Here is a 72,089-nt window from a genome sequence, read left to right on the forward strand (position 1 = left end):
ACATTTTTCTTTGTAGCAATAGTTAGTAGTTTGGCTTTCTTTTAATTGGTCTTCTCACTGCTCTTCCATCTTCAGGAAGCCTGCATGACACTGTGGAGGGATCAATAACAACCCTTCCAGTTGTTAAATCCCTCTGAAGGTTTTTTCCTTATTTACTGAGGCTCTTTTGAGGCAATGGTTTGTAAGTTCTTGGCATTGTCTTTCACTGTTTTATCATATTTTTCTTTATTCTTCAGCAGAACTGAAGCTGTTTCATTGTGGGCCTGAAAGATCATTAAAATGCTTGACTTCTCCACACTATCAGTTACTCTTACATAGCTAATGGTCATTGAAATGTGTAATTAGCTGCAACTTTTGCATGTGTTCTTAGAGTAATATCCATTCTTAAAAACCATAGAATTAAAAACATCACAAAAGAGAGCAATAAAACATCTATGGTGTGAAAGCCAGCACTCAATGAACAAAGACAGTTGACTAAAGGTGGGGAAATCAGCTCAATCTAGTTTCATCTGGTCACTGCCAGATGGTCCGAATTGGCCACCCACACCCATACCTTGCCCACACACGTGATTATTGCGGTCATAAAATGAAACAATATCAAAATTATCATTTGTTCCAAGTAATTCACACAACACAATTCATTTTCTACTTATCCAACCAATTTTCACTGTAAATAAATATGTGGTTACAAAAGTATAGACATATTTTATTGGAATGCCCTTTATCTATAATGGGGTAGATTTTATATTGTGATCTGAAAGATTCTTTGGTGGCTGTTCCATCTGTCAGTCTCCCTCTTGCACACCACATTCCCCAGGGAAAAAATGGTTTATTTCAGTAAAGAAAATGAAAGAATCTGCTGAAGGCTTTTAAAGACTGTTAGCTCAAAAATCATAGGATAATAGTAATACCTAGCATTTATAAAGTGCTTTAAAGTTTGGCAACTACTTTATAAATATTATCTTCTTTTATCCTTCCAGAACCCTGAGAAATAGTTCCTATTATTATTATCCCCATTTTTCAGATAAGGAAATTGAGGTGGAGGAGTTAAGTGACTTGACCAAAGCCCATACAATTAATAAGTGTATAGTCAAATCTGAATTCAGGTCTTTCTGACTCAGGTACAGCACATTATCCACTGGATCATCTAACTGCTTACTTCACCCCCTGGCTGTAGGATCATAGTTTTATAGCCACAAGGGATCTTGGAAATTATCTAGTCTAATCCCCTTAGTTTATAGGTGAATAAGCCAAATCCTAGAGTCCTTAAGAAACTTGGACAAGGTTATCCTTTCTATAAGTAATATAATTAGATTTTCAACCCAGGTTCTCAGACTCCAAAATTTAAGCTCTTTCCACTGGTCCATGGTGTCTTTACTGGTAAAGAATTTACCAGATAATATTAATGCCAAGGCTGTTTGCATGAAAGAACTTTTGATTAGCAAGAGACTAGAAAGATGGTATTTTCTCTCAAAAATGTAGTGTTAAGTATGGAAAATTTTATTTAAAAATGATCGAAGCTCATGGTTTTACAATTTTCTTGTATTATTATTAATTTGAATATTGTTTTATTTCTTCATAGGGAGAGATTTTTCTTTTCATGCCCATGAGGGACTTAAATGGAATGCGTTAGTTGGAGATATCCCCTGTCTGTGGATTGAATCCTGGAGAAGAGTTACAGGGAACAACAATATTTGTATATTTCTGGCTCCCAGGGCATCTGTAGTCTGACACTTGAAACGTGTTATGACCATTCAGCTTTCTTTAAGGGGAAGTACGTCAGTTTCTGAGATTAAACATCTTCAACAAGTATAAGGTACCAAAAGTCTTAGTATAGTTTTAAGCTATTAAAGCTGATTATAATGTTCTTTAATTGGTTTTTTGTTGCTTAGTCATTTTTTCAGTTGTGTCCAATTCTTTATGACCCTTATTTGGGGTTTTCTTGGCAGAGATACTGGAATGGTTTGCCATTTCCTTCTCCTGTTCATTTTACAGATGAGAAAACTGAGGCAAACAGGGTTTAGTGACTTTCCCAGGATCACACAGCTAGTAAGTATCTGAGGTTGGATTTGAACTCAAGAAGATGAATCTTCCTGACTCCAGTCCCTGCGCTCTTCCACTGCTCTACCTTGCTGCCTAACTGTAACTTCAAGTTATTATAGCTTGAAACTGCACCAAGACTTTTGGGATACCCTATTTTTCCTCTGGCTCACCGACTCTAGAATGTAAGCTCTTTGGGGACAGAAATGGTTTCACTTTGTCTTTGAATCCTCAGCTCTTAGACAGTACCTGACACATAATGGATATTTAATAAATACTTGCTGATAGATCATACCTCTTTGATGATAAGCTTAAATATTATGGAGAGAACCATGTTCTTGACTTCAAGGAACATTTGAACTGATCAGTAAGGATCAGTATGTTTTGTACAATATACAGAAACACATACATACACAGCCAGTGGAGGCAGTTTCTATTGTAGATAGAGTGCTGGACTTAGAGGCAGGAAGACTTCTCACTTCTACTACTTGTAGGACTCTGGGTAAGTCACTTAACTCTACGCTACAGTTCCCTTATCTATAGAATAAGGGGATTGAACTACAGTGACCTCTAATGCCTCTTCCAGTTCTAAATCTCTAGCCCTATAATTCTATGACCATGAAGAAGTTCCTTAACCACTCTGAGTCTCAGTTTCTTAATCTGTAAAACAGAAGTAATAATTCCTATAGTAGCCATCTCACAACATTTCCTTGAGGCTTACATGAGATTAATGTATGTAAAACTTTATATCTTTCATGTATTATTATTATAGTAATATTATATATAGTAAGTTATATATAGTAAATTAATGTAATTGGATAAATAGGTTTAATGGACAGAGCGAAGAATTGGGAATCAGAGGATCTAGGTTAGAATCATGTTTTTGCTACTTACCATCTGTGTGGCCCTGGGTAAATCCTTTAACTTCTCTGATCCTCAGTCTGACAGAAAGGCATTGAACTGGATAATGTTTAAAATTACTTCCATCTTTAAACCAGTGATCCTATATTTAGCAGATAGTAGCAGGAGGGGTAAAGTCATTGATTTTATGGGTCTGATTTTTTTTCTCAAGTTGAGAAGACTCCATGGAGCTAAGACTTTAACTATAATATTAATAATAGGAATAAGCTGAAGCCAAATGGATGAATGAGGGATAGAGAACCACCAAAGAGTTCACTTCTAGGATCTCCAGACTTGAGTTTCTTCATCTGAGGAATGAGAGTGGGTGTTAGACCAGATGATCCTTAAGATCTCTCCAAGCTGTAGAATTCTGAAAATCTGTAAATACCAGAACTGAGATCAGTTTAGTGAGTCAGAGAAGACACTGTAAACTTTATTTTTCATGATAAGGGGAACTTCCCTTAAATTTCTTTCATTGAATAGATTTTACCATCCTGTATCTCATTACATTCATGAGGTGCAGCTCACTCTGTCATCTGTAGCAGCCAAAGTATATCTAGAACTGTGACCTAATGATAATTCAATGGTAGTTTAATTTCTGTCCTATTCAGATGCTTTGATCTTATTTGCTGGGGGTTGATTACACTTCCAACTGGCTAAATGAGTTTGAACATGCATTTTTCCTCTCTGCAGGCTGATGAAAAATGGTTTTTAGGATCTGTCATGAAATTAATGATAATGTTTCATTAGCAACATCAGATACTTTTGACTTTGAAATTTTACTTCTGAGTGTGGGAAGGCAAACAGAGAGAAGAGTTTACCACAGTTAAAGACAGAGACCTGTATTAAAAAAAAAATAAACCACTTTGTAACTTCAGGACAATAAGTTCCATGCAGGGTAAAAGTGTTTTCCAGGGTGATTCAACAACTGCTTTAAAAACATTTAAATGTCTGCTGTAGGGGCAGCTAGGTGGCACAGCGGAAAGAGTGCCAGGCCTGGAGTCAGGAATACTCATCTTGCTGAGTACAAATCTGGCCTCAGACGCTTACCAGATGTGCAAGTCTGGGCAAATCACTTTACACTGCTTGCCTCAGTTTCTTCAACTGTAAGATGAACTGGAGAAGGAAATAGCAAAATACTCCAGTACTGACCATGTTTCTTTGTTATGACCCCATTTGGGGTTTTCTTGGCAAAGATAATGGAGGTTTCTTTGTTGTTGTTATTGTTCAGTCATTTCAGTTGTGTCCAACTCTTTGTGACCCCAAGGACACCAGGTCCCTCTATCCTCTACTATCCCTCGAAGTCTGTCCAATCTCATGTTTTTGCTTCTATGACAATTGTGCTCGGCTGTTCCCTTTTCCTTTTGCCTTCAATCTTTCCCAAAACCAGGCTCTTTTCCAATGAATCTCATCTGCCAAATCTGAATATCAGCGAAAATGCCTCCCCCCCTTTCCTAAACTCCAATAATAAATAAACAAAGGTACCTGTTCAAGCCCATCAATAAGAATTGTTAAGATCCACATTTTTGGCTGAAGATCGATGGAGGAAGGGAGATTTGTTATGTCCCACATTCCAAAACATTAGAAAATAACTGGTGTCAGTTGATAAATGTTACTGTTTTGAGACTAACAAGGAAAGAAGACTCCTAAAATCATCTTCCTCCTCCTGTTTCTCCTCTTCCTCGCAGGCATTTTTATAGTGCTTTGGTGTTTGCAACACGCTTTACATATGTTATCACATTTGAGCCTCACAGCAACATTGTGAGGTAGGTGCTATTATTATCCCCATTTTACAGATGAGAAAACTGAGGCTAAAAGACATAAGTGACTTGAGTCAGGATTATGAACTCCAGGTTTACCTGACTTCAAGTCCAACATTTTATCGACTATGCCCCCTAGCTACTTTAAAATTGAGCTACTGATAATCTATTTTCACCCTCTTTCCAGGAATACTTATTTATTTCATGTCTTTAGGGTTATGGTTAAAGATTCTATTCTCAAATACATAAGTTGTTTTGGTATTGTACACTTACAGTGAACAATGAATTTTCTTGAAAATCCAAGGGCTTGTTAGTTCTCCTTGTATGTTCTTTCTGGAGCAAAACTGACTGTCCTTTTATTGGAGTTCAGGCTACTAAATGACTAGATGTCTTTACACTGCTGTAAAGATTCTGGTTAGATTGGATGTGAACTCAAGTCTGTAAGAATTCTCAGTGGAGAATAGAAAGTAGTCTTTTCCAAAAAGTTTTATTGATATGTTCTGTTTTTTGTACCACAAATCTCCCTACTTCACGAGTGGTCTCTTATAGGTAACTAAAACAATGAAGCAAAACCGACAATACAGTGGTCTCACCTGAAAGACTTGGATGGTCTGTCTTCCCACCCTCCATTTAAAAAAAAATTAAGAACAATGTGTTTTCTCCCTTTCCTACTCTCAGCTTCTTTTTCTTCTTCTTTTTTAGTAGTTAGAAGCTTTATTTAACACAAATAAAAATGTGCAAAGTATTTTACTCATTTTCTTTGCTCCTCAGTCTAGCATTTGGATTGGTAGTCTTGATGGCTAGCTGAGCCGCTCTCTCCACAATGACTCTCTGATTCTTGGAGGACACATTGTGAGCAATCTCGGCACAGTAAGATTTGTTGCACATCAGAAGCACTTCTAGCTCTTTGACATTGTGTACCAAAAACTTCCTGAATCCACTTGGGAACATGTGTTTTGCCTTCTTATTGCTTCCATAACCAATATTGGGTATCAAGATCTGGCCCTTGAATCGTCTTCACACCCTGTTGTCAATGCCTCTTGGTTTATGCAGGTTTCTCTTGATCTTAACGTATTTGTCAGACTGGTGCTGGATGAACTTCTTGGTCTGCTTCTTGATGTTTTAGGCTTTATAAGAGGCCTAAGGGCAGGCATGATGCCAGTGAAGAGATAGCGGCCCCTCCTGGGAAGCACTGACAGAAAAGCTCCCAGCTTCAATAAGGGGAGGGGAAGATAAATAAATTCCTTGCAACAAATATTCAATAAAGCAAAACCCTCACTCATTGTATGCAAAAATACAAATGCTTTATTCTGCACCCTAAACTCATCACCTTTCTGTCATGGCATGTTATGTCATTGATCCTTCAGAATCAGGGCTGGTCACTGTAGTGATCATAGCTCTTACAACTTTCAAATCAATCCAATACAATAAATATTTATTAAGCCCCTGCTATGGCACTGTGATAAGTACCAGGATTACAAAGAGAGGGAAAAGACTGTCTCTGACATCAAGGAGCTTACAATCTAAAAAGCTTTCAAGTTGTCTTTATAGTATTCTTATTGCATAAATTGTTCTGATTCTACTCATTTCATTCTTCATCAGTTTTTAAAAGTTCTCCACATTACTCCAACTTTATGATATTGATGTTATAATATAAATTGCTCTTCTCATTCTCCTCACTTCCCTCCATATCAGTTCCCAAAAATCTTTCCTTGTCTTTTTGAAATCCTCTATTTATTTCTTACAGCACAATAGAGCTCCATCACATTCATAGACCACAGCGTATCCAGACGTTCCTCAAATGAGGGGCATTCCTTTAGATTCCAGTCTTTTGCCACCAAAAACCCCCCAAAACCAAAAACCTACTATAAATATTTTATATGTAAATAGGACGTTTTCTTCTTTCTTTGATCTCTCTTGAGGATAGGCCTAGCAGTGGTATAGCTGGATCAAAGGGCATATACTGTTAATAACTTTTTTTTTTCACATAGTTTGAAACGACCATTCTTTTGCTTTCCAGAATGGTGGTACCAACTCATATGTCCACCAATGGTGCATCGAAGTGCCTGATCTTTTTGCCACAAAAAAACGTGCCATGGGGAAGTTAGCTTTAGGAGCAGAAGTTCCCAATCTCTCTTTGTTATTACAACAGCCAGGATAAGGAGATCTTTTATGTATATTGTACAATAATGGAGGGAAATGTTAAGTCATTAATATTCTTAGTGTATTTGGTCCATAGGGCAAGAAAGCATAAGTCAGGGACATTCTGGGAAGATGGCAGAAATTTCTAGGCTCTCCAGATTTCCTCCACAGACAGTAAATAGCCAAGAAATGAATGTAAAATAGCAAAAATGAAGGGGTAATGGTCCTCCTAGGATATTCTGAGAGGACCTCAGAGAAGACTCTAGGGGCTGAGGTTTGAGTGGAGTGGCCTGAGGGAAGCAGAGTAGGCCTCAAGGAATTTCACCTCAGGAACTTTTGCCTCATGGACTTTTACCTCACCAACTCTCATCTAAAGATCAGCAGACACTGAGTGAGGGAAGATTGAAGGACCCCCTGCTTTTTCTATAAGTCGGGCCTAGCAGTGCTGACCAGAAGTGATCCCGGGCTGTGGCTGTGGGTGAGGAGGAGTAAACACAAGCCCTTGGTATCACAGGTAGCAAGAACATTTTTGGGATGGTGTGTCTGGGGCTTAGGGAAGGAAGAGAGGAGTCCTTGAGGTTGAGCCTCAAGACAGAATTCAGAAAGAAACAGTCAGAAGAACATGAGAGCTAGGGCAACATTACCCACAACTAGGAATTAAAACTTGATGATAATAATACTAAGCTGCTAAAAATAAAATAAGACAAATTAAAAATGACTAAGCAAAGGAAAAAGAATCCAACCATTGATAGCTACTTTGGTATGAAAGAAGATCTGGTTTCATATTTAGAGGAAGATAGGTTAAAAAAAGAAGCATTCCTATCCTAAAGAGTAATGTCAAATGGTCACAAGCCCAAAAAGAAACCTTTGAAGAACTTAAAAAGGAATTCAAAAATAAAATAAGAGAGAATGAGGAAAAATTAGAAAAAAGCAGTTGAAGAAAATTATGAAAAGAAAGTTAACCAATTGGAAAGAGAGATGCAAAATTGTAAAGAAGAAAATAAAAAGGAATTCAAAAATCAGATAAGAGAGAATGAGGAAAAATTAGAAAAAACAAAAGTAATCTAAGAAAATTTTAGAAAAAAAGATGCAAAATCTTAACAAAAAATAACTCCTTTAAAACTAGATTTTTAAAAGTTAGATGTCTTTAGTGATATTGCTTAAGTTACTTATTGTGCATGATTCATCCTTGTTAATATGCTTATCCTATTTATGGCTACCATATATCTCTCAATTAATTTTTTGGAAGTTCATGATTTCAATACTTTTTTTTCTTTCTAAAGTTTTATTTTCAGTTCTGAATTCTCTCCCTCCCTCCAGTCCCTCCCATGCCCATTGAGAAGGCAATAAATATAATACTCATTTTACATATGAAGCCATGCAAAATATTTTCACATTAGCCATGTTGTGAAAAAAAAAAGTGACAGAAAATATGTTTTGTTGCAGTTTCATGGTGTGTTGTGGAGTCGTCTTGAAAGAATTCACAGACTCTGACCATCTCCAACCCAAGTAAAGGCGTTTATTGAGAACCACGCCTCTCAGAAGCAGCTGAGTTCCAAAAAGGAACTGCAGCTTAGTGAACGCAAGGGGATTTTTGTAATATTGTATCCCCAGCACTTAGCACAGTGCTTTACGCATGGTAAGTACTAAATGAATGCTCTTCCATTGCATTCTATCTCATTTTAAGCATATAAAGCATTGACAACAGTAAGGTACTATGTAAAGTGTGAACTGCTTGGATTATCATCAGCACTGAAGAGATAGATGCTCAAAGAAAACAGCACTTTGAGCCTAAGTGCACTCAGTGAAATAAAAATGTCATGCAAATGTTTGGAAAACTGGGAAGCACTACATGAAACATAAGGACAGTTCTATTGGGAGCAAAAGTAATAACCTGAACTGAGGTAGTCAGACCAAGTCTTCAAAGCCAAAGAGAAAAAGGAACTAAAATAGAATAACTTACCTCAGGCTAATGGCAGTGGCTTATTCATCTGAATAGAAGACTCAAATGCTCCTGATACCACAAAGTTTCTGACTTCCAGATAAACAGAACACAGGGATTCCAGATAACAATGCTGAGGTCCTCCAGGGCACAGACAACATTATCCAATGTGATAATGCTTTTCTTTTCTTCTGTAGTGTAAGACAAATGGGATTTCCTTCCTTCCTTCCTTCCTTCCTTCCTTCCTTCCTTCCTTCCTTCCTTCCTTCCTTCCTTCCTTCCTTCCTTCCTTCCTTCTCTCTCTCTCTTTCTTCATCCCTCCCTCCTGTTCTTTTCTTTCTTTCTTTGTTCTTTCTTTCTATTTACAACGTATTATGCTCTGTGCTAAGTAATGAGTAATCAAAGGCAAAAACAGGTCTGCTTTCAAGGAGCTCACATTCTAATGGAAGAAGTCAGACATCAAGTACCATTACGGACTTAGCCTTTGCCATGGAGAACAAAGAGGGCAGAAGGAGCAAGAACTCTCCAACTAAAGGAACGTAAAAAGAAAATTATAGGATGGACCAACTGATCACAAAAACATAAAATACTCATATATGCTGACCAAGTGTGGTGAATTGGGATAATTCTTTATCTAATTCAACACCCATTTAATTACCTGGTACTAGGTGTCAGTCCTTCATTTTTGAAGAGAATAAATGACATTGTGGGGTGATATTTTGAGTCCTTTGTGAGTTGGATATAAGCAAGGCAGAGTTGCACAGAGCTGTCTGATTTACTCTCTTCCAGAGTTATTGAAGTCCAGTGGCAAGACCCAAGTCAGGACAACTGGCAATAGCCTGGGATATAGTGAATGACCAAGCTCTAAGTGCCCCAAGGCACCTGCTTCAGTCTCTTCCTTTGCCTTTGAAATACATTGTTTTCTTCTATCCATTCCACTGGGCAAGTCTTCGTATAGTTGGAACAGATACCCCTCTAACTCAACTATGAACCTGTTGTTTATCCTCAACTGGTTTAGCCCATCTGCCAAGATGGTTTTACTAGAGTGTGGTAAGTGCACATGCTACACCTTCTTGGAGCTTCAGGTACTGAACTACTGAAGCCCAAACCTCAGAGACAATCTTTTGCCACCACTGTCTCTCTTCCCTTGAATTTTGTTTTGATTTTTGGATTTGAGCCAACTTCTTCAGACTCCCCTCCACTACATCTTATCCTTTTAATTCCATTATTGTCTAACTCTTGAACTTAGCTTGTTCATACTGAAAATCTGACTGTGAAATGAGGAATGATTTCTCAGCCACAGTCCCATTCCTACCCCACTCCTCAAACTGGGGAGCTTCAATCAGAAACTTAGGCACCTCCATCATGAAAGACCTTGATGATCCTGACCATGGATCCACTATAAAATCCTTGGTAAATGCTGTCAAATGGAAGATGTTCCTTATACCCATGACATCTAAAACCAAAATTAAATTAGTGGTGAAATTGTACGACAGTCAAATTGACAAAGACAGGATCATGTCAGAAATTAGTAATATTTAGAGGATGGTGAATAGCAATTGTTATTCAACACATTTGATAATGACATAGACATTGAGGCTTCAAATCCTATCCCTTCCATTTACTACCTTGTGTAAATTATTTTGCTTTTCTAGACCTCAGTTTCATCAAGCAGAAAATGAGGAGATTAGACTAAATAACTTCAAAAATTACTTTCAATTCTAAACGCCACAAAGATTGGCAGCTCATTTTACAGATGATGCAAGCAAGGCAAACAGGGTTAAGTGATTTGCCCAGGGTCACACAGCTAGTAAGTGTCTGAGGCTGGATTTGAACTCAGGCTATCCTGAATCCAGGCTTGGGGCTCTATCTACTGAGGCACTACAGCTGCCTGTTAGGGTTAGGTTGAAGCTACTGGTTTTTTTTTTCATTGAAGTATTACACAGGTAACCCCAGTGAGGGTCTTGGGGGTTCCCTCTCAAAATGCAGATTCTGGTCCCAACTCTGTTGTCAGCTGAGCTTGTGAACTTGGATAATTCTCAGCCTATTCTCTCAACTCTAAAATGGGAATAATAAAGTCATTTTACTGTAAGGGGAACTCTATATTTTGGAGACACATTAAAAAGAAAAAAAAAAGATTATGCTGGGGTGAGAGAAGTTTTAATGCTCTCAGTATTCCTGCTTGGAGTTGTCCAATATCTCATTGTAGCATGAAGGCAGCCTTGGGTTCTCCAAGACTATACAAATGGAACACTAGGTCTGAGTGGGCTTTGGTGAGGGTCTCTTCAGCTATCATCCAAGAAGGAGCCCAATTAAAATCTGAGAGGCCTGTGGATCAGGCTGGCCAACAGGTGTTAAATTTAAAGCTAGTAAAAGTATCTGAGGCCAGACTTGAACTTATGAAGATGAGTCTTCCTGATTCCAGGTTCAGCACCCTATCCATCACACCACCTGTCTGGCCTTCCTGATATATAATGACTGCCAATTTCGAAGGTGTAAATACTCATCCTGAAAATTTAACAAGCTCCCAAGAACAGGTACTAGCTGATTCTAGAGTGCCTTTGATTGTATCTCACATTAGGGAAACTGGATACTTTAAGTATTCTTATTAATAATGTTATGGTTATCAAGGAGATGTGGTATACTTAAGGATACTTAATGAAGAGCTAATTAAAGGACTGTTTGTTTCATGTGAAAGAAGTTAATTTGAATCACAAATTTTAGGTTATGCAGAGTTATTATTGAAGATATTGTGGTAGCTATGGATGAGGGATGATGATAGGATCATAGATTTAGAGCTAAGATATAAATTAGACCTTAGATATCATCTAGTCCAACCCTTCATTTTTCAGATAGAAAAACTGAGAACTATCCACAATGAGAAAATAAACTCATTGTGAGAATTGTGGCAAATAGTTGCTTGAGCTAAGAGCTGTGACCACTTTATTTATTTAATTATATATCTATGTATTTATTTATGCATCTATTTATTTTTTTATTTCTATTTCATATTTTCAAAGGGAAGTCAAACCCAATGCACCTTTGGAAATGAGATGCCAGTAGAAGTAGGTGGGTGAGACAGGGAGGAGTATACTTTGTACCCCAGGATTTAAAGATCCATCAACAAGGAAAGTGTGTTAAAGGAGCATCTATGTGGCAGAGTGAATAGACCACCAAGCTTGGCATCATGAAGATCTGAGGTCAAATTTGGCTGCAGACATGATGGAGACAAGAAGAATGGGGGAAGTAACATGGGAGGTTCAGGGTGGGAGGTAATATTAGAGAAGATTCTAGCAGTTGAGGGATGGATGGGAAAGAAGGAAGTGGTGATTAAGTTGGGAAGGCAAGGTGATGGTGGCACTTTGGTGACATACTTCCCTACCTCCACTCCTCACTCCCCAAAGATAACTACTTCGCTCTGTTTGTCTTAACCCTGCTTCCATCCTGCCTGGGAGCAGCTGTTGGTCTATGGCTGTTGTAGCTAGCTGCTAATGGCACCCTTGTCAAGTGTCTGCAATGTCTTTCATTTCATCCAACTGCCAATGCCATCTATGTCACCTATATGCTGATGTCACCTGTGACAGCAATCTCCACATGCCACCTATGTAATATAACTGCAAATGCCACCTATGTCACTTATGTGCAAATGCCACCTATGGCCCCTAAATTCAATGGTCTCTTTTGTCACCTATCTGCAAAAGTCATCATTGAGCTAATGTCAGCCATGTCACTTATGACCCGGTGTCACCTACGTGCTAATGTCATCTATTGGCAAATGCCACCTATGTCCCCTCTGCCAATGCCACCTCTGTCACCCATCTCCCAGTGGCACTTGTGACACCAATCTCCAAATACCACCCATATCAGATACTGGCAGATGCCACCCATGTCACCTCTCTATAAAGGCCACCTATATCCCTTACTGGCCAATGTCACCTATAGCATCTAGCTGCTAATTGCACCCTTGTCAAATGTCTGCAATGCCTTTTATTTCAATCAAGTGGCAATGTCATCTGTGACACCAATCTCCAAATGCCAGCTATGTCATTTATGGGCAAATGCTGCCTATGTCTCCAATATGCAAATGTCACTTTTGTCACATATCTGAAAATGTCACCTATGTCATCAAGGTGCTGCTGTCACCTATTGCTAAATGCCACCTATGTCACCCATTTACCCATGCCACCTGTGACAGTAATCTTCACATGCCACCCATGGAATATAACTGCAAATGCCACTTATGTCACTTATGTATAAATGCTACCTGGGTCCCCTAAATATAAATGTCACTTTTGTCACCTATCTGTACATGGCACTTATCTACAAATGTCACTAATGTGCTAATGTCACCCATGTCGCTTATGAGCCAGTGTCACCTATTGGCAAATGCCACCTATGTTACCTATCTGCCAATGCCATCCATGTTGCCTAAATGCCAGCATAATTTTTTTCACCTATCTGCGTCACCTACTGACAAATGTCACCAAGTTCACCAATGTGTCAATGTCATCCATACCCCCTATGAGCAAATGTTACTGATGTGCCAATGTCACTGATGTCTCCTTTAGCCAAATGCCACCTCTGTCTTCTCAACCATTGCCACCTATGTCATCCATCTTCCAATGCCACCTGTGACACCAATCTCCAAATGCCACCTATATCATATGCCAGCAAAATGCCACCCATGTCACTTCTCTGTAAGGCCGCCTGTTTCTCTGACTGGCCAATGTCACCTATAACATCTAGCTGCTAATGGCACCCTTGTCAGATGTCTTCCATGTCTTTAATTTCACCTAGCTTCCAATGCCACCTATGACATCAATCTCCAAATGCCAGCTGTGTCATTTATGGGCAAATGCTGCCTATGTCACTTATGCGCAAATGCTACCTATGTCTCCAAATTGTAAACATCACTTTTGTCACTTATCTGAAAATGTTACCTTCATAAAAAATGTCACCAATGTCACCAAAGTGCCATCCTCACCTCTGTCACCAAGGTGCCTCTGTCATCTATGTCACTGAAGGAAAGAAGAAGCCAGAGACTGCCAAACTTAAGGCAGTTAAAGTTAAGATATTTATCATGCATGCCAGCTATTAAAAATTACTTTTTACTTAGAAGAAATAATATCAGTGTGATTTTAGGCATTAATAATAGCCAGCACTTACGTAACGCTTTGACGTCTGTAAAGAACTTCATGTAATTTATCTCCCTTGATCCTCACAACGACCCTGTGAGGTAGGTGCTATAATTATCCCCATTTTACAGAGGGGGAAACTGAGTCTGAGAGAGATCAAGTGACTTGCCCAGAGTCAAACAGCTAATAAGTGTCTGAGACTGGATTCGAGGTCAGATCTTCTGTACTCTAAGTTGAGTACTTTATCCACTAGGGCATCGAGCATTAGCCAGTAGGCAGGAGAGTATTCTGGGAAAAACTGGACTAGGAATATGCAAGCTAGGCAATCAATAAAAACATGGCACACTTTTTTTCCCCCCTCTTTCTTTGAGGCAATCAGGGTTAAGTGACTTGGCCAGGGTCACAAAGCTGTGTCCAAGGCAAGTGTCCAAGGCTAGATTTGAACTCAGGTCCTTCTGACTCCAGGGCCAGTGCTCTTTATACTGAACCACCTAGCTGCCCCTTATGAGATACTTTTAAAGTTGATAAATATACCAGAGAGACATTATGTTCATAGATATTTTGTATCTGTGAGTATCTATAATAAATATTTTTTTTGATCTATGGATGGATAAAGAATTATCCACAAAACCTAAAGACCTGGATTCAAGTCCTGCCTCTGATGCATATTGGCTTTGTGTGACCTTGGCCTATGAGTCCTCTGGCTACTCCCTAAAATTATTAAGTTGCAGAGGAGGTAGCATTTTGCATTGGCAGAGGGAATTTCCTCACCTGGGAGTTCCCCATACCAATGAAATCACTGGTCCAGTCCCTGTCACTAAATGCATATTTAAAGCTCCTCTTCTTGGTCTGTTTTTGGCCTATTTCATTTTGCTATGTTAAGTCACAGGAAGCTCAACACCTGTGTTAATTAACCAAGTGGCACAATTTTCAAACTTCTGAGGCTCATAAATGCCTTTTCTTTGTTCCGTAAGAAATCTCCTGGTCATCCCTGAAATAGCACTACCTGGAGACCATGAAGGCCAATGTGTAAGGCCACCTTTGAGTACAGCACTGTACAGAGGAATCAGCCTGCTAAGATTAAACCAGGACTTCTCAAAACTGATGGAAGAGGAACTGTCTTTCTTTTATATGCTTAAAATAATTGAGTTGCATTCCATTCCACCCATTTTTGTATGTCTAAGCACGGAATCTAGGGAAATAAAAGTGTTATTACCAAATTAAAAAAAAAACCCTGAAGAAAGGGGACCTTTAAGGCATGCACAGCAATACTTCCAAAAAGCCTGTGAGGACTAGAGCTGCTGGGCTCCTGATACACTGCCAGAAGCTGAACAAATTTTGCCTACTTCAGAATTTTGCTGCAGGATGTATGGCTTTGGCTAAGTCCTCTCTGGTCCTCAGTTTCCCTTTCTATAAAAAGAAGGATTTAGGCTAGAAAACCTCTAAGGTCTCTTATGGCTCAAAATCTTCTGATGCCATGTTCTATTTGCTTTCCAAGAAAATGGATCAGAGGCCTCATGAGGTGTTTGTGGAACTGAATGAGCTCATGCTGGACAAGGCCCAGGAGCCTCAATGGCGTGAAACTGCTCAGTGGATCAAGTTTGAGGAGGACGTGGAAGAGGAGACCAAGTGTTGGGGGAAGCCCCACGTGGCTTCCTTGTCTTTCTATAGCCTTCTGGAGCTGAGGAAAACCATTGCCCGAGGGGCCACCCTCCCGGACCTAGAGCAGACCACCTTGCCTGGCATCGCACACCTTGTGGTGGAAACAATGATCATGTCAGACCAAATCCGTCCTGAGGACAGAGCAAGTGTACTGCGCACTCTGTTACTAAAACACAGCCACCCTAATGATGACAAAGAGGGAGGCTTTTTCCCCCGAAACCCCTCAAGCTCCAGTGTGAACTCCATGCTGGGGAACCATCACCCAACTCCAGGCCATGTTTCTGACAATGCTGTCCCCACTATGGTGGATGACCTTAGTGAATCAGCTCCACTCTGGCCCCATAATCCTGACGGCAGAGAGAAGCCCCTGCACATCCCTGGAGGAGATGGCCACAGAGGGAAAAGCTTGAAGCTGCTGGATAAGATTCCTGAGAATGCTGAAGCCACAGTTGTGCTTGTGGGCTCTGTCCCTTTTATGGAACAGCCTGCTGCAGCTTTTGTCCAGATGAATGAGGCTGTGCTCCTGGAATCTGTCCTTGAGATTTCCGTGCCTGTCTGTTTCATCTTTGTGACGCTGGGACCGAGAGAGGCTGGCATTGACTACCACGAGTTGGGACGCTCCTTTGCTACTCTCATGTCCGACAAGCTATTCCATGAGGCTGCATACCAGGCGCATGACTGGCAGGATCTGCTGGGCGCCATCAGTGAGTTCCTGGATTGCAGTATTGTGATCCCACCATCTGAGGTGGAAAGCCTAGATCTGCTGCAGTCAGTGTCTGCCTTCCAGCGGGAGCTCCTCAGCAAGCGGAGGGAGCTGGAGAGCAAGACACTGGTAGTTCCCCGGGGAGTGTACTCTGCTCCAAAAAAAGAAATGTCAATGGATTTAGGAGCCAGTGATGGGGGCCCGGATGATGACCCCCTTAAACGGACGGGCTACCTGTTCCATTCCATTCCAATGCAATGGCTCAAAATCCTCTGATGCCATGTTCTATTTGCTTTCTAATCCAAAACTAAGTTACACATGTATTCATCTTAAGGGGAAGCTAGTTGGCTCAGTGGATAGAGTGCCAGGCCTGGAGTCAGGAAGACTCCTCTTCCTGAGTACAAATCTGGCCTCAGACACTTATCAGATGTGTGACCCTGGGCAAGTCACTTAACCCTGTTTACCTCAGTTTCCTCATATCTAAAATGATCTGGAGAAGGAAATGGCAAACCACTCCAATATCTTTGCCAAGAAAACTCCAAATGGTGTCACGAAGAGTTGGACACAACTGAAATAACTGTACAACAACTGTATGGAGTTACTATGCATTGGGGGAGATTCAAAGTTTATATAAGATTCAGTCCCTGTTCACATGGAACTTCTGATTTCATATACAGATAAAACATAATCAGTGATCATTAGAATGTACAATATTACCTGAGCAATGCAAAACACACTACTATCGAGGGAAAATTATTTCCTAATAAGAAAGCCCAAAGAAGGCTTCATAGAGAAGGTAGCATTTGAGAACTATTACAAACAAAATTGCGTTTTCATACCTGTGCTAATTGGAGTCAGGCTAACTGAATCACCTTGGGCAAATCCAACTTTGCTGTGTCTCAGGCAACTCCACAGGACTTATCTACGATATCTGTATTGGTGGAGGGTGTACCCTACTAGAAGAAATCATAGATCTTTCCTGAATTCAAATATCCTAAGAGCTACATAAAAACCAGCCATGCTTTGCCTAGAGAAGCCATGCAGAAGGAGCAGTGTTTTTGGATGCACGTATAGTACTGTATAGACACACAACAATGATACATGCTCTCCTTAACGTGGGTGCTCCCTCCAATGAAGATGGAGACATGTAGCAGTGTTTTCCCATGCTGTGTGACTGCTCTATGAGCTCCTCCAGATCCTTCATAGTGGGTCCACTCAACATACTTGGGGGCTTCCTTTAGATCTGTTGAAATTGTGTGGATACCAATGGAACATGAAGGCTATCCCTTGCCTTGCCGATTGTCTCCCTCCTTTCCTCCACCTTCCAGCCATAAACGCATCTTATACTATCCTTTAAGTTGCTACCCAGGTCAGCTAGGTGGTGCAATGGATAGAGTCCACTGGACCTAGAGTCAGGAAGATCTAAGTTCAAATGTGACCTTAGACACCTATAAGCTATGTAACCCTGGGCAAGTCACTTAATCTCTTTCTGTCCCAATTTCCTTAACTGTAAAATGGGGATAGTAATAGCACCTTTCTTCCAAGATTGTGGTGAGGATCAAATGAGATATTTATAAAGCACTTTTTTTTAACTTAAAGCACTATATAAATTATCGTTATTGTTCATTATTATTCTCTTGTGTAGTTCTTCATCGATAATGTATTACAGCCTGCTCATCCCCTAAAAGGGCTTTTTCTATTGCCTTTTGAGTGATTCTCAACTTTAATTTTTTGGAGATTATGGTATTTCATGACTTACTCATGCAGAATCACCAGAAGAATATTGTTGAAAAGATATTTACTTTAATGAGAAAGATCGTGTAGAAATGATCATATAGGATCATAAGTTTAGAGGTAAAAGGAGTCTTACAGGTCAAGTCTACCACCTTCATATCTATAGATGAGGAAGCTGAGGCACAGAGAAATTAAGTGACTTGCCTAGGGTCACTAGTAAGAATCTGAAGCTGGATTTAAACTCAGGTCTCAGCCTAATTCCAAGTCTTCTGCTCTATCCACTACTCCACACTGCTCCTGAAACATATTAGTTGTGTGACTGTGGTCAAGCCACTTAAACCCTCAGTGAGAAGCCTGTGTTTATTACAAGAATTGCATTTTCCTACAGGTAATCCAGACCACTATCCCCCTGCTAATTAACTCCAGAACCAGTATATCATGTACTTACAGTTTCTTTCAAGAACTGTGTACTGGTGGACCAGATCTATGGACTGCTCATCTGGCTAGCTGCCTGTCATATTCTGGATAGTAAGTGTTCTTCATTCACTTCTAAAAATCTAATGATTATTCATTCATTCTAATATCCATTGTGGATTATGAGATCAAACCCTTTTGAGTGATTATAGATCTCAACTAGGAAGCTCTGCAATGTTCTGGGTTTATACATAATCAACACAATGTCATCTGCAAAACAGAAGCATCAGAAGGAACTGGTCATATATGAAATCTCTCTTCTATTTGAGCTCTGAGCTGAGTCCCATTCAGGGCAGTGGCAAATACCATTGTTAAGTATACATCATCCCTATGTTGTGTCTCACTTCATATTAACAGGCAGAGGATCATCAAACAATATTATTTCTGGTGTTTCGTATTTCAAGGAATCTTGCATGAGTTTTGCATGCCAAATACCTTGTCAGAGGAGAGCCTCTAAAGTAGCATTTTCCTGGACTGAATAAAATGCTATTTTATAGTCAACAAATAAACAGTAAACACAGTGAGATCTTGTTTTCGTTGTACCTTTCCATTAATAGTGACTAAAGATGTGATCTGCTGTAGAATATAGTTTTTAAAAATCTGCCTTCCCATATCATGCCTTCAGGCATCCCCGAGATACACAGTAGCTTACCCTCAAAAAATTCTGAACAGATCGGAAAAATAGGCGTGTAAGTAAGGCATTATGGGTATTTTCCCTATTTTTTTTTCTACTGCTAAGGTTTGAGATTTTTTTCCCCCAAGCCTTTTGTATTTTCCCTTGTTCAGATACCTGAGACAGTCCTTCAATGACCTCGTAAGGGTATCACTTGCAGCACAGAATTCTCTGGTCTATATACCTGTACTTAGTCAAGCGTGGCTGCTCTTGCCATATCTGTTTTATTTGGGGCTAATTTCTACTCCTTACTTTCATACACTGGACTCCATGATTATAGAATCCACATGTGGTGACTCCACTCTTAATGATGGAGAAAAGAATCTGCTCTCTTTGTTTCTCTCTTGTCTCTGTCTTTCCCATTGCCTTGCCCTTGTACTCTCAACAGTCAGTTAATAAATATTTATTTAGCACTTACTACATACCAGGAACTGTACTAAGTACTGGGGATGTGAATGTAAGCAAAAAGAAAGGCACTCTTTGCCCACAAGGAGTTAACGTTCTAATGGGAAAAGACAAGTCATAAAAGGAAGCTGGAAATGCGGGAAGGGGCAGGGAAGGCAGGGACCTAGAGCAAAATATGATGGAGAAGCCCAGACTGTAACCTGGTGAGAAATGCAGAGACAGCTGGCCTGGCACTTCTGAGAGAAGCCATCTACTCGGAGGGCTCTCTATACCCTGTACTTGGCCTGCATGCCCTTCTTCCCTCCTCCTTAAGAATCCCTCGCCATCTTCAAGACTTTACTCCTGCTTTGTCTTCTACACAAAGCCTTTGATTCCCTCCAATTGTACATGCCCTCCCCTCCCTATCTTGTTTTATTTTGTAAATATATGAATATATTTTGTAAATATATTAATTCTCTCTGTGTGTATGTGTATATATACACACATATGTATGCGTACACAAACACACACACACACACACACACACACACACACACACACACACACACACACACACGTTATTTCCAGAGCCCTGTAAGTGGCTCAGTGGATACTGTACTGTGCCTGGATTTAAGAAGACCTGAATTCAAATCTTGCCTCAGACAGTTCCTAGCTGCATGACCCTGGACAAATTATTATTTTCTTGTCTCCCTTAGTTTCTTCAACTATAAAATGGAGATTATAATAGCATCTAACTCCCAGGGTTATAGCAAGGATCAAATGAGATAATATTTGACAAATGCTTAGCACAATGTCCAGCACATAGTAGGTGCTTAATAAAAGCCTCTTTTCTTCCTTCTTTCCTTCACTCCTTTGATGATACTGCTTGTAATCTTCCATCGTGCTTCTCTCTTAGCTTTTGCAAATGAGCTTGTATTTGAAATGTATGCTACTAAGACTGTAATATCTCTCCACTTGGCAAGGGGATTAAAGATTTACTGTCAGCCAGTAGAGCTTTGAGACTTTTTTTTGTTTTTCATTACCCATGTATATGCTGTGCCCCTCAGTCGAATAAAAGCTCCTTGAGGACAAGAATGATTTGGTATTTGCCTTTTATTTTGAGGGCCAGCACAGTGCCTTGAGCATTATAGATATTTAATAAACACTTATTGAACTGCCTTGACTTCTATTATAGGCTAGGTTTTAGAATATGCTCGATTCATCACCTTAGAGGTCAATGATTCTTCTCTCCCTCCTCTTTCAAGTGAACCCTGTGAAAATTTTTAATCTTCATTGAGTCAGCAGCTGTAGTTCCTTGTTCTAAGCAGAGCAGTATAGAGAAAGTCCATCAGACTAGAGTTAGGAAACTTTGATTTTTATGATAAACTCTGACAGAACCAGGCTTACTTTAGGCAATCCATTTTAATCTCTTTGGGGCTTTAGTCTCCCAATCTTTACCATGGGGATAAAAGGGTCTCTGCCCATCTAACTTCACTGGGAATGTTTGAAGATAAATGTGATAAAAGATAGGAAGTGAGTTCTACAGAAAAGAGGTACTATAGAAATCTATTATTTAAAACCATAGGCCTAATGTTAAAAAAAATTGAGACTTCACTTTTATGTTAAAGAAGGTTGTGGAATTTTATGTATGAAAGAGATCTTAGACATTATTCAATCAAATCTCCAGATTTTGTTCAGAAGGATACAGTTCTAGTGAGTTTAAATGACTTGCTTAAAGATGTTAAAATTCATTAGTTGCCATAATTAGGATTGGGACTGCCTCAATCTCCTAAATCCCTATTCCACTTCTCTCTTCTGTGGCCCAATTTATTGCTACTTCACTGATTATACATATTATATATGTATGAATGTATGTAAAGGCATGTATTTGTAAAAGTGTATATATACATATATATATACACACACAATTCCATGTGTACATACACACACGTATATATGTGTCTATATCTCCCATATATATACATATGTATATATATTTAAATTATAAATAAGAACATATTATTTCAAGCTCTCGGGAATCCTTTCTTCTTTTTTGTTGAGACAGTTGGGATTAAGTGACTTGCCCAGAGTCACACAGCTAGTGAGGGTTATGCATCTGAGGACAGATTTGAACTCAGGTCCTCCTGACTCTGAGGCCAGTGCTCTATCCACTGTACCACCTGGCTGCCCCTTGGAATCCTTTCTTGTTGATCTCCTCAAATCTACTCCTTGCTTAGTTTTGTAGCCATAAACAACATTATTTATCAAAGCCTACTATGTGCCAGGAAGCAGCTAGGTGGCTAGTGGGTAGATAGAGCTCTGGACCTGGAATCAGGAAGACCTGAGTTCAAATCCAGCCTTAGACATTTACTACCTATGTGCCCCGGGGAAAGTCACTTAACCTCTGTTTGCCTTAATCCACCAGAGAAGGAAACGGCAAACCACTCTAGTGTCTTTTCCAAGAAAACCTTTTGGACAGTATGGTCCATGGTATCATGAAGTGTTAGAAATGACTGAGCACTAAAAACTGTGTACCAGCCACTGTTCTAAGTACAGGGGAATAAAAAAACAGCTAAAAAGATAGTCCCTGCCTTTAAGGAGCTTTTGGTAAGTACAAGAGCTTATGATAATAGTGATGTACAAACAGGATATACACAGACTATATTGGAGGTAATCAACAGAAAGGTGAGAGAGACAGAGACAGAGAGAGACCCTAAAACTCCTTCATTTATAGATTAAGAAACCGAGGCCCAGGGAAGTTAGGGGACTAGCCTAAGTTTATCCAGGTAGTAAATGTTAGAGGTAAGAATTAAAGTCAGATCCTCTTACTTGTGACAGAGTTCTTAACCTGGTATCCATGAATGTGTTTGTTTTTTTAAAAGCATTTTTATGACTATTTCAAAATAATCGATTTCCTTTGTAATCTTGTGCATTTTATTTTATGCATCTAAAATAATTATTTTGAGAACAGGTCTATCATCTTTACCAGATTGACAAAGAGGTCCATGGCATTCACCAAAAGGTTAGGAATCCCTTCTCTGCAGTCATTACTCTTTCCACTCTACTGTGATTCTGGAGCTCTCGTCTCTTACACGTCCGGGGATGTCCTGGTGAATCTCTCTTCATGTGATTTCCCTTCTTTCTGAGTGTGTGTTGCCTGCCACCTAATGCTAGTGCTTTGGATCCAAATATAGTTTCCAAGGCACTCTTCTGTGCCTCAGGAAGGATGGGTGTGTTTGTTTTACTTTGGCTTTCTCTGGGAAAGTGTGTGTACATTCCCTCTCTATCCACTGTGTGTTCAGTTCTTCTGTGTATAACTGTGTTAGAGACGAAGACCTAATTGTGTCTCCAACAAAACTGCCTAGACTTTCGAACGTTATAATCTGCTAAATTTAACTTTTAGCCTGAACAATACGCATATGCCTATGAAGATATATAAAAATGTACATGGAAAACATGTCTTTTATTATAATATCTTAGCTGTCTAGAGAGGACTTATTGTTGCTGTTGTCGTTTCAGTCATGTCCGACTCTTTTTGACCCCATTTGGAGTTTTCTTGGCAAAGATATTAGAGTGCTTCACCATTTCCTTAACTTGCTATGGAAGATATAAAGATATAGAATGTAAATGGTGCAGAAGACTTTAAAGTCCTTCCATGAGTCCTTTCTGATCCCTCTGGCTAGTAGTGTCTCTCTCTGAAACCAGCTTGTACTTATTTTGATTATATTTTGTCTGTCTATCTATCTATCTATCTATCTATCTATCTATCTATCTATCTATCTATATTGTTTTTTGTCCTTCATTTTCGAAGAAGGCCATGACATAAGGAAGGAGATGTCATGACTTGTAAGTGAATTGGATCTAAGTGAGGGAGGGCTGTGCAAAGTCACCAGCCTCACTTTCTCCTCCAGAGCCATCTGAGTCCAGTGGACAGATATAGATCAGGACAACTGGAGATGGCCCCTGATCTATGCGTATATGCAGGTGTGCATATGTATTATTATTATATATTACACATATTAATAATATGTTATTTATAAAATATAATTTATATATGTCATAATTATATATATATATATATATATATATATATATATATGAATATATGTCTATATATAATTTTTTTCTCAACAAGTAGAAAGTAATCTCCCTGAGGGAAGACTTCTTTATTTTTGTCTTTTTATTCCTCTCACCAGCATAGTACCAATAGCATAATTCAAGCTGAATAAATGCTTATTGATTTTGATTGATTTAGTGATCTGATCTACTATAGAGATGAAGACATTGAGGCCTAAAGTGGTAACTTACCTCCTAAAGATCTTTGGCTAGCGAATGTCAGAGCTGGGCCTTATTCCAGCTCTTCTGACATCAGGTCACTTGGACAACTACCCCATATTGCCTATCACTACATGTATTATTTAACTTAATTCACAGCTTCAAGACTATTCAAGAGAACCCTACTCATAGCACAGAGAGAAAATTCAGTGTATAAAAGAAATCAGACAGAAGAAAAAAATCTTGTCTAACGCAAATTTAATGAGCTCCAATTCTTCTTTCAATGATGATTTTTGTTCTTTTAGATTTTTGTGGGAGTGCTAATTTATGGGATTACTGATGGTATACGTGCTGCAGGCAAATCCTTGCATTCATTTAGTCTTGTGATATCGGGAAAAGTAATTATTTCCACGTTAGATTCACCCAGAACTTGCTCAAGGCACTCTAAAGACAACCTTAAACATAAAACTTAAAAAAAACCTTAAACAATTAAAAAAAAACCTGACTTTAAAAAATGGAAAGAAGAGAAGAGAGAACAGAAGAGGAGAAGAAAAAATGACTATAATGGTTTTTTTTTTAAAAAGCAAATAACAGGGGCAGCTAGGTGGCATAGTAGATAGAGCACTGGCCCTGAATTCAGGAGGACCTGAGTTCAAATCCAGCCTCAGACACATAACACTTACTAGTTGTGTGACCCTGGGCAAGTCACTTAACCCCATTACCTAGCCCCCCCAAAAAAAAATTTAAAAAAAAAGCAAACAGCAGTGAAATCATCCATCAGGCTGACAGTATGTAAGACATTAGTGCCAGAGGATATAGTAATGCATGTTGTTGAGGGTTTTTATGCTTGTGTCATGTAGCTTTCCCACAGGCTACTCTACTGGTGGGCAATGATCTCTTCTATCCTGAGGAAGGAAAGAGGTAAAAGAAGTCATAACTTCCCTCTGCTATGGTCAGTCAGTCAGTCAATAATCATTTAGTAAGAAGCTGTTATAGGCCAGTCAGTGTGCAAAGTGCTTGGGATATAGATACAAGCAAAAAGAAAAAGTCCGACCCTTGAGGAGCTTCCAATCTAATGGGGGAAGGTACTACATACAAAAGGAAGCTAGAAGGGATAGGGAGTGGAGAAGAGAAGTCATGATGGAGAAGTCCTAGAAGTCCAAGCTAGATAGGGAATGAAGAGATGATTGATTGGCCTGAGCACCCTCCTTAAGTGGAGGCTTTGGGAGGAGCTCTTTTTCACTCCAGTCAGAGGACCAGAGGGCATTCAGAGTACTGATAAGGTTTGTGTGAGTATCAAGACTGATGCACTGTTCTACATCAGGAACTGATATGACTTCTTCAATGGAAATGAATGAAAAAAGAGGCATTACTATCTGTTTTGCCACTGTATGCTGAGGACCTTTCCATCTGATTGGCTGAAACCTCCCATATGAACGGTCTTCTCCATTAAAATGTGAGCTCCTTGAAAAAAGGGATTGTCCTGCCTTTTTATTTGTATTCCCTAGTACTTAACACATTTTTTCATTCCTTCATTCATTTACCAGGTGAAATAGTATAGAGGGAAAAGACAAGAGGGTCTCATAAAGAGCCTTGGGGATATCCACAGTTAGCAGGCATGACCTGATAAAGATCCAGAAAAGGAGACTGAGAAGGAGTAGTTAGGCAGATAGGTAGAAAACCAGAAGATAGTAATGTCACGAAAACCTAAAGAGAAGAGAATATTAAAGAGGAGTGTAGCCAATAGTGTCAAAGACTGCAGGTCAAGAAGGATGAAGATTAAGAAAAAGTCATTAGATTTGGCAGTTAAATCACTAATAACTTCAGAGAGGGGTATTTCAATTGAATGATGAAGTCCAAGGGCAAACTACAGAAAGTTGAGAAGATTGTGAGGAAAGGAAGTGGAAGCAGCAACTATGGATGACCATCTTATAGAGTTAAGCCAAAAAAGAGAGGAAAGATATAGGATAATAACTAGTGGGAAGGAATGGATCAAATGAGGGTTTTTTGAAGGTGAGGGTACATGGCAATGTTTGTAAGCATTAGGGAAGAAGCCAGTAGCCAGGGAGCAATTGAAAATGAATGATAAATATGGGATGATAGAGGGGGTAATTTATTGGAGTAGATGAGATGGAATACACTTGTGTGTGTAGAGAGGTTTATCTTAACGAGGAGAAGGGCCACCTCTTCATGTAAAACAAGGTGAATGAGGTGATAGTGGTGGAAAGCATATGGTGATATGAAATGAGGAGGAGGAGAATGGAGGGAACTCAGTGTATGGCCTCATTTTTTTCAGTGAAATATGAAACAAGGTTCTTAACTGAGGAGGTTGGAAGAGGGGGAGTCATGAGAGGTTTAAGGAGGAATTAAAAGGTTTGTAAAAAGCTGCTGTGACCAGTTGATTAGTAGGAATCAATTAGGGAGGTATAAAAGGATGCCTTGCTTCAGTGAAGGCCCAATTAAGATCGAGCAATATACGTTTATAGCAGACATAGCAAAGTTTCATAGTTTTCTCCACTTTGTTCACTGGCATGTGTATAGGAGTGAAAACAAAAGATAATAGCAATGACTCAAGGCTGAAGTTGGCATGGTAAAATTGGTAATAAGATAAAGGGGCAACGGACTTGAGAGGATGGCATGGAATTAAATCGGTCCACTGTGGGAAGAGAAGAGAATGTAGCCAGTGCAGGAGTGACTACCTGGGAAAGAACTGAGGGGTAGAGGGACTGGGCATTAAGATAAGGATGAAGAACAAGATTATGGATTGCAAGGCAGAGAGAGAGGTGAAATGACAAGGCATCATGATAAGATAAAGGAGTATCAGGGTTCATGAACCCTGGAAGTGGAACATGTGTGGATGATGGCAAGATTAAGGATACGACTTTATGTATAGTTGAAATGGTGTGGAAGAGTAGGTTATGTGAAATGAATAAACTGAGGAAGTGGGACATTAGGATGTTCGAGGAGTATTAATACACATGTTGAAGTCCCGCCTCCCATGTGGGTGCGAGGAGTGAAAGATTGTGAGCCAGGCACTGAAGTTGTTTAAGAGAACAATAATTGAGTGAGCGAGAAAAGGCACGAGAAGCATGAAAGAATGTCCTGGAAGTTGGTAGACAACCACCAGAATCGTGACTGGGTGATAAATGGATTGAATGAACCTTAAGAGAGGAGAGGCTACTAAGTGATGGTATTGTCTTTCAAAATTATTCATTTTTACAATATTAATTTTATAATATATATTGTTCTACTAGTTCTTTTCACTTTTTCTTGTTTGTTTGTTTTTTTAGTTATGTCCAATTCTTTGTGATCCCATTTGGGGTTTTCTTGGCAAAAATACTGGAATGGTTTGTCATTTACTTCTCCAGCTCATTTTACAGATGAGGAACTGAGGCAGATGGGGTTAAGTGCCTTGCCCAGGGTCACACAGCTAGTAAGAGTCTGAGGCCAGATTTGAACTCAGGAAGATGAGCCTTCCTGACTCCAGTCTCAGTGCTCTATCCTATCAGTGCTATATCAGTGTGATACCTTGTTGCCCATTCTTTTTACTTTACTGAGCATCAGCTCATAAAACTCTTCCCAGGTCTCTCTGAAATCATCTTTTTCTTCATTTTTTATCACACAATAGTACTCCATGATATTAAAATACTATAATTTGTTTAGCCACGCCCCTAACTGATGGTTACCCCCTTAGTTTCTAAATCTTTGACAATACAAAGAATAGCTGCTATAAATATTTTTGCATATAAAGGACCTTTGCTTCTTTCTCTGATGTCTTTGGCTTATAGACCTAGTAGTGGTATCTATGTAGAGGATATATATATATATATATATATATATATATATATATATATATATATATATATATACATAGATATGTACAGTCTAGTAAGGTTTTGAAAATTGCTCCAAATTGCTTTCCAGAAGGCTGTAATAATTCATAACATTATCAACAATGCATCAGTGTGTCTATTTTTTCACAGTCCCTCCACCACATCATTTTACAAGTTGTGTAAGGTAGAACAACACAATTTTTAAATGTGCATTTCTCTAATTATCAGTAATTTGGAGCATTTTTCACATAATTATAGAAAACAGTTTTCTTCATATGAGAACTTCCTGTTCATATCTCTTAAGTGTTTCCTCATTTTGAATTTGGGAATGACTCTTATTCTTATAAATTTGAATCAGTTCCTTATATATATTGGAAATCAGTTCTTTATCAGAGAAATTCCTAGAAAGATTAGTTTCCAATAAACTGTTTCCCTTCTAATCTTAGCCATATTAGGTTTGATTACGTAAAATTTTTTTAAAATGCATTTGTTCCCACTCTCTTCTCTTGTGTTTCTTTCTCTTTATTTTCCACCCTTTGTTTACATTGAAGAATAAGGGCATGGAACAGATAGATATTCCTTACCAATGCACTCTATACTCAATGTAAAGAGCTTCCATTTTTTTCTGCTCTTCTCTTACCCTTACCCAGACCCCAATCAATAGTTCTTAGTTTTTCTTTCTTTCCTTTTAAATCCCTATTCATGATCTTCTACCTCAAATTTAGGATTTGTTTTGCTTTTGACTAGACCTATCCTTACTTTTAATCCTCTCCTCTCTACTTGTTTCCTCCTATTTTTCTATTGAGTTGAATGTATTTCAACACCACATTGTGTGTGTGTGTGTGTGTGTGTGTGTGTTCTAACCTCCTTTTTACCAATCTAGATGAAAGTGAGATTTAAGTGACCATTTATCAAGTGAAAAGCTCATATTCATATAAATTTAAATTAGTTCCTTATATTTCTTGGAAATATCAGAAAAAACTTGCTACAAAGATTCCTCCCTGACACCAGTTTCATTTCTAATCTTAGGTGCATTGGATTTGTTTCTGCATAAACTTTTAAATTTTATTTAATTAAAGTTGTCTACTTTATGTTCAATAATCCTCTGTATCCTTTCTTTGATTATGAACTTTTCCTTGTCCATATAGTTGAATGATAGTTTCTTCCTTGTTTCTCAAATTTGTTTATGATACTCACTTTTATATCTAGGTCGTGTATCCATTGGAGTTTTCCTTAGTGTTGGTGAAGTGTTGGTCTAAACCAAATTTCTGTCAGCAGGAAGTCCAACTTTACCAGAAGTTTTTGTGAAATAGTAAGTCCTTATCCAAGTGGCTATGGTCTTTGAGTTTATCAAACAGTGAACTACTACATACATTTGCTTCTACAAGTTATCTATCTAATCTATTCTACTCATCACATCTTTTTTCTTTAAAAGAGTACGAAATTGTTTTGATGATTATTGCAATCAGATCGGTTACTGTTAGGCCCCATTCTTCCCCAATATTTTTCATTATTTCTCTTAAGATTTTTGAGCTTTTGTTCCTTCAGTTGAAATCATTATAGTTTTTTTTTCTAGTTCTATAAAGTAATCCTTTGGTATTTCCAATGGTATGGCACCGAATAAGCAGTAAATTAATTTTGGTAATGTCATTTTTGTTATATTGGCTTCATCTACCCATGAACAGTTAATATTTCTCTAATTATTTAGGTCTGACTTCATTCGTGTAAAGAGTGTATTGTAGTTGTTTTCATATAGTTCCTATGTAAACTGTCAGGTGTTTTATACATTCTGTTGTTATTTTGAGAAATGGAGTTTCTCTTTTTATCTTTTCCTGTTGAGTTTTATTGTTTACATAAAGAAAGGTAGGTGATTTATATGTTTTGTATCTTGCACCACTGCTGAAGTTACTGTTTCAATTAATTTTAGTTGATTCACTAGAGTCCTCTAAGTTATTATATCATCTGCAGAAAGTGATCATTTTATTTCTTCTTTGACCATGCTTATTCTTTCAATTCTTTTTTTCTGGTCTTTTTTGCTATAGCTAGCATTTCTTGCTTTATATTAAGTAGCAATGCTGGCTGTTGGTTTTATATACATACTTTATTACCTTATTAAGGAGAAGTTCATTTATTCTTGCATTTTCTATTTATTATTTTAATTTTTTAAGAAGAGAAATGGGCATTGTATTTTCTCAAAAGCTTTTTATATGTCTATTGATATGATCATACTATTTTTGTTCTTATTGATATGGTCAATAATGTTCGTAGTTTTTTCAAATACTAAACTAGCTCTGCATTCCTGGTATAAATTTAGCCTAGCTATAGCATAAATATTTGAGATATGTTGCTGTAGCATTTTCCTAATATTTTATTTAAAAATTTTACATCAATGTTCATTAAGGATATTGGCTTATGGTTTTATTTTTCTGTTTTAACTTTCCCTGGTTTATATATCAAGACATATATATCAAGATATATATATATTTATCACAGAAGGACTTCTTTTGGGATTCCTTTTTTATTTTTGCTATTTTTTTCAAATGGTTTGTGTAATATTGGATTTAATTGTTCTTTGAATGATAGAATGGATATGTAGTTGGCAAAACAGTTTCAATTAATATTCTTTATTCTTTGTTATTATTTTCCTTTTTCATTTTTGTAACTATAATTTATTTTTCCTCTACTTTTTAATCAAATAAAATTGTCTATTTCACTCCTCCCCTCCAAAAAACATGGCTTCTAGTTTTATTCGTCAGTTCATTAAGGTTCTTTTTTCTTTTTTCTTTCAGTTTCTTTGAATTTTTACAATTTCTATTTTGGTGTTTAATCGGGGATTTAAAATTTTTGTTGGCTTTCTAGATTTCTTTGAATTGCTTGCCCAATTCATTGATGTGTTTCTTTTATCTTTTTAAAAAATGGTATTTTATTTTTTCACCATTACATGTCAAGACAATTTTTAGCATTTATTTTTTCAAAATTTTGAGTTCCAAATTTTTCTCCTCCTTCCCTCCCCTCCCTTCTTCCTAAAATGGTAAGAAATTTATTATAGACTATACATGTGCTACTACATAAAACATATTTCCATATTAGTCACAGTTGTGAAAGAAGAAACAGATCAAAAGGAAACAAAAACATGAAAAAAATAAATGTGAAAAAAGTGTGCTTTGATCTACATTCAGAGTCTATCAGTTCTTTATCTGGATGTGGATAGCATTTTCTTTCATGAGTCCTCTGTACTTGTCTTGGATCATTGTATTGTTGAGAAGAGTGGAGTCATTCATAGTTGATTATCACACAACATTGCTGATACTGTATACAATGTTTTCCTGGTTCTGCTCATTTCACTTTGCATCACTTTGTACAAGTCTTTCCAGGTTTTTCTGATATCTGCCTGTTCATCATTTCTTATTGCACAGTAGTATTTTGTTACATTCATATACCACAGCTTATTCAGTCATTCACCAATTGATGGGTATCCCCTCACTTTCCAATTTTTTTGTCACCACAAAAAGGGCTTTTAGAAATATTTTTGTACATGTGGGTCTTTTCCCCTTTTTTATGATCTCTTTGGGATACAGAGGTATTGCTGGATCAAAGGGTATGCACAGTTTGGTTGTCCTTTGGATATAGTTCCAACTTGCTCTCCAGAATGATTGGATCAGTTCACAATTCCACCAATAGTGCATTAGTGTCCCAATTTTCCTACTTCCTCTCTCACATTTATCATTTTCATATTTTTGTCATATTAGCCAATCTGATAGATGTAAGGTGGTACCTCAGAATTGTTTTAATTTGCATTTCTCTAATCAAAAGTGATTTAGAGCACTACTTCATATGCTTATAGATAGCTCTGATTTCTTCATCTGAAAACTGCCTGTTCCTATCCTTTTACCATGTATCAATTGGGAAATGACTTGTATTCTTATAAATTTGACTCAGTTCTCTATGTATTTGAGCAATGGGGCCTTTATCAGAGATACTTGCTATAAAGATTCTTTCCTAGCTTTCTGATTTACTTCTAATCTTGTTGCATTGGTTTTGTTTGTGCAAAAGCTCTTTAATTTAATATAATCAAAATTATCTATTTTATATTTTGCAATGTTCTCTCTCTTGTTTGGTCATGAATTCTTCACTTCTCCATAGATCTGATAGTAGACTATTCCTTGCTTTTCTAATTTGCTTGTGGTGTCATCCTTTATGTCTAAATCATACACCCATTTTGACCTTATCTTGGTATACAGTGTGAGATGTTGCTCTATAGTTGGTGCCTTATTATTTTCCAGTTTTCCCAGCAGTTTTTGTCTAATAGTGAGTTCTTATCCTAAAGGCTGGGGTCTTTCGGTTTACCATACACTAGGTTACTATGGTCATTTACTACTGTGTCTTATGTACCTAATCTATTCCACATTTAACTTCTCCTTTAAGAATTTAGATGCTATACTACTTGGCGCATATATGTTTAGTATTGATATTATTTCATTGTCTAGGGTACCTTTTACCAAGACTTCCTTCCTTTACCAAGTTTCCTTCCTTATCTCTTTTAATTGGATCTATTTTTGCTTTTGTTTTGTCTGAGATCAGGATTTCTACTCCTGATTTTTTCTTTTGCTTCTCCTGAAGCATAATAGATTCTGCTCCAGCCCCTTACCTTTATTCTCTGTGTCTCTCTCTACTTTAAGTGTGTTTCTTGTAAACAACATATTGTAGGATTTTGGTTTTTGATCCACTCTGCTATCTGCTTCTATTTTATGGGAGAGTTCATCCAATTCACATTCACAGTTATGATTACTAATTATACTTTCCTCCATCCTATTTTTCCTCCTGTTTGTCCTCTATCTCCTTTCACGCTTTCCCTCCTCCACAGGTGCTTCTTTTATTGCCTTCTTCAGTCTCCCTCCTCCTCCCCCTTTGTTCAATCTCCTCCCCTCCTGCTTTCCTGTCAGATGAGATAGATTTCTATATTTAACTGATAGTGTATATTATTCCCTCTTTGAGCCAATACTGATGAGAGTAAGGTTCAAATGATTCCCATTGCCCATCTTCCCATCTTCCCTCCACTGTAATAGGTTTTTTGCATCACTCCATGTGAAATAATTTACCCCATGCTACCTCTCCCTTCCTGCTGCACCTAGTGTACTCCTCTTTCTCATCCCTGAATTATTTTTTATGTCATTCCCTCAAATTTACCCTAGATCCATATTCCTTGGCTATATATATTCCTTCTAGCTATACTATTAGTGGTACAATTTTTAAGAATTTCAAATATCATCTTCCCATGCAGGGATGTAAACAGTTCAGCTCCATTGAATCCCTTATGTTTTCTCATCCCTTTTTACCTTTTTAGGCTTCTCTTGGGTCTTGATATTGGTGATCAATTTTTTTTTTGTTCAGTTCTGGTCTTATGGAAGCTTGAAAACCTTCTATTTCATTGAATGATCATTTTTTTCCCTCTTGAAATATTAAGCTTAATTTTGCTGCGTAAGTGATTTTTGGTTGTAGTCCTAGCTCCTTTGCCTTGCATAATATCATGTTCCATGACCCCTGATACTTTAATGTTACAGCTGCCAAGTCCTATGTAATCCTGATTGTGGCACCTCAATATTTGAATTGCTTCTTTCTGGCCACTTGTAGTATTCTTTCCTTGACTCGGTAGTTCTGAAATTTGGCTACAATGTTCCTTGGAGTTTTTATTTGGGGATCTCTTTTTGAGGTGATAGGTAGATTATTTCAATTCCTATTTTGCTCCCTGGTCCCAGGATATCAGGGCAGTTTTACTTAATAATTTCTTGAAAGATGCTGTCCAGGTTCTACTTTTGATTATGGCTTTCATGTGGTCCGATGATTCTGGCATTGTCTCTCCTGGATCTATTTGCCAGGGCAGTTGCTTTTCCAATAAGGTATTTTAAATTTTCTACTATTTTTTCATTCTTTTGAATTTGTTTGATTGATTCTTGATGTCTCATAGGGTCATTAGTTTCCACTTGTCCAATTCTAAGTTTTAAGGAGCTGTTTTCTTCAGTGGATTTTTGTATCTCCTCTTTCATTTGGGCAATTTTACTTTTTAAGCAGTTTTCTTTTTCCAAGCTGCTGACTTTTTTCATAGTTCTCTTGCATCACTCTCATTTCTTTTCACAATTTTTTCTACCTCTCATATGACTTTTAAGCTCATCCATGAGTTCTTTCTGGGTTTGAGACCACTTTCCATTTTTGTCTGGGGCTTTGCCCATAGGTTGGTTTTTTTTTTTGACATTGTTGTCCTCTTCTGAGTTTGTGTCTTTGATTTTCCCTGTCACCATAATAACTTTTTTGTGGTCAAATTTTTTTTTGTTATTTTTTGCTCATCTTTTTTGGCCTTTTTCCTTTCTTTTTAATTTGGACTCTGCTCCTGGGGTGTAAGAGGCACTGCTGTACCAGGGGCTGTCCTGGCTATTTACCTAGTGCTGCACTGATGTTGCCTTGAGGCCCATGGGAGACCCTTGTATCTAGTGCTGTGCTGAGGGGATGGGGAGGGGGTGGCTGGCACTGCCAGAGGCCACAGGAGTCTGGCAGCTTATCTGGTGCTGAGCCAGGGTCCTAGCGCTGGTGTCTGGCATGTGCTGAGGTGGGTGGGGGTTTTTCTGCATTGGCAGGGGCTACGCTAAAGCACGAGGTGGTTCTTGAAGCTGAAGTCTGCTGTTCCCCTGGCTATGCTGAGGCATATGGTTGGGGTGGTGAGGATCCTGGTATATGCATTTCCCTGCTCCATTGCGCCAGCTCAGGATCTCCTGTTAGTTTGCTGAGGTGGGGCTTGTTGCTGGCTTACTGGGACACTTCCTGTCCTGGACTGCGCTCCTGTTTTATCCAAGTGAGACAAACCTTTCCTGTAGATCTTCCAAGTTTCTTGGGCTAAAAGATTGCTTCGCACCATCTTTTTGCTGGTTCTGCTGATCCAGGATTTCTTTTGGGGCACTATTTTGGGGGTGAATATGGGGAAGTTATGGTGGTTTACTGCTTACTCCAGAATCGTGGTTCCCAGAAGTTGATATCCCTTCTACTTTTGTTTGTAAAAGTGTTTACTGACATAAATTTTCCCCTTTGGGTGACTTTGTCTGCATTTCAAATTTTTTGGTATATTCTTTCATTATTTTCATTATCCTTATATGAAATTATTCATCATTTCTATGATTTATTCTTTGACCCACTAATTTTTTAGCATTAAATTAATTTTTAATCCTTTGTCCAATCGTCCCTTATTAGATATACTTTTATTGCATTGTGGTTACTAAAGGATGTGTTTAATAGTACTACATTCTTGCATTTATTTACGAAGTTTTTTATAGCTTTATACATGAACAAATTTTGAAAAGGGGCCATGCATACCTGAGAAATTTATATGCCCTTTTCTCTTCCTATTCAATAATCATCAGTGATCTATCATACTCTAAAATTTCTTTCATGTTCCTAACTTCTTTCTTTTTTATTTTTTTATTAGATTTGTCTAATATTGAAATGGGTACATGAAGGTTCCCACTTTTTTTAGTTTTGCTATTCCTTCCTATAGCTTGTTTAGTTTTTCCTTTAAGTATTTAGATAGTTTGGCCTTCAGTGCATAGATGTTAAATATTGAAACTAATTCATTATGGTACCTTTCAGAAAAATGTGGATTCCATATTTGTCTCTCTTAACTTATTCTATTTTTGTTGTTGCCTTGTTTGAGATAATTGCTTTTTGAGTTCGGCTGAGGCATAATAGATTTTGCTCTAACCCCTTATGTTGACTCTGTGTGAGTCTTTAGGTTTCAAGTGTCTTTCTTGTAAGTCTCATATTAGAACCCGCTTTCTAATCCATTTTATTTTCCCCATCCATTTTATGGGTGAGTTTTGTGTGGGACAGAGACCACTTACTCAAAAATAAAAACAAAGACTTAGATACCTGTGTGGCCTGTGTGCCAAGGGTAATATACAGGTAATCCTTCTATATTTGAATAAGTGGGTGCCCTAATAGGACCCAACAAATTGTGTGTTTGTAGTTGGTACGGTGTGAAAGGATTGCACATTTTTAGGTAGGAAAGAGTATAAGGGGCCCAGCAGAGGCTGTCAGCTTCCTCCTAACCCTTCATTGTTTCTGGTGTTTTTGGAAAAGTTATCAGTACTTCAGGCACATTTTCGTGGTCATTTCCTGATTGAGGAATGATAGTCTTTAAAAGGAAAGGAAAGGAGATAAACATTTATTAGGTACTCACTAGGTGTCAGGCACTACACTAAGTGATTTAATATTATTATTATCTCATTTGGTCTTCACAGCAACCCTGTGGGGTGGGTGCTATTGTGGTCCCCATCTCACTCTTGAGGAAACTGAGGCAGAAAGAAGTTAAGTGATTTGCCCAAAATGACATAGCTAACAATCGTCCGAGGCCAGATTTGAACTTAGATCTTACAAAATCCAGACTCAGTGCTCCATTGTGCTGCCTTATCTGCCTCCCACGCACCCAGAAATATGAGTTTTCTGGAAATTTGTTCCCTGGTGGCACAGTGGATAAAGCACTGGGTCAGGAGCTAAGAAGGCCTAAGTTCTAGAGGCAGTGTGGTGGAGCTAATGAAGTGATAAACTTGGAAATAAAGAAAACCTTAGTTCAGATCCTGCCTCAAATCATTATTATGTGACCCTGCAAGTTACTTAACATCCACGTACCTCAGGCAACTCTCCAGAACCTAGCAACTAAATCTTTTGTTGTTCTGTCATTTCAGTCCTGTCTGTCCTTTCATGACCCCACATAGAGTTCTCTTGGCAAAAATACTGGAGTGGTTTGCCATTTCCTTCTCCAGCTCATTTTACAGATGAAGAAACTGAGGCAAACAGAGTTAAGTGACTTTCCCAGGGTCACACAGTTAAGTCTTAGGCCTGATTTGAACTTATGAAGATGTCTTTCTGACTCGAGCAGTACTCTATTCACTGCGCCACCCAGCTGCCTTAGGTACCCAACTACATCTATGAGGGATTGTAATCTGTTAATAGTGTGGAAATTTCATTTGCTTATTTGCATATTTACCTTATTCTACCTCAGTTAAATACTTTGCTATGTGATTTATGGGTTTTTCCTAGTGGGTTGGTAGAGTTTGCACTAGGTAAGGGCACAAACTGGTTGTTAGCCCATCTCACTGAGCCCAAGTAAGCAGTGTAATTCCAAAGAACCTTTTTTTTTTTAAAGAAAGGAATATAGATTTGTAAGCCACCGACATCTGCCCTTGTGTAGCTATGAAGCTTTCTACTTGTGTCCTGAGGGCAACAGAAAGATTTGACGTCTTCCCATTGTGGCTGACATATCACACAGTAAGCCGGCTTCAAAGAACAATACATCACAAGTCAGGAGACCTAGTTCTGCCAGTAACTGCATTCCTCATATATAAAATGAGATGATTGGATTACAGGATCTACACATTTTATTTCTAGGCTTTTTTTTTAAATTATGTGCAAGAGTCATATTTTCAAGCTCTAAGTGTGGGACTCAAGACATTTCAGGGAGTTTGTGCTATTGAAGGAGTTCCAGGATAACCTTGAGCTTTCTTTGCATTTGAGACTAGCTCCTCTACGGAACTTCCTTTCCTGTGACTGATAGAACTTGACACCCAGTGCACTCACTGTCAGGAACTGTTTGGAGTTCAGTTGTCTATACTCAGCTGAAAGGTTTGAAAGTGGCCAGTGTAATTAGTTGTGAAATTAGTGGGTCTAAAGGCTTTTAGGAAAACCCAACATTTGTTCTGCAAAGTGGAAGACTGACTGCTGACATCAGCAAATCCACTCACAGAGTGAATCCCCATTGCCAACAAATGGCCATGAAATCCATGCTAATTTGGGGTAAATTTTCCAGTCAAAGCTAAGGGTAGGAAAATTATCTTCTTTAGGAGCTCTTCTCTTCCCTGTATGTCTCCCATTTCCTTAAAGAGGGTTACAAATACTGTTCCCTCCCAAAGGGTTATGGGGGGGGGGTTGGTCACTTCACATATTTTATTTTTTCAATTACATATAAAATTTGAAAAAAATTATTTGGAGTTCCAAATTCTTTCCTTTCCTTCTCCCCCCCCCCATTGAGAGGGCAAGCAATTTGATATAGGTTATACACGTACAGTCATGCAAAACACATTTCCATATTAGTTATGTTGTGAAAGAAAACACCAAAAAAATAACCAAACAGAAAAAAAAGAAAGTTTTAAAAAGTATTCTTTGATCTGAATTCAGATTCTATCAGTTTTTTTCTCTGGAGGTGGTTAGCATTTTTCATCATGATTCCTCTGGAATTGTCTTAGATCATGGTATTGCTGAGAATAGCTAAGTCAAAGTTGATCATCATGTTCTCCTGGTTCTGCTCACTTTACTCAGCATCAGTTCATGTAAGACTTTCCTAGTTTTTCTGAAAGCATCCTGTTCATCATTTCTTATAGCACAATAGTATTCCATCACAATCATACACCAGAACTTGTTCAGCCATTCCCCAGTTGATGAACATTCCCTTGATCTCCAATACTTTGTTATCCTGTTATTTAAAAAATAACCTTGTCCAAGCATGACAAAAAGTGCTTTTGGGCATTAACTATCTTCTTTCCCCACGGGTAGGATTAGGAGTAATAATAGGTAGCACTTGCATAGTGTTTTAAGGTTAGAAAAGCAGTTTACTAATATTATTTCATTTGATCATCACAACAGCCCTGGGGATGGTGCTGGTGGTGCTATTATGACTTGCTTAGGATCACAGTAAATAATTATCTAATGCTGTATTTGAACTTGGCTTTTCTGACCCAGCACTCTATCCATTTTACTAACTATCCTCTTGTTTTCATAAGCTGATTCACAAAAATCAGTTCACAAAAAATATTCTTGCTCATTGATTGAAGGTACAGGCTTTCTAGATAGTGACCTGAGCCCTAGCATGCAGAGCCAAAACTAGGGTGGGAGTGACCAGACCTTGAGATAACAGTGTTGCAATTTAGAGGGTAAAAAAAAGTGTGAAATAATGATTTTTAAAAGAGTATGCAATTTTAAAATCTGTTGTATTTGCATTTTGATAGCAATTTTACTCCTCCAGTAGTGCAGAAATTAGTTAACAAGAATAATTAGTTAAATATGAAGACTAGTAAATGACACATTTCTTCCCTCTGATTCCTTTGTGATTACATACAGATTTGCAGCATTCCCAGGCCTCCCCCCTATGGTGATGAGTATCCAGGGATCTCTATCTCCTTCTCATGGGGTGGTGTCAGGTGGTCTCTCCTTCAGTGGATGATCTGAGTATATGCTTACTGATGTTTGCCCCCAGGGGGTCAAATGGCCAGTTACTGCTCTGCTGGAGTGGCTTTCCCAGAGCTGAAATGTGAATATTGCTTCACTTTGTGCCACCTTACAAACAGAGCCAGAAAATCAAACAAAAAACCACAACTGCATTTGGCTTTTGTACAGTCTGTTTTTGCCCTTCTCTTCCCCAGGTGATCTATTTGTTGTTCATCTCTTAGTTACTTACACTTTTAGCTATGAGAATCAAAACAGAAATACTATCAGTAAGGGTTTTTTAAAAAAGGTCTCACAAAAGAGCTTCCTATCTCTCCGTGAACACTTGGCCCCGTTTCTTCTGTAGCCCCTTAGGACATATAGCAGTTTGCTTTTATTCTGTGTGCTAGGGTCTAAGGAAATGGGAATACTTAGCCTGTGTTTAAAAATTTTAAACTAAAAACCTTTAGTTCAAATGACCTCACTAATGAGGTAATTAGTGAAGCCATTATTTTAAGTACTTCTGATTGGCAAAACCTCTTCCAGAAAAGCCTTGCTTTTCATCTTGTAAATCCGGTCAACTCAACATTAGTGTACTTTATTTGGAAAAAACAAAAAACAAAAACAAACCCAAGTTCACAAAGAAACAAGGTAACAAACTTTCCTAAAGTTCTTTTGATAACTTCTGGCGGCTGTGGTAATATTAAAGGAAGCCAGACAAAATGGTTTGCCATGTAATGACTCCAAAGATTTTAAATTACAAACATTAAGTAATTTTCATAAGCCCTCTCCAGTAAGGAAATTTACCTTTATTATTATTATTTCCAATGATTCTTTTGTTTAGTTGGTAAATGGCAACCTGCAAACAATTACTACATTTTGGTAAACTTGTCAAAATTCACACATCTTTCTTTGCATTGCATAATTTGACCTGGAGACTAAAACAGATTAGGAAGTAAAGAGGAATTTGTGTCTGAACAAAGTCACAGGTGAACAATTTTTTCCTTGACTTTGATACGAAATACTTCCTCTCCTTACCATCAGTTCCTTTCAGTAGAAGCAAGTGCAAATCAGAAATCACATTAAGTTCAGTAATATCACAAAGTATTCCCTTTTTAAAAATAAAGTTCATTTCAATGTCATGGAGTATTGTCGATTATTAATAGCTATAAAAGAACACTTTTTTCCCTTTTGTCTTCTTTGGGTAATTAAAAAAAAATTTGTTCTGGACCTGAAATTTCATTAGTATGGAGAACTCTTTCTACCAATGCAGGCCAACAATTTATATGTAACTTATGGTCTTAGAAATTTGCCTTGGGGCACAGAGAGTTTAAGTGACTTATATGCCCTTGGTCACCAAGGCAATATGTGTCAGAGACAATACTTGACTCCAAGACCAGAATTATGTCATACTGCCTCTCCGTTTAAAATAGTTATCCCTCTACATTAAGACTTTCCCCATCATGTCTTTGCAATATCCCATGTTGGCAAAAGAAATTAAATGGGAATTTTGGGGGAGTTTTGCAGAAGCCAAAGATAACACACAAAGGTCAGCAGATGACACAGAAAAAGTTTAGAAACACAGAAATGCATAAAATACATGTATGGTACTGTATAATATCAACATAATTTATTTTCTAATACCATAATAATTCAGGCTTCTTCTCTGATATGAAGGGAAGGACAAAAAAATTTACACAGATTTTCCAGATATTAGGGGTGCCGTGTCCCTAATCCCTGCAATGTGGAAGAAAGAACTGTACAGTATTTCAAAAGTTCCAGAAGTTTTTGCTGTATTCTTCTCACTTTTCTCCCCTGCTTTTGATGTGATGTAGAACATTTTTATTTGGCAGCTCAATGCCTCCTCTTCCTTTATTTTCGGTTGACTTTAAGGTTCCTGCAATCTAGCTTTCAACCTTGGTTGGTGGTTGTCCTTCCTTCTCAAAGAGGACCAAAATGACACCACTATGCTAGAGTCAAGTTACAGTGTGACGCACTGTGGCTAATCAGACCAACAGGAGCTTGGAATGTTCTACCACAGGTTGGGCACAAAGAGTCCGTCTGAACATTTGGGGTGGGTTCTCTAAATTTGCACATCTTGTGTTTCTTTTGAACTGCTTCAATTCGGCTTTGCTCGTAGAGCACGGCACCTTCTCTGATGTGGGCACACCATAATGAACTGTCCTGTGCCAGTGTCTCCTATGTCACACAACCAAACCCAAAGTTCTTCAGAGAGACTTTGAGAGTATCCTTGTATCGCTTCTTCTGACTGCCATGTGAACACTTGCTTTCCACCTCACCATTCAACTGAAAGCACTCTCTCCAAAGTTAGTAATGATCTCCTATTTGCCAATTCAATGGCCTTTTTTCAGTTCCTAGCCTTCTTGACCCCTTTGTGGACTTTGACACTTCAATCATTCTCTTCTCCTGAATACCGTTCTCCTCTTAGGTTTTCGTGACACTGCTACCTCTTGGATTTCTTTCTAACTGCCTGACCTCTCATCAGTTTCCTTTGCTGGATCTTCATCTAGGTTATACCCACTAACCAACAGTATCTCTCAAATATGTCTGAGTACTTTTTTTCTTCTATACTTTTTTTGGAAATCTCATCAACTTCCATGAATTCATTATTATCTCTATGCAGATAAATCTTAAACTTATATATCCAGCCCTAATATGTCTCCTGAGCTATAGTCTCACATCACCAAATACCTCTTGGACATCTTAAACTAGATATCTCATAGTCTTCTCAAACTCAGCATGTCCAAAACACAACTTACTATCTTTTCCCCCAAGCTCTCCTCTCTTCCAAACTTCCCTCTTCCTGTGGAGAGCATAGCCATCCTACCAGTCACCCAGGTCCACAACCTCAGGTCCATCCTCTGCTCCTCACTCATACTCACTCCATGTATCCAATCCGTCGCCAAGTTCTGTTGAGTCTCCCTCCTTCCACTCACACAGCTGCCACTCTGGTGCTTTGTTCACCTCATATTTGAGCTATTGTAATAGCTTTCTTAGTGTTCTCCTTGCCTCAAGTCTTTGCCCACACAAATCTAGCCTTCACTCAGCTGCCAAAGTGAATTTTCCTAAGGTGCAGACCTGACTATGTCACTCCTCTATTCAATAAACCCCAGGGCCTAAGAAGATTCTTTTGTTTGGCCTTTAAAGCCCTTCATCGCCTGGCCCTGTGCTGCCTGTCCAGTTTTCTTATGTTACTCCCCTCCATGTCCTTATGATCCAGAAACACTGGCCTTGGTGTTCCTCACACACAACATTTCATTCCCCTTGCTCTGTGCCTTTTCCCTCTTGCCTGAAATGCTCTCCCTTCTCATTTCTACCTTCTGGTTTACTTCAAGACTTAGCCCAAACCTTACCTTCTCTAGGAAGTCTTCTTTGTCCCACCAACTGCTAGTGCCTTCTTTCTGAGATTATCTTCCTTTATACTGGGTATATCTTGCATCTACAATTTTTGACATGTTTCCTCCATTAGAATGTGAGCTCAAGTGGTTAGTATAGTGTCTAGCTTTAATGTGGTTGGTACTTTAAAAGTGTTTGTGGACTGACTGACTAACACCAGGTGATGACTTTTCAGCTGTGGTGTTTCCTGAAACATGGGAGGACTATGTAGTCAGCTCCAATGGAACAAGGACCCACATCACTGAAAATGCAGAAGTCTCTTTGGAAAGAATTTCCATTCACCAGACCGCTTTCAAGAACTGAAGTGATTTGCTCAAGGTTTCACAGGAAGTCAATGATAGTCTCTGAAACAACTTTCAGGTCATACATGAATCTGCTACTGAATGGTGTTTAATGAATTACTTAAGTTAAGCATCAGTTCAGGAAATTGGGAGGAAATTACTTTGCAGTTTAAAAAACCAATGGAGTTAGATGAAAACAAATGTCAATATCTTCCATTCATTCTGGCCAAATTTTGTTGATTTTGGTAATTGATGACTTCATTATGTTGATTTCCACCAAATAGATAGGTCAAGATAGCTAGGGGACACAAATTAGAGTGCTGGGCTTGGAGTCAGGAAGACCTGAGTTCAAATCCAGTCTTAGATACTTACTACTGTGGGACCCCAGACAAGTCACTTAACTTTTATCTGCTTCAGTTTCCTCAACTGTAAAAGGGGATAATAAATAACACCTACTACCCAGGGTTGTCGGGAAGATAAAATTGGAAAATGTTTGTAAAGCATTTTGCAAACCTGAAAGTTCTGCATAAATGCTGTTTATTATTATAGGTCAGGCAAAGTCTTCGATGACAAATTCAACAATTATTTATTAAGTATTTACTGTGTGCCAGGCATTGTACTTGGTGCTGGGAGAGGTACACAACTTAGCTAAGACACATTCCTGTATTCATGGGATTTACCATCTGGCAGAGAAATAAGACACAAACATAGGTAATTATCACATTAACTTGCAAGATGAATGCCTATGAGAGATGAAAACGACAGTGTTATATGAACTCTCTTGGGTGGGTTGAGAGGCATGGACAGATTGCTACCAATTATAGAGATCGGGGGGAGCTTTATGGATGAGGTGGCATTTGAGCTGGACTTTAAAGGGTTATGGGTGACAGGCTGTTCCTTCTCCCAATGTGACTGTACCCGTGGTGTAGCTGTCCTTTGTGGTAGTCCATTTATCACAATTAATTAGATTAATATTAATTAATATAAGATAAATGTGAACATGTACATTCACTAGAAAGAAGAAAAATTCATATTTTTATTTGTCACTTAAGATGAAAGAAAACTATTTTCACTTGCAATAGTTACAAAAATGACCTATGGTAGGTAAATCTGTTTTCACACTAATTTTTAAAAAAATAAATTAGGACCTAAAAAAAATGAAGAAGGAAAAAAGAAACGGGTTATTTTACTTACCTTGTTCTCCACACCTGTTTTTATTTAACATTTATGCATGTGGTAGGATGATATGGAGTTAGCAGGGAAGTGGCACATAAGGCATAATCTGGATGTAGGTAAGATAAGGTGAATGCTCACCAATCAGGAGAATAGGGTCCTGGGGAAAGGGCAGTCCACATGCCAGGCCATCAGTATATTGGGTGATCCTCATATAGAGAATGCAGGGAGAACCTGGATGAGATGAATGGTTCCTAAGTGGCATAGGAGATAGAGCACTGAACCTGGAATCAGAAAGACCAGAGTTCAAATCTAACCTCAGATACCTACTAACTAACTGTGTTACCCTGGGCAAACTTAACTTGTCTTCCTCAGTTTTCTCAACTGTAAATGGGAATAATCATAGCACCTATTTCACAGGGTTGTTTTAAGGATAAAATGAAATAATATTTGTAAAGTGCTTTGAAAACCTTAAAACTCTTTATAAATACTAGCTTATAATCATTATTTATATTGTTATTAGGAGAGTCATACAGAATGTGAAGGCATAGATGGAATTATATCTTCCTGGCCAGAAGGAATATTAACATCAGTGAGCTCATAAATTCATGGGTATCGTCAGGATTTATCTTGTTGGTATGCAAGAGCAAATATTCTTTGACAAGTACGTGCTATAGTCATACACTGATACAGACCTGTTGTCACTCAGCATGATGACAGCGAAGATCCACCAAAGGTCAGAACCGATCATCTCGTGCTCTCTGTTTCCATCTCTGTTCCCACTAACAGATCATTGATTTATCCCATTAACTTTCATTCTTCCTGTTAGATAGACACTAATGGACCAGTGGGATATGGTCTGTAAGTTAAACAGTTCATCTCTTGCTTGTACTTCTTATACGGACTGTTCAGTGTCTTCTCCCATGATGTACTGTGTTCTGTATCTGGACTAGCCTGACCTTCTGCAGATTTCTTGATCAATCATATGGCCATGCAGGGTGGTTTTGTACAGTTTGCTTTTCTAGGGACTCACCGTGCCCACACGGTATGCTTTTTACTTTTCATTGTGGACCAATGTTCTAAAGAAAGGATCGTTATGAGTATAGAGCACATTCATACCCTGATCTTCATGGGTCTTCCTGATGGGACCAAATGTGATTTACTTTAAGACCTCTGGTCCAATTCTTGAAGACTATGATAGAGACAACAATAATAGAACTAATGAATACTTAGGATTTCACTATTTTACAAGGTAACACTTATAGAGGGGGCTGCTAGGTGGTATAGTGGATAGAGTGCCAGGCCTGGAGTCAGGAAGACTATTCATTCTGAGTTCAGATCTGGCCTCAGACACTTACTAGCTGTGTGACCCTGGGCAAGTCACTTAACCCTGTTTGTCTCAGGTTCCTCATATGTAAATTGAGCTGGAGAAGGAAATGGAAAACCACTCCATTATCTTTGCCAAGAAAACCCTATACTGGCTCATAGAGAGTCAGACATGACTAAAATGATTGAACCACAAAAATTTATAGAGGAGAATATGGACCACTCAATAATGGAGATAAAGTCGGTATGTGGTTTCATTTCCCTTAAGTTAAAAAAAAAATCTCATCTATAGCTACTTTTTTTGAGATCCTTACATGATTTAAGACTTCAGAAAAGATGGTAAAAATAAGAAAGAGCTTTGGTTTAGAGCCCTAACTTAAGGAACTTGATAATTCAGAGAAGTTTTTTTCTTCAATAATAGCTTTTATTCCTGTAATCACTTTCCATCAGAGTCACAGAAAACACTGAGGTTTACATGGATATCTGCTAATTGAAATAATAACAGTTGGTATGGGTGATATAGAAAAATGAAATTATTTGTATAATTTTTATATAATTCAATCTTTTAGTGGCGCTGTGATTTAACTGATGTGAGCACTCCAACAGAGCAGACCTTATCTTACCTACAACTTCTCATCCTTTTTAATGCTTTCCCATGCTCTTCTAGAGAACAACTCAACCTGTTAGAGGTTTTTCTATAGGTTTTTTTCCAAAAAATTTCATGGAATTCCATGCAATTCTATGGTATTCCTTGAGCTGTCCCTCTGTTATCCTTCTCACTCCAAGGATCATCTATAGTCTTTTCCAATTATGTGTTTCCTAGTTGATATCTTTAAAAAATTTTTTAAAGTATTTCATTTTTTTCTAAGTAAAGACATGTAAAGACAAATTTTAACATTCATTCAAAAAATTTTTTGAGTTCCTAATTTTTCTCCTTCCCTTGCTTCCTCCCTCTCTAAGACAGCAAACAATTTGATACAGCTTGTATATGTACAACCATGTAAAATATATTTCCATATTAGTAATGTTGTGAAAGAAATAGTCCAAAAAAAATGCAAAAAAATAAAGAAGGCAAAGATAGTATGCTTCTATCTGCATTCAGACTCCACCAGTTCTTTCTCTGGAGATGATTAGCATTTTTCATGAGTCCTTTGGGATTGTTTGGATCATTGTACAGTTATCTCTTCGACATTGTGACTTTCCCCATTGCCATTTTGATATATTGTGTGTCAGCATATGAAATTAGATGGGAATTTTGGGGGAGTTTTGTGGAAGTTGCAGATGACATGTGAAGGCTGGCAGAAGACACAGAAAAAGTTTAGAAACTGAGTAATGCATAAAATATATGTACAGTATTATATAATGTCAACATATTTTATCTTTTAATACTATGATAATTCAGACTTCTCTGAAGGGAGGGTGATGCAGAAGGGATGTCTGTACTGCTAAGAATAGCTAAGTCATTCACAATTGATCATGTACAATGTTGCTGTTACTGTGTAAAATGTTGATATCTTTTATAACACTTATTTTATGCAAGTTGTTATTAATAAACCGTTGCTACCTATTTGTGAATTCAGTGAATCTTGCCTTGACCCTTTGGGTCACCCACAATTGTAAATTTTCAGATATTGTGGTACTCCATGATTCACAGTCATTCAACATCATGAGACCTGTGATTTCATTGGGATGGGGGAGCTCCTTGTACAGAAATTTTCTCTATTAACGCAGATTGGCAACTTGTCTGTAATTTATAGTTTTAGAAAGTAGCCTAGCAACACTAAGAGGTAAGGCATCTTGCAGGTGGCCACCCAGATGGTGACTTAAACACAGCTTTTCTTGATTTCAAAGTTGGCCCTCCTTCCACTAGGCCACGTTGCCTTTAAGTGGAAGAATATTGGTGATTAAAAAGAGATGAGTTATTTTGTCAGGAAGCAACCTGGGATTATTGAAAGCAATGTGTTATTTCCCAAATCAAACCAGCCTCCTCTTCTTCTATTCATTTAAACTCATTTTCTACCTGTAGTCTGTCCAATATATATGTTAATGAAGTAACTCATTGGGCTGCCCATGCAATTGCATATCCTACATCCTGCTATAGCTAGCTTCTACAGAGCATCTCTTCCAGAAGCATTCTTTGTCCATTTGATTTTTTTTTAATCTTGTGTAGATTGTCAGGCCTATCTATTTTGAATCATCATGTATCTCACTGAAGAGGTCTTTCACCATTTTGTCACTGAGGCACAAATACAACATCTTCTGAAAATAAGAGATCTGATGGAAATCCTGCTTCTATTTGGATTTTTCGTAGGACATCTTCCATGTCAGAGGCAAACCCCTGTGCAAGCATACTTCTTCGTGTTTTTTTTAATGTCCCTTCATTTGTATAGTTACAAGATTCTTGAATATATTATTTCTGTGGTTTTATGGAATTTTGCACAATCTTATACAAGCAATAAGCACAGTAAGGTTTTGTATTCTCTGCATTTTCCAATTAATTGTTTGACTGTGAATATGTTGTCCACTGTAGAAAATCATCTATAAACTCTTATCTTTTCCCTTTTTATGTTTTCTTCAAGGCTCCCATCAGTATACATATAGAGTCCATTCTCATAAAGATTTTACAGGCAAAGCAACATTTATTAAGCACTTATTGCGTGCTAGGCACTATGCTAAGCACTGAAAATATAAAGACAAGCAAAAAAAGATAGTCCCTACCCTCAAAGAGCTTCCATTCTAACAGGGGAAGACAACGTACAAAAAAAGAAGAACTTTGAAACCTGAGGTGGTGGTGGTAGTGGTGGTGGTGGTGAAGGTAGTGGAAACAAGGGCTAAGAGCATGATGATGAAGTAAAAAAAAAAATCAGAAGCAGTGCCAGGAAGCGGTAAGGGCTGGTCTTTTATTTGTCTGCAGCAAGACAGAACATAGCAATGAGAAAGTACACAGATGGCTTAATAACATCTTCTGATCACTTTGTGGTAGGGGGATTGTTATTTTTTCTAGTCATTCAATGGCTTCCCTTCTTTCAGGTCTTGAAAACTAATCCCTCAGTGCCTTCAAAATTAGGTTGACTGTAGCAAATATTCCTTCAGAATAAATTTGTTTCTAATTGACTTCATTTTCCTGAGTATTAGTTCCACTTCCTCACATGGTGCACTAGGGCCTGGGGTACGTTGTGGTGCTTCCACTGTCATCAGCAATGAGAACAGGTCATTATAGAAATGCTTACATAACTGTTCCATTTGATTCTGTTCCTTGTCCTTCCAACTTCAAATAATCAAACAGTATTACTCTTCAGATAATTTGACTAAGGTGACCGTCAAGCTGAACTTTACGCACACTTGCACACTAACTCTGCTGTTTTGTGAGGTGACATTCATCATAGTCTTCTGCCATGCTGTTTGTTCCATGCAGTTTTGCCAATAAGTTTAAATTTTAAACCACTGTTGTTCTTGGCTAATATGACTCTCCGTTTGGCAAGCAGATCAAGTGACTGCCATCTAACGTGCTTTCTGGACACTTTCTTATCCTCTCATTGTGGAAAAATCTTTGCATCCATTATACTTCTATAGGAAACAGCGATAACCAGAATTAATGCCTTTTCCTTTCTCCACTTGCCAGTACTCAACATCAGTAGTTTATTTGATTAAGTCAAATTAGAGCTATTATAATTGCCTACAGTATCTTCTCATCTTTGAAAAAAATTGTTGTTGATTTTGCTCTTTGCTCTAACTATTCAGTGTTTGAATTGCCCATAGGAAGAGTTCAGAAATGATAATCAATTTCATTTTTTATGGTGTTGTTCAGTGCTCATCATATCCAGTGCCTTCTGAACATCTTCTTGAAAAAAGCATTCATAATATATAGATCTACAGGCTACTTCTTGTAGCCACTTTGCCCATTTCCATTTCTTAATCCTGAACCATGTTTTCTGATGTATTTTGTGGTGGTGTAACGATTGAATTGAAGGCACTGAGTATCAATGTTCATTTTGAGTTATTTTGGAGGATCTTGTCTAATTCTTGATGTGATTACTCTACCAGTTTCTCTGCCACAATAGATATAGGATGTAGCTATTATCGTGGTGGTCATCACTAGTACCATATGATGCCTCCAATACTCCATGAAATGATGTTTCTTCTTGTTTGCCTGCAGGTTATACACTGAAACCAAGATTGAAAAATCCGTTCTTTCCCTCTCTAAGAAACATTCTGACATATTTTTCTATTTATGACTTCTTGATGTCTTCTTATTTATTTATAACAAGAATGGCAATATTGATATGGTTGGGTCATCAGTAGTTGCATTGAATCATGCAATAATTTTGCACTGAGTACACATAGTAGAATTAATGTTTATAGATGGTCTAAAAATTGTGTGACTTTTTAGAACCCTCTATAATTCCTTCTTTACACCATCCTTTGATATCAGTGTTACAGAAACAGAACGGGGCCACTCAGAAAGAAGCCATTTTGTATTTTTCTTTGTTTAATGGGTTGCTGAGGTCAAAGAATTTATCACTTGTGATAAGCTTCTCTTTGTTTAACTTACCTGTTCCTTGGATAGCAGACCCAGTCTGTCATTGGGACCATACTCAAAGCTTTCCCAGCACAGAATAGGACCTATCACTCTTAAATAATCTCCACACCATGAAAGGGTATTGGTGTGAGATATTAGTAGAGGATACAACCTACAAGTCATTAAAAAAAGATAGTTAAGGAGAGATGACTTATTCTAGATTCATCCATCATTAGGTTTGTCCATTTTGCCTTCATCGCCAAGGTCAGAAACTGATTTGTGCCTATGTAAGTTTTCCGATAACTTCTTAGCATAGCCTTCCTGTTTTCCTGGCTGTTTAAAGACTAGGAAGGTGAAGGAGGGAGAAGGAATTTGGGGAGAGATTCAGGCTGGTTCTGGTTGGTCATAGTCATCCTATACCTAATAGTTTGGCCACAACCCAAATATAATCAACTCTGTTATTCACAGAAGGGAGCAGCCTGGATCACTCAAAACAGCACATGGAAAGAAAAATTCTACCTGGCTTTGGAATGCGTGCTGGGTTGTTGGCTTTTTTTTTAAAAAAGTAATCCTGCCTTCTGCTCTTTCCTCAAATTTGTCTCTTGAATGATGTCTCCCAGAAGTTGTTTTCCTAGGTTGTTTGCTTTGTTACTGATTTTGTCTTTGTTTATCCTAAAGCATTTCTAGTTATTTCATTCTTGCTGTAGCAATAGAGTGTCAGTAACTTAAAAAAAGGGAGGCAGCTAGGCTTAGTAGATTAGAGTGCTGGATCTAGAACCACTGAAGTTCAAAAATTCAGGTCTGAAGACGAGTTCAAATCCAGCGTCACACATTCTTTAGCTGTGTTACCCTGGGCAAATTACTTAATCTCTGTTTGTCTTAATCCACTGGAGAAGTAAAGGTCAAACCACTCCAGTATCTATGCCAAGAAAATCCCATGGACAAAATTGACGTGCTATGGTCCATAGGGTCACAAAGAGTCAGATGCAACTGAATAATCCCCAACTTAAAAATAGAAGTAATGGAGAAGGAGTACTGCAAGATTCAAATACAAGCAAACGAATAAATGTAGGTAGTACCTTCACTCTGTAGAAAAGAAAGCAGCTGTTCCCTCGTTCCAAGTTGGCAGCAGATCTAGTATTTTCCAGAGTAGAAAGACAAATCCTTCCAATTGGCTCATCACACTGTCAGTTCAAGTTGAGCAGGAAGTAATGAGTATTTTGTAACCAATCCTCTAAAGGTTCTTTCTCTTTGTGTTCTTGCTTAGATGACCACAAAGACCCTCTTGTGTGTTCAGTGAGCTCTAATGGAGCAAGAAGTAAATGAGAAACAAACCCCAGGACAGACAAACTGGAAGGCTTTGGCCAAGTACATAACTTAGCATGTTGTTGTGGAGCTCACATTATTTTCACTCCTGATGAAGTGGGGGTTGGGAAAAAGGAATATTGATTCTGGAGAGCTTAATGATTGGACATTGGTTCAATACCAACATATATCACCTTCCTTTTTGGATTTGTCAGTTAACAACTTCTCTGCCAGTTGATTCCCCTTAGATATTTTTGATATACCTAAATGGCTAAGATGTTCCTAGATAATAACATAAGCATTAATCATAAAATAATAAGAGGGGCAAAAAGTCAAGTTTTTGAGACAGTATGCTGGGTTTTATCTTATGGTTATTTTACATTTTTCATTTGGAAGTTCTAGAGCCATGTTTAAGGTTCTATTTGGTTTGTGAAGACTTTTGGGGATGGTGGTGGTGGAGGGACTAGAGCTTTCAGTAAAAAGCATAGTTTATAATCCCAAATGTTGTAGGCTTGACAGCACTTACATAGAAGCTCAAAATTTAGCAGTTGCATTCTTATTTGCCCAGAATCTACAGACCCACATTCTATGCAATGACCGTTGTCCCACCTTGACATGGCCAGAAGAAATGGAGAAGTACTGATGAACCCAGTGCTGGACACCTTACTTGTTACAAATGTTATTCTCCTATACCTATTTTGTTGTGAACTGCTGTTTCCTCTCTTTGCTGTTGTATTCTAGATGAAACAGAATGAAATGTCTCAAAAAAAAATATTGTCAGATATGTGCTAGTCAGTAAAGCTTAATGCCAGTTTAATCTTGCTTTTTATATATATAGTATATATAGTAATAATTATCACTGATCAGGTCATGTTGAGCTCATTCCCCAAATCCACAGACCAGTGGAATCCTTCCAGAACACACAGACAAAATTAATCTCCTATAATTTGCATCAGGAAAACCTGGGCTCAAATTCCACCTCACACCTTTACTAACTGTGTGACCCTGGGCAAGTCACAACCTTTCAGTGCCTCATCTAAAATAAGGGGATTAAACTCAATGGTCTCTAAGTATTCTTTTAGCTCTAAACATATGATCCTATGAATCACATGAGAAGATTCTGTAAGGGAATCAGTCATATATATATTTGTGCAAGAAATAAGAATGATACAGGAACTTGATACTGTCACAGACACAGAAGCTTGTTTTGTTCCTGATTTATCGTCTCTGAAATGAACGTTTATAATATCTTACCATGTTCTGATACTTCTAGAACAGTGTGTCTAGTGTAAACAATAAGCAGTACTAATAGGGCATTCTATATGCAGATAAAATAGCCTAGTGCCTGGCACGTAGTAGATGCTATGTAAATGCTTATCCCTTTCCTTCTCCCTAATTGTATGCTGTGTACTATCACTTCCCACGTTAACAACAACTGCAATGTCATGGCAGGAACAGAGGTGCCACAACTACTTCTGCCTCCATGAGTCTCATTTTGCTGAAATTCTTGATATCAGAAGCTTAAAATGCGTAGACTCATTCAAAATTATGAAAACAGGTATGTGTTATGAAATTATGAAAATTATGACATTATGAAAAAATTATGACATTGTGAAAACAGCGCAATAGTGCCATGGTCTATATAGTGATTGTTTCACAATGCTACCAAGGCTCAAGTCATCATTGCTAAGGTGCAACAGTCTACTTACACCTTATTCTTTGGGTTATCTGCAGTTTGAGTTCTTCTTATACTGTTGTATTTCATGATTCACATACCATAAATGGGAAAATATTGGCATTAAAAAAGATGAGTAGTTGTGGTAGGCAGCAGGTTAGGATAATTGACAGCTTTTAATGGGGCCTAGCCAGATATCCTCTTTAAGGAATATGTCCAGTTCATGGCCCATCTGCATAGGTGTTCAAGATATATGGACTGAAGTCAACGGGCAGTGTTTACTTAATTGCCTGGCATTATCTGTTCAGTATGAATTAACTTTGATCTCCTTGGTTTTGCCACTGAAGACAACTAGGCCAAAACCTTTGGAGCTAATATAGATCTCCTTCATTGTGTTCTATATCATTCTAGCACTTGAGAAAATCAATAAAATGACATCTGCAAACAAGAGCATCTGGAGAACCTCAGCATTGTTACAGAATCTCTTTTCTATTTGAACTACCCTTAGTTTATTTTTTGTGACACTAGCAAACACTTTAAGTTAGAGTATAGCTCTCTATTTTATCTCTCTTTCGATTTTGATACTCAATGGACCATCAAACATATGTATCTGGGAGGCTGTAGAATCCTGTATTATTTTAACATAAGTATGAGTGACATCATGTTTGAGGAGAACCTTTAGGGCAGCATTTTGATCTAGGCAGAGTGGGATCTTATCATTATACCTCTCATTAGTTGTATGACTCTACACATAGATATGCTGCAGAAAATTGTCTATGAACCTCTTCTCATGGTTTCATCAAGTATTCCCTTAATGCTTACATACTCCATTCTCATAAATATTTTATAGAGATGAGAAAGTAGGAATTTGGTATAGTAATTACTGATGTCTTTTCAGTAGCAAATTTTTGGTAATAGGACCATCTATTATATTTTCTATCTTTTTGCAGTCTTTCTTCTTTTTAAGATATCTTGAAAATTGATGTGAGTGCTTTAAAATTGTTTTCTTTGTTTCTTTTATATGTAACTGGTACAGTACAACTATTCTTTCTAATTTCATCTCATAAGGCTAACTCTACTTCTTCATGTAGTACATTGGGTATTGAAAAGATAAAGCCCAAATAGAGAGATTCCTTTATTATTAAAGATGAAACTAGGTTACTAAAAAAGTGCCAGCAGAACTATTCCATTTCAAATTTATTTATTTGCTTTCTTTTTGGTTTCACCTACAAATGCTATTGGAATGATTTGGCTTATGTTTTTGAAGACTCATTTTCCCTTCAACCACTTTTTGCTGTTTTGTGAAACAATATTACTAATAATCTTTGTCCATAATATTTTGTGAATGATTTTATATTTTAAACCGGTGTTACCATTAGCTGCAACATCCTTTCACTTGGTGAAGAAATCAAGTTTTTCATCTGAGGAAAATTCTGAGCTCTTTTGTCCTCCTCATTGTGGCAATTGTTTTGTATTGGTTACATTTTTCTAAGAAATGGTGACAGCCAAAGTCAGTATCTTTACTTTTGTTCACTTTCCATTTGTCAGAGTCAACAAAACATGTAAACACTTTTGGCATAATCATACATAAGGTTTCTTCTCATCTTTAAGTTTCCTTATAATTTTGTGTTGATTTTGACTTTTTTTTTAATCGGTTGGTGTTCTTATTGCACACAGAACTGACTTTGGTATGATCCTGACATGGGTAACTTTGTTTTCTGTCTTAAGATGTAGTCAGTTTAATCTTTTTGATGATGTTATTTGGTGCTTTCCATATTAAGCTTTCTCATTCTCATTTCTCAGGAAAAATATTCATGATGTATAATGATAAAGGCTTCTGAAGAATTTAAAAACCATTGATCTTTCAGTTCTTCATCTTGAATCAAATTTTCCAATATAGTTTTCACTGTTCTCTCTCATACCCATTTTTGTACTGAAGTTACTAGGTATTAAAGGATCATCAAGCTCTTCACAGAATTTCTCTGTTTCTTCATCCTCTGTAATAGATATTGGTGCCTAAGCTGCATCTGTCTTCATGGTGATGTCCTTCTTTATGTGGACCATAAACACTTCAAGGTAAATTAACTTTGTGTCCAATGAAGTGAAATGTCTTGTTACCCCTGAGTGCACCGGGAACCTAACTCCACCAGTTTCTTTATTTACCATTCCAAGAAGAATTTATGAGCCATCCTTCCACTTAGATTCAGTTTCTTTGTCTCTTGGTTCCACATGTAAGTAATACTGTCAATATGGATATGGTTCAAATCTTGCAGTACTGAATCAACTCATTATTTTAAAAAATGATAATATGCATAATGTATCCTTTTTGAATTGGATTGGATTGATACATTAAGCATCAACAGTTACATTAAGATTTGTTGGTGGTCTAAGAATTGTATGATTATTGAAACCTGTGTCTCCTCTTCTGCCTACTCTAACATTATCATTACAGAAGCAGAAAGGAGCTATAGAGGAATGAGGGCTATTTTCCATTTTTATTTTTTTCAAGGGTTACCATAAGCAAAAAAAAAAAAATTATTACCAGGTGGCCAAATTTCCAATGAACCTCTCAGTACTCAGGTGAATCTTTGGGCAGAAGAACCGGTCTGCTATTGGACCCATCCTAGAAGTGTTTCCACCTTGGTTGAATTAGCTACAGCTTGTACACCATGGATAAAGGTTTCAGGAAGCCAAGGTCATTTTCATGCCACAATGAGGTATAGAGTAGGATCATAGATCTAGAGATAATAGGGACCTGAGAGGCCATCTATTTTATATCCTTATTTTTTCAGATGAGAAAACTGAGGCCCAGCACAGTTAAGTAACTTGCCTATGGTCACATAGGAAGTAAATGGTAGAATTGAGATTTGAACCCAGGTCTTCTGACTATAGATCCAATACACCTTCCACTGTACCATACTGCCTCCACTAACTAGTCCCTCTACTTTTGTAGGGCAGCTAGGTGGTGCAGTAGATAGAGTGCCAGGCCTGGAGTCAAGAAGATTCATCTTTGTAAGTTCAAATCTGATGTCAAAAAATTACTACTTATGTGACCCTGGGCAAGTCACTTAGCTTTGTTTACCTCAGTTTCCTCATCTGTAAAATGAGCTAGAGAAGGAAATGGCAAAGTGCTTGAGTATTTTTGCCAAGAAAACTCCAAATGGGGCAATGAAAAATCAGACATGACTGCAAGTGACTGAACAACAGTAACCATGACAGATGCACCCCTCCTCTCTTTGGAAGAATGAGGCTTTAAACCTGTGCCACCAGCCGCTTTGCCTAGCATGTGGACTGGAGACACAGGACCAGCTCTGCTCTCCTTAACTTACCTACCACCTTATACTTTAGTGAAGTGAGCAAAATAATTTGTCAAGGCTTTGGGGCTGAGCTCCAATACCCTGCCTTGATCTTCTTGTCCTGATGTTGACTTAATTGTTTCATTCTTGACCTTGAATTCATATTGTTCTCCCTCTCTCCCTTTTGTTTAGTGGAGTTGTGACATGCTGCTGAAGTACATGACTACCAGCTTCTGGCCCTGCAGGGTGTCTGGCTAATTCAACATGACCTTAGAGCAAGCCTCTTGGCCTCTCCTTGAATATCCCGATTGCTGATTTAGCACATGGCATGTACAGCAATGATTTCTTCCTGTCCTGGTTCTTCTGATGTCTCAGCTACTGTACCACCCTGGAATATGTCCCTATTGCCTTCTTACCCTGGAACATCCATGTTTCCCTGTGTCTTTCTCACCCGGAATATCCTTTCTTCATGCTAGCCCCCTTCTCCCATTGATGGGTTCCTCCCTGGGCTTCCATCTGCGGAAAGGGAGAGAAGAAAGGGGTCTTTGTTTTGTCTGGTTGTGGAAAAGGAAGGGCCAACCTTCATTCCTTTCCTGTTTCTGTTTCTAATTTTCTGGATTTGAACACTATCTCTAACCTTCTCTTCCTCCTTCCCTATTTTGTTCCCCTTTTGTATATTGTCTTTTCCCATGAAAAGGTAAGCTTCTTGAGGGCAGGTACTGTCATTCTCTGGCTGTGTTTTTATTCCCAGCACTTGGCATAGTGCCTGGCACATATTAAACATTTAATAAATGCTTGTTGTCTTACCTACACTTCAGGGGCTAAGGGGATGTAATACTAATCTGTAGCCTGAACACTGAGTCTTGTCTCTTGCCACCCAAACCAAGCTTCCTACCACGGCATACACTCAGCTGTGTGATGTATAAAATGTTTGAGAGACACAGTTTCATAGTTAATAAAATTAATCATTTTATTAATTATACTAATGAGTAATTAATAAAAGGATTGGTCGTTTGGCCATCTCTCATGAACCAAAGACCCACCATGGTGCCTTCTTGATGCTTATATGCCCTTGGAAGAGTGAGTGTTCCTGACAGACAGCAATCAACTTTGATTGGCTAACAATTAATGAGAGAATGAATATTATAATGAGAGGTAGGTGTATTCTAATGAGGGCCTAAGGAACTTGCCTTTGATCTCTCTTGCTCCCAGACCACCCCCAGCCTTGGGCAATCTAGACAAAGGATCTACCCCTCTCACCCAAAGCTGAGTAGAACACAATGGACTCCTCTACCTGGGTGGAGTCTGAACAAGATTGAGGAGAAAATTAATGCAATCTCATTATCGGCAATGTCCTTCAGATGCCTACTTGACCTAGTAGAAAATGAGGGAATAGGAAGGGAAAAAACTCTGGATGTCCCCAATAACTGGTTATTCAATTATCATTTCTCTCAGCTGTCCTTCACTGTAGGCCTTGTCTCCAGATGTCATAGGATAAAACTGAAGTTCATATAACCTCCTCAGGCCTCAGTTTTCTCCTCTATAAAATGAGTGAGTTAGACTTAGATGAACTCTAAGTTTTCAGTTTTAAGATTCTGTGAAGTTTTGCCCATGGTAATGAAGTGTGTCTGTGGCAGATCTGGGATGATGAGACCTAACTCCCAAATTCTGTGCCCTTTATAGCAATAATCAAAGGATTGTTCATATAGAGCTAGAAGGGCCTGCAAAGGTCACATAACCCAACTGAAGCCCGAAAGTTTAAGTGATTTCCCCAAGGTCACATAGGGGAGTAAGAATTATCTCCACTGATAGATAGATAACCCTGCTGCCTCCTAAGGACAATAGCTGGCAATTATTTTGTGCTTTTGGGTTAGTGAAGCACATTTATAGCTGTCCCACACTCCCAGTAGGCTTAGAGTTAGGAGTCCTGGCTTTGAATGACAGCCTTTTATATTATTTCCTATGTGTGATCTGGGACAAGTCACAACCTTAATGAACTCATTGCCTCATCTGTAAAATGAGGATAATAACATTTGTACCACTTACTCCCACAATTTTGTTGGGGATGTGCTTGATGAAAAGTACATCCCCCACATGAAAGGGCTATATGAATGAGAGCTTTCATTGATGGTTTTGTTGCTATTTCCTCCAAAGTGCCCAATTTCACTTTTTTTAACCATGCTTTTGTCATCTTGATTTTCCTCCTTCTGAAATTTTTCAGTGAGTTCCTCAAATGTTAACATTTTGTTGAACTCTTTTTATCTGACATCTTCAATAATACAAGTCCTATTTGAATGGTGATATTTGAGTATTGAAAAGAAACAGGACCATTGCAAAATGCTCTGGGCACACACCAAAATGATTGCATCTAGGCAGCCACATTGGGAGTTAGGAAAACTTATGTCCCTAGTCTTTATTACTTTTTTTCCTGGTCTCATCTCAATAAGATCTAGAGCCAAGGAAATTTCTAGGACTTTTGAAAACTGTGATATAGAGCAAATGGGGGATGGGTTGTATGGTTCTACATTCAACTTTTCCTGCTGGCCCAGAAATAGGCAGCTGGAATGGGGGAGGGGAGAGGGGAAATCAGATCTATCACCCTGCTTGGACTTTGGTTGCCTGAGTTCAATGGGTACTCCCTCTCTCTGTGTTAAAGTGATGGAAATTCTGAGACTTTAACCAAGAATTCAAGTTCAGTATGAAAATACATAAATAAATGAAAGCAAGGGCTTCTTCTGTATTCTGAGAATTTTTTCTTCTACACTTCCCATTTTGATACTTGAAAATGTAAAAATTCATGCCCAAAGGGCTACAAAAATGTGTATACCCTTTGACCCAGCAATAGCACTTCTAGGTCTACATCCCAAAAGGATCATACAAATGGGAAAGGGACCCACATGTACAAAAATATTTATAGCAGCTCTTTTTGTGGTGGCAAAGAATTGGAAATTGAGAGGATGCTCATCAGTGGGGGGATGGCTGAACGAGTTGTGGTATGTGAATATAATGGAATGCTATTGTGCTATAAGAAATGAGCAGGCAGACTTCAAAAAAACCTGGAAAGACTTATATGAACTGATGCAGAGTAAAATGAACATAACCAGGACAACATTGTACACAGTGACAGACACAATGTGCTATGACTAACTTTGACAGACTTATCTCCTCTGAGAAATGCAAGCGTCCAAGACAATTTTAAAGGACTCGTGATGGAAAATGCTGTCCAAACCCAGAAAAAGAACTATGGAGTCTGAATGCAGATCAAAGAATATTATTTGATCTCTCTTTTCTTTTTCTTTCTTTTTTTTTGTTTCTTCTTTCTCGTAGTTTCTCCCATTAGTTCTAATTCTTCTTTGCAACATGACTAATGTGAAAATAGGTTCAACATGAACGTATATGTAGAGCCTACATCAGATTGCACACTGTCTTGGGGTGGGGGACAGGGAGAGATGGGGAGAAAATTTGGAACTCAAAATCTTATAGAAGTGAATGTTGAAAACTAAAAATAAATAAATAAAAATTTCTAAAAAGAATGAAAATGTAAAAGTTCAAGGAAAAGATTTTCAAAAACCTTTGTATCTCATTGTTTTCCAGGTACTTAGAAGAAGAACCACTCAGATTCCTCCCAATTGCCCAGCCCACCTTAACCATAGATGCTGTGCTGCAGCAAACAAAGCCCTGACTATAGTTAGGCCATGGGTTGGATTTCATTAGAGAACCAATCTGCAGAATGTAGTCTTGTTCTGTGTTTGTTTTGTTTTGTTTTTTAATGGAGATTTTAGATTGGACTGAAATAGTTCAGAGAGTGCCATTAACAAGTACACATGTCAGAATCTTTGTTTTCTAATCAAATGCTATTGTTCTGCAGATCCCAGTTATCCTATTGTTTTAACCAACAGTGGAGAGCTCTTTAATGAAACCATGGAAGGAAATTGATTTGTGTGTGCACACTCGTGTGCCCACTCATGCTTCTAGCTCTGTCACCTCACTACTGAACAGCCCGGTTCACATTCTGCCCTCTTTTACCTCAATAGCAATTTGTCCCTCATGTTGAGCAATGACCCTCTTCTTGTTCTGGATGGTCTCGAAGAAAGAAAAAAAAATACAGATTATTGAGTTCTTATTGAACTAAAAAAAAATCTGCTGGAGCTGTAAGACCCTGGCTGGCCCAGTTCAGAAGCAGAGACTGCAGTTGGTCACTTCTACCCTGACCTGTGGGGTTCATGGCAAACAATAGGAATTACTATGGAAGACTTCAGGGACACACAGATAATTAGGCCAGAAAATAGATCATTTAAAAAAATTACTTCATAGACATTTTTATATGAAAGCAGAGGCACAGGAAAGTTTAATGAGCAGAGAGGCTTTCATAGCAAGGACTATACCAGAGTAGTTTCTGAAAGATTTTTTTTCTTGTATGTAGTATGTGTGTGTGTGTGTGTGTGTGTGTAACTTCGTAGGCCAGGTAGGGTAACTGTTACAGATGACAAAAAATATCAACCATTAAGGAAAATCCTCAAATACTTTACTTAAATGTATATTTAAAAAAGATAAATAACCACATTCTCAGTGTGTGCACATGCTCATGCAGTGCCTCAGAGGCATCATTTAATCCATTTTAGATGTGGCCTTAAGGCTTGCTACATTTTGTCTACAATTACTGCCAATGTAACTACTGTCTTCCTCAGGCAGGAGCTGCTCCTTCTGTGATTTGGAACCCTCTGTGTTAACAACTGTCCTGGGAAGGAATTTGGAGTCTGGAATGCCACCTGTTAACAACACTGACTTGATCGTTCCTTCCCGGCCAGTAACTGCAAGGATCTCTGAACAGTGGTGTAAGGGGTTCCTTATATTCCTTATATTTGGTCTTTGAACCAGCTCATTGCACATATTAAGTGTCTGTCCAAAGGATACATCCAGCTACATCAGTTCTATGGGCTGTCCATCCAACTGCACACGAGAGTCTGGAGAGTAGGCTTTTTTAAACCACATAGTTTTTCTTCTGCGAATTGTTAAACCAAACTCTTTTGATCAATTATGAATTTTAGTTAGAATGCTGCTCAGTGTCCTAGGGTTGGATGTTGTTAGCGTGGTGCCATTTCTCAGTTGGAGAACCTCTTCCATTTAGGTTCTGTGCCCAATGTTGTCTGTAGCAGTCGCAAACTCCTTTGGCAGTCAACAGTTCCTTGTTTTATGCCCTTTTTGATAATAACAAAGAATCACCAGGTAAAGTTCTCCATTGTGGTATCTAGCAGGGAATCTCTCCAGATCCTAACTTATATGGGGAACACCTGTTGGAGTAGAGGCTTTGAAGGTATGATTTGCTCTACCAAATCAAATGCTTTCTATAGTCAACAAACAATGAGCACAGTGTGATCTTGTGCTTGCTGCACCTTTTTGCTAATTGTGTGATTAAAGATTTGATCTGCTATAGAATTATCATGTGTTTAAACCTGTCTGTTCTCTTCTGCCCCTGAAAAATGTATAAATTATTTTCACAAAGATTTTGTAAAGATCAGAACATAGGCATAGGGGTTGTTGCCACTTGTTCAGCCATCCCCCAATTGATGGGCATCCCCTCAATTTCCAATTCTTGGCCATCACAAAAAGAGCTGCTATAAATATTTTTGCACATGTGGGTCCTTCTCCCATTTGTATGGTCTCTTTGGGATACAGGCCTAAAAGTGGTATTGCTGGGTCAAAATGTATACACAGTTCTAAAGCCCTCTGGGCATAGTTCCAAATTGTTCTCCAGAATGGTTGGATCAGTTCATAACTTCACCAACAATGCATTAGTGTTCCAATTTTCCCACATGTTCTCCAATATTTATCATTTTCCTGTTTTGTTATGTTAGCCAGTCTGATAGGTGTGCATGTGATATAATTTTAGCCATGAATTATTAAACCATGAAAAGCGCAGATACATAAGCATTTTGTAAATAGTATAAAATATACTACAATACTATACGAAATACTATAATACTATACTAAATATTATTAGAATATACTTTGATGGGACCCTTTTAGATATACCTTGCTACAAGGCTACACGGGCCTCCAAGCTCACAACCAACGAATGAATAAAAAGCAATTATTAAACACCTACTATCTGTCAGATAGTATACTAGGTGCTGGGACTAAAAATACTAAAAGAGACAGTAGCTGTCCTAAGAGAGCTAGCTTACGTTTTAAAAGGAAAAAAAAAAATAACACATAGAGGGGATGTTGTCAGGGAACAAAGGATCTGGCAAGTTTCAAAAATGGTGAATTGACCCATAGGGAAGTCAATTGACATGCTCTTTCTAAAGGCAACAGTAATTTTGATATATTGGCTTGATTACTGTGCCTAGAAGAAGAGGTAGAAAGTGTGGGAGTGGGAAGAGGGAAGAGGTGGTATATTGATGCCTCAGGCAAGATGTCCTGGGTGGAAAGCTGGATGAGATGTGAAGGTGAGGCACTGTCTCATCGACTAAGAATTTAGCCATGGGGAGTGAGGAAAGAGGGAGGGAGGGAAGATGAAAGAGAATGAGAGAGAGAGAAAGCCGCTGCTTCATCCACTAAGTGGAGGAAAGAAGGAACAGAAGTGTTGACTTCTACTCTGCTACCAGGAAGAGAGAGGAGTGTCCCAAAAAGTCTAAGCAGAAAACCTTCTTGCCATAATGAAGCATCAGAACAGAACTTTAGTGGTACAAGATCAACAAAACTTTCTAATTTTGGCAAAAGATTTTTAATCTCTTCAAAACTACTAGAAATTAGAATTGTTGCCAGTGGGAAAGATGTCTCATCCGTTGAAGTAAGATGGTATTGACTCTTCAGGAGACATTCCAGCAAGCACTCACATAAAACTAGCATAGATTTTTATTTGTCTTTGATGGTTCAGGTGAACAATGTTGTCTGACACTAGAGAGATGGACTAGGTTGTCTCTCAAGGTCCTTTCTGACCTTCCAAATCAATCAGTGATTAACATTTAGTTGATATTATAATTTTAAGATTGAGGGGGGCAGCTAGATGGCCTACAGGTTAGAGCACTGCCTGGAGTCAGAAAGACTCATTTTCCTGAGTTCAAATCTGGCCTCAGATACTTACTAGCTGTGTGACCCTGGGCAAATCACTTAACCCTGTTTGCCTCAGTTTCATCTGCAAAATGAGCCAGAGAAGGAAATTGCAAACTACTTCAGTATCTTTCCCAAAAAAAAACCCCAAATGGGGGTCATGAAGAGTCAGACACAACTGAAGAACAGCTGAATTAAATACTGTATTTTAGGGGCAGCTAGGTGGTGGCAGTGGATAGAACACCGGACCTGAGTTCAAATCTGGCCTCGCACCAAACACTTGACACTTACTAGCTGTGTGACCCTGGGCAAGTCACTTTGCCTAAATTGCCCAATTGCCTAAAAATTAAAAAAAAAAGATTGAGGACAATTTTTGAGCTTGAGCCTTCTACAACCTTCATTTAATAAATTCTAGAATCTCCTTTCAACAACAACAGTAATATTGATATACATCTGTAGATTATAATTCTTTTTAAAATTTACAGTGGTGAACTTAGCATAATTGAAGATCTTTTCCAATGGAGAAAATGCTAATAAAATAAAAGTTAATGCAGATTAAATTTAAAAGTATGTCGTGCATGTTCTTTTTTTTTTCTCATTGTTAATCATTTATCAGTACACTTCTACCTAAGGTCCTTCATAATCTGTCTTCAGTCTACCTATCCAGACTGATTTCACATTACTCACTCTCATGAAGTCTACATTCCAATCAAATTGGCATGCTCTGTATGCCCAGTATATGATATTCCATTTCTTGCAAGCAGACCTTTGGATAGACTATCTCCCATGGTGAGAATGCTTTCCCTCCTCACCCAAACCTTTTGAAATCCCTTCAAGGCTCTTGGATCTTGGTGAGTTTCCTGAGTGGTGGTGATGATTGAAAAGGAGTGTTAGAGTGAATTCTGGGTAGGAATGACATATGTGTTGAACATAAGAAATTCCATATTCAAAGAATGTGAGAAAACCAAGACAAGAATGTTTGAGTTCTTTAATTTACCTTATTATTTTATTTTATTTGGTGAGGCAATCAGGGTTAAGTGATTTGCCCAGGTTCACACAACTGTTATGTGTCAGAGGACAGATTTGAACTCAGGTCCTCCTGAGTCCATGCTATTTCAATAGCATTTCTAGCCTTAATATTCACTTTGCAAGAGGAATGAAAGCTTGGGAATTCCAGAAGGTTGAGCAAGTCAGTTTTTGAGTTGACATTTTAGAAATGAAGGTTGTATCACAACCATTCCAGGCTGTTAGCCATCCCTCCTCTTCTGCACTCTGCTCCACACCCAAATCTTTATTCCCTATTCTTATCTTCTTTTTTATTCCTTCTTCTTCTTCATTCCTTCCCCTCCCCCACCCTGGACTGTTAAGATGAGCATGTTGTTATTTTCCAAGTTTCAGGGATTAGTGCTTATTTCCTGGTTAATTAAAATCTCTTAAATAAAAACACTTCAAGTTGGGTGCATTCTTGTACTCATTACCATTTCTGTAAAATCCTTCCAGCTCAGCTATTATGTAAGTTGGCAGCGACTTTACCAGCAGCCCTTTTATTCTGTTTGTCTTTGTTGAAGACTTTGTGCTCATTACTGGATTGTCTTCTGACAGCACAGAATACTCCCCCAGACTCTCCTCCTGAACTGTATGAAATATATTTTGCATTTGCAAGTGTCTGGGCCTTTGGTGGAACACTCTTACATGATCAGGTGAGTGAATGAATTCAGAGATGATTACAATATTTTTTTGTAATCTCTCCATGCATAAAATCCTTTTTTTAAAACCAATCCCTCAACATTTCCCACACATTTCATCTTTTCGTATCAAAAGCTTCAGAGTGGCTGGCATTATCCAAAAAAAAGAGTGCTTAAAAATAATTGCAGAGAAAATGAGTCAATAGCACTAATGTGTACATCTTTATAATACAATAAAATGTGTGTGTGTGTGTGTGTGTGAAATATCTATACCCCCCTAGGTATTATGTCTTCGTTATAAATCGACAAGCAGTTTTTAAAATTTGCTATTTCTGATTCAGCCTGTTTGCTGATGGTGATTCAGGTTTTCCATTTCCCATAAGCATCATGGCTCAGACAAAAGCACAGCCCATACATATCCCATTCCAATAGGAAGTAGTTGCCTTTCCCACCCTCCCCACCCCAGCACTTCCCTATGCCTCTTCACTAAGGGTGGGAGGAGACATTTTGACATTTTGCATCCCACTCCAGCTTCGGCAGTTCAAAACCAGCTTAAACCAAACTCCAAACTATTTCATACTCAAGTTATTTTTGGTAAGCTCTAACATCCCCTTTTAAGAAATAGGGCCATAGAATAATTATAAAGAGTTCTCTAAGGGCAAAGATCTAAGAGTTTATACTATCTACCTCCCCTTCCTCCCCAAAATCATTTGTGTCAGAGTAAAAAGTAGGGAACAACACCTGTAAGAGAATGGAGAATTACACCTGTCAGGCATATGGGAGGGACCTTTCCATAGAAGCTTTTATTTTTAAGCTTGAATACAAAAAAATGGACATTGGGAGACATACTGTAAGGAAAAAATTAACTAATCCTAAGGGTCATTTAACATTGGACTGAATTGCCAAAGAAAAGGGATAAGCTGTGGAATCTCCCTTGGAAGTTCTCACAAACAGCAGAGTTTCTCATCTTTATGGAATTAATAAGGCTGGGAGATGGTAGGGGGTTAGGGAATATGAAAATCTCAGGATTTTCACAGGAGACCTTTGCTAAAGCAGAAAACTATTGCCATCTGAACCATACCATGTCTGAGGCCCTTTCTTCCCAATTTTACACTCTACCTCCCTGTACTCCTACACTTCTGGATCACCTACAGTCTTATTCCATTGTCTCTTCTCAAAGCCCACTGTTGAAATATTTGAAGGGATGGAGAAGGGGGTAAGGATAAGGACTCATCATTTCACAGGTATGCAGAACTCCTGGGTGAAGAATTTTCCTTCCAGTGAAGGTTGACATCTTTTCTGCAACTTTGAGTCTCAGAGAGCTGACTATAGCAGAGGAGTCAAACACTAGGACCATAACATTCTGAACCAGATTAAAATAAGATGGGGAAATATTTAGCAAAAAATAAAATACAATAGAACATAGGTAATGTTAATGTGATTTTCTAAGTCAACATGAAGCCTGCAGGGATCCTTATGTATGTTTTAGGGGCTCGTTTCTATTTGAGTTTGACACCACTGGCCTTGAACAGTGTGACTTGAAGTGATTTTTCCAGGGTCACTCAGGTAGTAAATGTCCAACCCAAACCTGAAACTCGGATCTTCCTGGCTTTGAAGACAGCTACCTCTCCACTGGGCAGCTAGATGGCACAGTGCATAGAGCTATAGGCCTGGAATTAGGAAGACATCTTCTGGCCTCAGGTACTTACTAGCTGTGTCACCCTGGGCAAATCACTTAACCCAGGTTGCCTCAGTTGCCTCATCTGTAAAATGAGTTGGAGAAGGAAATGCAAAACATTCCAGTATCTTTGCAAAGAAAATCCCAAATGGGGTCATGAACGACTGAAGAAATCTCTCCATTATGCCACGCTATTTTTTAATACTAGAAACTCAAAGAAAATCAGGCAAGAAAATTTAGCAAACCCTAGATTGCATATTCTTGATATATTTTCTTCTACTTCCCACGCCCAAAGGAGTTAAGGTAATCTGGGGGTGATTAGAACATGCATTTGACATCTGAGATGCCTCACTGAAACAACCTTTGTGGCAAGGCTTCCAATTCTTTGTAGGTTTACGGCATATTCCTTTGATCAACACCGCAGTTAATTGGTGAGTGGAACAAGTTTACATTCTGAGCCCCTGTGTGAATGCTAGGAAAGGTGTCCCTCTGTACTGTCTCTAGGAAGGTCCTTCTGATGGTCACAAAGGGAGGTAGTGGTGAGATAAGTGCTTCTGGGGTATCTTGGAAGGTGAATATACCTTTGGTCTGGTGCTTAGCACAGTGCCTGGCACAAGGTAGGCATTTAAGAAATGCTTATTGACCGACTGAGGAGGCCCTAGTCATATAATGACCAAAAGTGCTCTGTGGCTGTATACATCTCAATTATATTCCAAGTTCAAGATACAGGCACCAGTGCTCTAAATGTCCTTGAGAATGTATAGAAATAAGTGCTTTTTGGAGCCATAATGATAGCCATTATCACAAGCTGATTCTTCCCTGTCTAGGGGTAAGCTGTGCCGAGGAGGAGTAGCTCTTAACTAACTACATGGTATTCTTGGACATCCCAATTATATTAAGAGATAGCAGACCTTGGAGGAACAGTTGCTTGGCAAGTCAGGTGGGTATCAGGGCTGTGGGTGTGGGGGTCTTCTAGGCCAAACCTCTGAGTGGCCTTAAGGCATCGGCAGCTTCCTATGAATAGAGGCAGAAACTTTCTCTCTCTCTCTCTCTCTCTCTCTCTCTCTCTCTCTCTCTCTCTCTCTCTCTCTCTCCCTCTGTCTCTGTCTCTCTCTCTGCCTGTCTCTCTGTCTCTCTGTCTCTCCCTCTCTCTCAGCCTCTATCTCTCTGTCTCTCTCCCTCTGTCTCTCTCTCTTCCTCTGTCTCTGTCTCTCTGTCTCTCCCTGTTTCTCTGTCTCTGTGTCTCCCTCTCTTTATGTCTCTGTCTCTGTCTCTCTCCCCCTCTGTCTCTCTTTCTCCCCCTCTGTCTCTCTCTCTGTCTCTCTGTCTTTCTCTCCTTGTTTCTCTGCCTCTGTCTTCTCTCTCTTCCCCCCCTCTTTTTCTCTCTCTCTTTTTCTCTGTCTGTTTCTCTGTCTCTGTGTCTCTATGATACTCAGCCCATCTCTTCTGAAGTACTGTTCCTTCATTACCCTCCTGCTGTTTTTTGTCCATAAGCTGAGCCTGTCAATCTGGGCCATTGCCTGGGTTGGAAACCAGGTTAACTAGGATTCCTCTAAGTGTTTCCAATGGTCCTTTCTGTTTGTGAGCAAAATAGATCAGTGAGTTCCCAATTACTGACCATTTTCACTAAAGCACTGTGGTCCTCAAACTTGGATTTAATCAATCTGTTTTTTTTTTAACTTTCTAGGGCCAAGATCTAATAGGCTTTTATTCTGTTCTCTTATTTTATACTTGATTGACTATCTCATGGAGTTTAGTAGATGGTCAAAGAAATGAGAACCATAAAAATTTTCTCCCCAGGTAACAGTTTTTGATTATTTCATTGACCCTAGCACAAAGAAATTTATCATACAGGCCAAAAAGAGTCTAGATGTCGACCTGGATGCTCGTGTCTAGGTATGAGCCAATTAAGTTTTAAGGGGAAAAAAAAAAGGTAGGGGAGCCCATTGTTGGAAAATTATTACATTCCCTTATAGGGTGTGAGCATAACATTCTTCTCCTGAAAAATATGATGATCCCTGGGAAGTGAGTGTCTATGTGACAGTTTTTAGGGCTCTGAAGTAATCCTGGGGATGTCATAGTTTAGTAGTAATAGTCATAGTTACAGTGATGGTGGGAATGTGCTTTCAGTCAGAAGGATCCCAAAGTGCCTCTCATTCAATGATCGCTGAAATGTAGCACTTTCCAGGTTAGTGCACATGAAATTAAAGAACCACACAATTCCAAGACTGCAAAGGACTGTGAGAAGTACTTCCATAAGAGCTATAGCTGAGCCATCCTAGAGAGATGAGCATTTTAGATGTGGGCGTGCCTAGAGCTCTCTGGTCTCTGCATGCCTATAATTTTAGATGAGGCTTCCAGAAGAAATGTCACTGCCTGCAGGATCCAGCTACTCTTCCTAGTGGGGAGGGCTTCTCTTCACCTCTCTGGGACTCAGGTCCTCATTTTATAAATGAGGAGGTTGGATTAGATGACCGATTGGGTCTTATTTTAGCTCAAAATATATGATCCTAAGAGAACTAAGCATATTTACTCTTCATTCCCATAAAGCTATAATTCTTTATTATCTATAGCATCCAATCTAACCACCTCCCTCCCCGCAAACTTGACCTTTGAGGCCTTCCAAACATGACTTCTCTCCAGTCTCATCTTTCATCATTTAAACTATGTCATACAAAGCCTTATCATGTGATGATTGGTTGAAGGAACTGGGGATATTTAGTCTAGGGAGGAAAAAGCAGAGAAGAAATATTTTTGTCCTTAAGTAGCTGAAGGCCCAACATCTGGAAGAGGAGTTACGTTTGATTTTCTTGGTCCTAGAGGTCAAAATTAGGACTAAATGGTGGTACTTAACAGGGAAGCAACTTTTGGCTTCCTTCTGCCTTGGTTCACTTTGCCTGAGTCCACTCTGTCTTTTACTCTGCAGTCAACTCTACACTTGAAGTATGTCACCCATGGTGCAAGCAGTGCCTTCTCCTACAAGAGGTTTCATTTGGACTAGGTTCAGTCTAAAGAGAACCTGACCCTAAAAAGAGGCAATTGGGCTGTTCTTATACTCATTGTGTCTTCACCTGGAGTTATTCCAGGAAAATCTCCTTAAAAACAGTAACAACAAAACAAATTTTAGGTTTGGCTCATGGTTAGGGGCTCCCCAAAAAAGACTATCCCTTCCAGCAATATACAGTGTAGTAGGTATCAGATAAAGGCTACCTCTTTACATCCTCCACCACAAGAAAAAAATGTTTAAAATACAAAAGTCTCATAAGCATGCATTAATACATTCTTAAATATAAACTATAACCCATCACCTTTATTATATTCTCAGGAGAGATTAATACTTAAAACACGAAATATTTTGTAAAATTGCTGAAGATGTGCATTGTTTTCACCTCAGATCTGTACTGTCTGAGCCACTCATTTGGGATCTAGATCTTCTGGCCAAGCAACCATACATGACTCAACCTTTTCTTCCAAGAATGAATGAATGAATGAACGCAAAAGCATTTATTAAGTGTTTACTATGTAACAAACAATGAGAAGAGTATAGTTGCAGGTAGCATACCACTGGGGAATGTACCTTTCAATGATTCTGGATCTTTTAAGCATACAAGACAACCACCAAGGTTAAAACCATCCACCTCATGGGATACACGGGATGGTCAGGAAAGACTAGCACCCCTGGTGTGAGGGCTTGCTGGGCCCTTTTCAGGGCTGCTCAGCCACCTTTGGTGTCCACCTGGCACTCCCCTCTCACCTGTAGCTCCAAAAGCTGTAGCATGAGCAGCGGCCACACCCTGGTAAAACCATCTTGGCAGATGGGCTGAACCAGGTTGAGAGTAACTGACAGGCCTTAAACCCATCAAGGATATGGGTGGATGTCTAACCCAAGAAAGTGACTAATACCGTTCCTATTGTCACTCATCCTTCATTTTTGAAGAGGACCAACGACATCACAAGGTGATATCCTGACTCAGGCGTGAATTAGATTTAAGGGAGTCAGAATTGCTCAAAGTCATCAGCCTCACTTTCTCTTCCAGAATCATGAAAGTCCAGTGGCAAGACAACAGTTGGGACTGCTTCTGATGGCCTGGGCTGCAGCAGATGACCTTGGTGTCTTCCCTGTCTGACCAAGCACTAAGTGGTCTACAGCTTCAGCCACCTTTATGGCTCATGGTGCAATGGGAGGAGGAGAAAAATTTGTCCCAAGGGCTATGAAGGCAGCTGAAGCCGTGGAGCATTTAGAGCTTGGTCAGACATCAAAGACATCAAGGTCATCCATTGCTTCCTGGGCTATCATTGGATGTCTTGACTTTTGTCTTGCCACTGGACTTTGATGAGTCTGGAAGACAGTGAGGCTGATGACTGTTCAACTCTGCCTCACTTAAATCCAATTCACTTACATGTCAAGACATCACCCTGTGATGTCATTGGCCCTCTTTGAAAATGAAGGATGAGTAACAATATTAGTCATATATATGTATGTTTACACATATATTTGTCTTTGTATGTAGATGTATGAATGTGTATATATATATATATGTATATATATATATATATATATTCTGAAAGAGGCAGAAGATATATGCACACATATATATATATATATATATATATACATACACACACACACACACACACACACACACACACACACACACATATATCCTGAAGGAAGAAGATATCTATCTATCCACATAAGTGTGCGTGTTTAAGTAACTAAGTACTCTTCCCTTCCTTCTTTCTTTCCCTTTCCCTACAACCTCCACCCCTGTTCCCACTCTCTTCTCCTCTACTTTTTACCAGCTATGTGACCCTGGGACAAGAATTTAATAGGTCTGGACCTTAATTTCCTCATCTGTAAAATGATTATAATAACAATAGCATATGCCTTTCAAGGTTATTGTAAGGATCCAGTGAAGGTATGTCAAGCACTTCACAAGCCTTGAAGGGTGATAAAAATACCCATTGTGATGATGTAGATGATTATGAGGATGATTAAAAATGACTGTTATCATATCACATGTGAAATGGAGTAGATTTCAAGAAGAAAAGGATCATGGTGACTGGCCAAAGAAAAGATGAGAAGGAATCTTTAGAGATGAAGGGGACAGTGAGAAAAGAAAGGCTACTCCGACCAGAGCTCTTTTCTTTGACCAACACTTCTTGATCCCTCATACTCATCCATGTCAATCACTTCTCTTCGGTGTCCCTCTCTGTTCTGCCCACTGGGTCCCCTGGAACCCTGATTCTGTTGTTAACAAGCTGCCCTTCACATTAGATCTGTGCTCTCCTCCCAAAAATTATTCTGTGTACACTTTGTCTTCGGTTTTCTAGGTACATGCTGTTTCCTCACAGTAGATGGTAAGCTCCTTGAGAGCAAACCATTTTATTCTTGTCTCTGTATCTTGGTTCCTGCCACAGTACCTGGCACATAATAGCCTTTTATATGTTCATTGAATTAAATGGCTAATTTTCTTTGTGGACATCTATGAAAATCCACTGGTTGCCTGAATCTTATCCTTTCAAAAAACATAATTAACTTTTTTGTTAGCATTCTACAATTTAGCTTTAAAAAAAAAAGGGAAAAAAAGCCCCCAAGGTTGACAAGGACTGGGATTGACAGAGCTATGGCTCTTGGAAATCCCTGTTGTCCATTTAAATTTTAATGTTTCTATCATTTGTTCCTCAGTGTAAATTAACAGCCATGGTAGTGTGTTGGGTTTCTTTTCTGAAGTCAAGACTTTAAATTTAATTCAATCGCCTGGATTTACAGCTATTCTATATAG

At 38.4% G+C, this 72,089-nt stretch overlaps 2 pseudogenes; one reads left to right on the forward strand and one right to left on the reverse strand.

The window, feature by feature from the left end:
* Window positions 1–5,447: 5,447 nt before the first annotated feature.
* On the reverse strand, window positions 5,448–5,854 carry LOC110211634 (large ribosomal subunit protein eL32 pseudogene; annotated as a pseudogene).
* A 9,566-nt stretch (window positions 5,855–15,420) lies between these two features.
* Window positions 15,421–16,560, forward strand: LOC110211494 (anion exchange protein 3 pseudogene; annotated as a pseudogene).
* Window positions 16,561–72,089: the final 55,529 nt, after the last annotated feature.

Source organism: Phascolarctos cinereus, unplaced genomic scaffold, assembly GCF_003287225.1.
Source record: "Phascolarctos cinereus isolate Bilbo 61053 unplaced genomic scaffold, phaCin_HiC Scaffold_726;HRSCAF=1367, whole genome shotgun sequence".
Lineage (NCBI taxonomy): Eukaryota > Metazoa > Chordata > Mammalia > Diprotodontia > Phascolarctidae > Phascolarctos > Phascolarctos cinereus.